Raw genomic sequence first — 60,948 nt, 5'->3', positions numbered from 1 at the left:
CGCAGAGGCTGTTAGTCCTGACACTTGCTTGGAGGCACCATGAAAGGTCATGAGACGTAATAATAACAGCGGGGGACATTCTGAATAATGATAGTGGACATTTATTATACAGGAGCACAAGCAAACCCCTGCAGGGTCTTTGCAGGGTCGGCTGGATATGACGCTGTGCCAGATTTCAGAAATAAACACATTTACACCAGGCCTTAATTGTCACCCTCCTGCCGCTTTACTACCTCAGAAACTCAACGTTAAGGCCAAGCCGGCACAGCCAGCAGAAATGAGGCATTATTAATAGGCAATTTCACTTTCAACAGCTTCCCCACCTCCTTAGATTTTTCTCCGTAACCCAATTAGGTGAGACCAGTGTAGCCTCCTTACAATAACTTTAATCATAAGTAATGTCAAAACAGGAGCTGGAAGAAGAGGAAAGGAAACAGACAGTCATTCCGTTGTTTGCTTCTCTCTGGCGTAACTCAGAGCCAGACTGATGCAAGTGAGAGAGAGCGATCAGCAGGGGAGGCATTCACAGAAAGTGATAGGGGCGAGAAGGACAGACAGAGAGAGAGCCTGAGCCAGAAGATTAAGAGAGACAGTGAAAGACAGGGGAGAGTGTGAGGGGTCTGCGTCGACGTCTGTGAAGTGACAGTAAGGAGAAAGGCAGGGAGTGATCGAGAGAGGCAGATCAAGCCAGAAAAATGAAATGAGAGGATTAGAGGAAGGAGCGAAAGATGTGACTGTTCAATAACGCTCTCCCACACTGGCAAAGTTTCATCAGCTCGAGAGGACTTGACGTGCTCTGAGTCACAGCAGATGGGCAGCACTGTCAAGTGATAATAGAGGTATGTGGCAGCCACTTTTGATAGTGAAACTTAAAACATCGACCGACTCAAGATCCCCTCTGTCAGGACACGACTATGGTTTTGTTAGCTGGTGTCAGCTTTGATCCAAAAATCAGCCATTGAACACAGTGACCAGCAAAGAAAATGAACATTTCAGCCAAAAATCTAAGTGTTGCAATTGTTTGTCTACTGTAATGTCAGAACACCAGCGAGTTAGCAAGTACAGCTCCATGTCAGAATGTGAAACAGCTGTTCAGAGCTCCAAAAGGTCCAAAAACAATAACTGGAAACAACATCAGCCAACAGCATAATCAAAGTATTTTTAAGCCAAGTTTGCTGTCATTTTTTCTTACTGCATCGTGCAATAATAGCTGCTAAAAAGCATTAAATTGTCAAAAAGTAGAAATAAATGTACACTAATGCAGTCTAGCAAAAACAGAAGGAAGAGCAACACCTGTCAAGAAACTATTCTGAAACTGTCATTGATGGGGAGAGGAGTGAGTACATGTAGATTTTTTAAAAAGAGACTAAACATTTTAAGTTTGAGCTTGTTTTAAGTCAGTGTCAGTTTGTGTGATGACTTCACTGAAGCCTTAACGTGAAAATGGGGTTGAATTGTAATTTCTGTCAGACAGAGAACAAAGACAGAGTTCAATTATGCTTTCACAAACAGCTTGTGGAAAAGTCAGACATAAATATACATTTCTAAAAGAAGAATTAGTTGATTTTCTTGAACTCCTCTTGCGGGCTGCAGCTCAACCCGTAAATACAACATATCACCTTGGTGAACGTGTTAGCAAACCGTCGCCTATTTACATTCACAACATTTGCAATCACTTTTACTTTAGCTCTTAGCATTCAGCGCTGTTAAATTGCTAAATGCTCCACTACATTCACCAGCTAGTTGCTAACTTTATATGTTAGTGGTGCGAAGTAGGTAGCATGGGTTTATATGCAACACCTTGCACATCATTTGACCTATTGTTAATAAGAAAATATGGATTAGTGCTACTGAAAACACAAATGTTTAGCTTTAGAATTCTTGACTTATGCTACATGACGTATAAAAGTGGGAAATATTACATTTCTGCACTTTTTTGGATTTTGAGAGAAGTCTCACCTGTTCAGCTAACACTCAGCTAACTTGCTGTGCTAATGACAAACAATTTTTGCTATTGAGTGAATGGACATTTTCATTTTTGGTGTAAATCAAAACCAAATAAATAAAACCAAATCACTCTTGGTTTCCTGGATTTGTTTTCTTTGTTTGTTGTCACTACCTTGTCTCTGGTTTATGTATCTGTGTGTGATTAAACAAAAAAGTCTGAATAACTCTCCCTCCAGCAGCGTATTACGTGCTATTTATACTGATACTGTGTTTTGAGCATCATTTTGGCATTCCTCTGTGCACAGCAGTGTGTTTGTGGACGGATGGTGCATTATGCATGGAGGCCACTGAAACTAGCCATTAAAGCGGTTTATTTAGGAGCTCCCTGCCATGTTTGGGCTAAATAGGCTGCGAGAATATGATTACAGATAGACAGAATAAACCAAAAGCTACATGCCTCCTGTTATATAGATGTACGTGAGCAGCATCCACACATGCAATCATGCACTATATTCTTTTAAGAGTATTTTCAATGTGCCTGTGTGGATAACAGGATGTGACAGGCTAGATATACATGAATAGCAGAGAATGTTTTGCAAAGATCTTTTATTGAGGTATGTGGCCAACCAATGACTTTGGACATCCAAACACATACTTTTAAAATTTAACATACTTTGAAATCTGAAAGGTGTGAACATGTGACATAAAACTAGGCGTAATGCAAGATAACAAAGTGTTTACATTAGTAAAATCATAAATCCAGTTCTGCTCAGATACCATTTTTTCCCCAGCTCTGACGTATTGTTGATGCTGCTGTTGTAATTCTCAGTTTTTTCAGTTTTTTTTTGTTTTATTTAAGGAACATCTGAAGATCTCCATGGTGAAGTGAAGTGAAGTTGCAGGTAAAGTATGTTCAAATATGACAGCAATCACATGTATGAAGGCGATACCTCAACGAAACTTATTCAGATGACACAAAATGAAGTGCTATTGTTGTTATTACACAAAGAAAAGCTTATTTGTCACAGTCTCTAAAGGCTTTCACATATATTGAAATGTAGACTAAAAGGATTATATTAGCTCGATCTCTGAGCTCTCAAAGAAGACAGATGAGTGAAATTATCTCATAATTTGCAGTGACGCCGTTCCCCTGCTGCTTTCTGTCCTTCAATTTTACATATTTGTTATGTTTGCGATGTCCTCCTCTCTGGAACACTTTTAAAGAAATGTATCAACTTTATTAAATAAGCAATGAATGTATGAATCGATGGAAGTCTAAACCATCAAAAGTGTACCTAGATACAAGAAAAAAAGTGGCTTCGCTTTATGTCAGAAGCGACCAGTCACATCAATACCAGAGGACAGGAGAGGCCAAACAGGGTGCGGAAGATGGAGAGAGATGAAGACAGGCTGACATTTGATCAATGATGACTCGTGCACCCGTGGGTACAACACTACCTGCATGCACACACTGACTCATAATGGTTCAGCACTCGTGTCATTCCTCTCTCTGCTCCGTCTCACTGCACCTCCTCCTCCTCCTCTTACTCCTCCACTTCCCTCTCTCTTTCCCTGCGTTCCTCCTCCAAGCTGTCAGTGAAACTTAGACTCCTTGTCATGGTCAGAAAGATCCCCCATTGTGTTGTTTTTTCTGGCAGACTGGCTGCAGTTTATATTCAGCTGTTTGAGCACTAGGAACGGCATGTTAAAATGCTGTGCAACGCTTGCAACACCCGCTACGGCTCTTCAACAGGTCTCTGCTGTAACAAACCGTTTTATGCCTGCAGAGCTCATGTCATGTGAACACAGGCAACCAGCTCCTGCCACTCGTAACTGCTACACTTGGAAGATGTTGACACTCTGTTTGTGCTCGCAAGAACCAGCCAAACCAAGGAGGACCACCCTCTCAGTTTTCCTAGAGAGACTGGTTTCATCATCTTTGCTTAAAACAGTAAGACAACAAAACATAGACTCTTGACAATTGCTGCTTTTTCTTAGCAGTCAACATGAGACATTACACCAACATTTATTAAGCCATGGATATGTCATTAACCAAAACAAAAAGGACAGGATCTTTTTTTTTTCAAATTTTCCACCAGTTGATTTATGCTTTCTTACCACAAATTAAAAGATGCATTTTTTTTTTTTGCTCTATATTTTCATTGTTATTTTATACTAAAAAAGTCAGGGGAAAAAGTTTCGGAGTTTCCTGTGAAAAGAAATCATCACAGCCTCCAATATTCCTTTGAAAATCTTCTCATTTCTGCACAGAAGTTGGCGCGTGCAGTTATTACTCAGCCTGACGCTGCTGAGGATTTTCGTATCGCGTGTGTACCCCCTTTCATCTGATTCTCTTGTCTTTCTGAATGGCAGTCGCTTTCTATGGCTGGCAGTGGTCGTCCTTGGCGAGTGCCTCATGTTGTCTGTACCAGTCTGCACAAAGCTGATATCAGTCCCCAGGACAGAGACTCTGACATGAGCAGATAGGTATGAGACACATGGAGTGGGTAGAAACAAGAAAAGGACACTGACAGAGGCATCATGTTATCATGACAGGACTCAGCCTCCTCCCAAGTTGGTAGACAAGACATTTTTTTGATGAGGAAAAACAAAATCTGAACCGGCATCCAGCAAACATATTTAAAGCATTTTTGACTTAGATAGAAACATACATTTTTGTATTTGAAAGATAAACCTACAGGAACACTAGGATGCTGAAAAACATCTCCCTTCTAAGAGCAGGACTACTGTATAACTGCACACTCTACTGAAGACTTACAGTAAACCAATTCAACTGGAAACCATGCTTTCATTGTGGGAACCCAACTGGGCTGTGGTTCCAGCTCTTTGCGGGTGTGTGTCCAGTTTATCTGTGTTTGGTTTAAGTCAGTCAGGACTGGTTGGAGAGGCTGCGGCTGAGGGGAGGTAAGGGGGGGGAGGGGTTGATGGTGATAGTTTGAAGATGGGTGCGTCCCAGGAGGGAGAGGAAGAGGAAGGATGGTGATGTGCGCGCAGAGGTTCAGATCTCCTCGATGGAGTCGGCCGGGACAAGCCCTCTCTTCTTCCCGCTGCTCAGCTTCAGAAACACCTCGCCGTCTTCTCGCTTCCCCACACAGATCTAAGAGACAAAGAGAGAGAAACTAAGTCGCTCTGTTTTTTTTTTTTTCAATTTTTGTCAGAAAAATATGTGAAAAAGTGCCATTTTTTTTTATTGTACTCCTGCGACCTTGCAGAAGATAAAGCAGGCACAGGAAATAGATAGATGGATGAAATCCTGTCATTACATACTGAGTAGAGTGACTTCCACTTACCAAAATGAAAAAATGAAAACAAAAACATTAGAATAAGTCAGAATGATAATATTCTGGTACCTGGGATTCCCTCACGGCCATGTGTCCTCTATCTCGGTTGCCGGAAGCGCCCTGGACGACTCGCCACACTCTCTCTCCAGGCCTGACCCTCTGCACAAAGTTGGCTGGGAAGAAGCCGACTCTGTCACCGCTCTTACCCTGAAGAAGAAATGTGCACAGTACAGTTATTAACATTTTGAATTTATCTGGTTGCCGTCATGACTATTACTGAACATGCTACAGCATCAACTTCGACTTCTCAGGTCTCATATTTAAACATTGTTTTATTCTTCGGGTGCAGCAACACTTCTATGTTGTGTCTGTCTGGTTTTGGATAATTTTTCAGTGGGCGTTGGTTATTTTTTGTATACAGATGATGATTAGTCTATTTCCACTGGATGAACATGTTTTTTTTTTGACAAGCAGAAGTCCATAGAGGCCAAATGTTCAGTTGTTATCATCTATTTAGTGTTTCATTATTAAACCAAAGAGGCATTTTTGTAGCCATCCCTGTCATGAATAGTAATGAGAGAAACACAAACACTTCCAAACTCTTAGTCACATCTCTGTCTGCACAGTGATAAAATAATGGCAGGACGCTGCTCTAGCATCAGTCAAATCAAGGTAATAATTGTTTTGCAAACAAGTGAAATTGTTTCGCCTGAATGTCAGATATAATAGTTACCTGGATGTAACTCCAGTTCTAGGAGTTCGTGCGGAGCCTCACAACAGACGTTGCTATTAGTTTACACCTACGAGACTCCACCTCAGGACCTGTGAAAGGATCTTTGCACTCACCGCCCAATCAGGAGGTAGCAACCACGCAGCATCCTCCCACTATAAGACTCCAGCGTCTACACTGCTCGTCTCCCTTTGAAGCTCAGCAACACTTGACTGGGGCCAGCTGGGCTTCTAGTTAAAGGGCTCCGCACGTACTCATAGAACTGGAGTTACATCCAGATAACTACTATTTCTACTTTGTACGTGCTCTGCCCTCTAACAGGCTTAGCTAGCGTTTTTGTTTTTTCCCTTTTTAATTTAGTGCAGGATAAGTAATTAACATAAATTGATTCCAAGGTAAATAATTAACATAAAAACACATATGACACAAGAGAGTGCAAACGGGAGAAGCAACAGAACCAGACAGTAACCCGAAGCAAAACAACAAGAACAAATTAATAAGAAAATAAAATAAAATTTTGGCTTAATACTAGATGCACGTTTGGTGTGTAGGTGTGTTTTTTTGTGGGTAGGTGTTGTGTGTGTTTGTGTGTGTGTGTAAGGATATAGAGGGAAGAGAGCAGAAGGAACAAACAGAGAAGAGAGAGAAAAGGAAAGTAAAAAAAAAGAAAGCTGCAGTGCTGTTGGGGGGCATCTCTGGTTGGGTCCCAGGGATGAAAAGGCACCAGGGAAAAACCAGGATGGGTCACAACAGAATTTTTTGTTTCTTTTTTTTCCTCTCTACTCCTATCTAACCACATCTTTTTATAGTTTGTTTGCTTGTCTATCCGTACTCCCCTTTCTCTGCTCCTCCCCCTTCCTTGCTCTCATTTCCCTCATGCTTTAGGTCACTCCCAGATCTGTAGGAGGTTGCTGGCCTGTTGCATTGTTCATTTGGGTCTGAGGAGCATTTAAAGGGGGATTTAACAGGGAATAGGCCCTCAGACACCAAGATGTCCAAACCAGTAAGGGCCCCTGAGCCACCTCAGCCACCTGGGTCCGGTAAGAGATGGTCCCATCATGCAGAGTTATCTTTTGGTTTTGGGAAATGAACTTTACAGAAAAAAGATAAATAAGTATGCAAACCAGTCAGTAAATAAAATAAGTGATAAATAAATTAATAAAAACAAAAATCTTTGTCATCCAATTAATGTGTAATAGCAAAAAATAATAATCATCTGTACAAAAATCATCATTGTACGATTAGAAATAATCAGTGTAATCATTTTTAAGCATAATAGTAATTATCACCATCATCACCATCCCCAATCTCAACCTACCAATAATAATCTATGTAATAATAATACTAATCAACAGCATAATCATCATCTTATAAATTGTGCAATATTGCTAATAGTGTTCTGTGTAATAATAATAATCCCATCCTAATCCTCATCCTACCAGTCTGTGTAATAGCATTCATAACAACAAAAGGAAGAAACAAGAACAGAAGACCAGGAGGCGGCCGATGAAAAGCACCATAGAGGACACGACGGGGTGTGGGGGGCCGGGGATCTGACGTCCCCCTGTCTGTTCAGGTAAGCCACCGCCGTGATGTTGTCTGACCTCACCATGATGAGCTTCCCACTCAGTTGTGACGCATAAAGGTGAAGCACCTTCTGCAGGTTGATGTGGCAGTGGGAGCTTAACCATGTGCCTCCCATGTTGGCCTGTAATGAGGAAGACACCCCAGTTGAAAATGGCCAGGTGAGTCCCAAAACATCACGTCCCTCCACGCCAGAGTTCATGCTGTTTGCCCCAGCTCGGGTGCAGCCAAAGCTGCGCAAACCAATGTTGGAGGTTTCTCATAAGCAGCAGCCCCAGGCGCACCAGTGGGTGGGCTGCTGACATCATCCTGAGTAGTGACATGACGCTCCCAGCCGGCACAGAGGACGTGGATCTCATGTGTCAAGTCAGCCACTGTAACGCCTCCACATGCTCCTCTTACAGGTGTGCAGTCATGGTACAGGAGTCTAACTGCAGACCGAGGTAGGGCATCTGCTGGCTCGGCTGTAGGGAGCTTTTGGTGGGGTAGATGGAGAAGCCCAGCTGTGTGACATGTGTGATCAGAGCTGTGTGGGATTCTGCCTCCTGACGTGATGCAGCAAGAATCAGCCAGTCTTCTATGTAGGTCAAGATTCTCGCCCCCTTCTCCCTGAGCAGCGCCAGCACCATGTCCACACACTTGGAGAACGTGCGTGGGCATAGAGAGTACCTGAACAGGAGATGGCAATACTGGGAGATCCATCCTCCCACTGCAAAATGCAGGTACTTCCTGTAGTGGCAGTAAGGAGACGTTGACGTACGTGTCAGACAAATATATGGATGTAATCCAGTCGCCTGGCTGGATACATACCAAATGCTTTCTGACTGTCAACATGCGGAATGGTCTCCATGCAATGTGGCTGTTCAGGACATGCAGGTTCAGTATCGGTCTCAGGCCCCCTGATTTCTTGGGAACCAGAAAATACAGGGAAAAGAAGCCCCTCCGCACATCCAGCTGGGGAACCGTCGATACGGCCCCTTTTCGGAGGAGTGGGCTATTTTCTCCTCCAAGGCTGCCCTCTTAGTGGGGATGGAGAGAGAGGTCTGAAGTGTGCTGCTAAAAGGAGGAGGTTGGCGGCAGAACGAGATGGTGAAACTGAACTCGCATGCAATCTGTTCTCAAGGTGGCTGAGTGAAAAAGGGATACAAGCAGCGTAGGCTCTTATAGTGGGAGATGCTGCATGGTTGCTGCCTCCTAATTGGGTGGTGAGTGCAAAGATCTTTTCTCAGGTGCCGAACGGAGCCATGTAGAAGTAGTAAACCCAATAGTGAAGCGCATTAGAGGGTGGAGCACAAATGAAATAGAATCGTTTTCGACACATTTAAAGAAAAACATTAACAGCAGATTACGTCGATTATGACAATGTCTGCGTGTGCCTCATTACGCAGCAATATTTCCCTGTTTATCATCCTCTGCGCCAGGTCGTAATGGGTTTAGTAAAGTGATTCATAAAATATACATTAATAATGAACACATGACACAAATATTACAAACATACATAATTTAAAGGTTCCTCAGAATGGCAATGTTGATTTAGGGTGTTTAATGACTGCTGCTTCACTTCAGGCTACATAGGTTCTGGTAAATACAGGCCTACTGATAGAAGACAGACAGACTTTAGTTAAGACTGGGTGCAACTCCCTTTTTCTTTGACTGACACACACACACACACACACACACACACACATACAGATGCACATTTATTTCCATTGGGACCAAGTGAAGCTCATTAAAGACTCAATAAAGACCTCTTTGAGGCTGCAACACCAGTCAAGTTCATTATGTTAAAACTCTTTTGGTAATTTTCAGAGGAAATTATGTTCTATTTCTGTCTGTGGCTGCCTGCATGTTTATGACAGGAAAAAATGGAGCAGGTGTTATGCATTAAAGGCTTAATTTAAAGACTTGAATTAACACATGCGCACAATAAACGCACACACACATTTGTGACTTGACACACATTTCTGCGCACTTGAATACACATTATACACAGAGGTACGCATCTACACACAAACCAACAAGCACACACGCACACACATATGTTTGCAAATGATTTATTACCCACCTTCCACCACTCCTCATTAGAGTCATCAGTGACCTGCACCCTATCACCCGGACTGGAGGAGATAAGACAAGAGAGGAGATGAAAAAAAGAGGAGGCACAAAGAGGAGGCACAAAGGGGAGGTGATTGAGGTGGAGAGGGTAAGGGGATGCAGAGACGAGAGTTGGGTACATGATGGGGAGATAAAGGAGTTGAGAGAGTGGGAGCGGCAAGGAAGAGAGAAAGAAAAGAGAGTTTAGTTCAAGCCAAGAAGATAACATTATCAAGCTGCCACAGTTACAGAGCTGTGGTGGTTAAAATGTAGACGAGCCTTTGTGTCCCTCTGCAGAGGTGACAGAGCAACTGCCATGAGGTCTACATGAAATACGACTCTGTAGCGCCTACTGCAGCAGTGAAGTCTGGACCCGATCTGCAGCCAACCTGGGCTGCATGCTAATGACGCTACCAGTTTTTTGATGAGACTTTCCAGCACACACACATGCACGTACACAGTGTACCCACTGTCCTAGATACACGGGGAGAAACTGCTGTCCCAATTGCACTTCTGTACGTTGCATCTCCTGGGGTGTCTGCTCTCACTACTGCCCTATATGATCATCGCTCACAAACACACACACACATAAGTTTGCACACACTTACATAAACTTACCAACTAGGGTGAGACCCATATACCTGAACTGATACTTATCAAATATTTATTATTCTGCTTGCTGAGGTTTCTCCCAGTAGCACAGCTATTTAAAACCTAAATTTATGGTTTAGTTTTCAGAAATATTACATTTTTCCTACAATATTCCTACCGCTAGTTAGAAAAACTCAACACCTACTAGCTGCTTTATTCATTGGCAGAGAAATACAACTTTATAATCATGTCACTATTTTTTATGTGTGACTTCAGATTGCGAGACCGACGTGAGATGTTGCATCTCCTGCGTATGTGCGCCCACAGCAATGATGGCAGAAACGGTGCAGTAGCTCCAGTTGACGGCGTGAGTGTTTAGATTTTGCATCTTTTCTTTGTGAAAATGAAAATTCACTGAAGAGTAGAAAGAATTAAAGTTTCTGTGTCATCTTCAGGCGATGAAGGACAAAATTTCACAGTCCTCGCTCTGTGTAAAAATACTTTCTGAAACACAGCTGAGGACAATATGAGGCCTCAACAGTCTGAATTACTCAACTCAAACGGGGTCTTCCAAAGTTACAGTTTTTATTGCAAAAATTCCCAGTTTTTGTGTTTCCTTTCTGAGTCACAGTGGAGGCATTGTAACAAAGAGGGAGAAATTAATTTTTGCACGGAATGAGGAACCACCAATAACTATTTTATTGTAAATATGAGAATGTGACTATTCTTTTAAGACAGACTTAAAATACTGTGAACCTATCCTTTAATATATGAAGAGTTTTCCTAGTGTTTAACAGGTGTGGTCAGCTGAAATAAATAATTTTAACTTATGATCAGCACAAACTACTGTCTGTTCTTGACTTCTTTCAAATATAATTTGTCTTCAGTAGTCAGAGCCTGAGAGAAGCACAGAAACGCATAATGCCTTCATATGTTGTGCACTCACACACGGAGCTGCAGCACAGATGGCTGCTAACAGTCCCATGGATCTACCTGTGCGATAGCTGTCTCCCTATTGTGCACACATACACATCCTGCCCTCGTTTCACTGCTCTGTCCTTCCCTTTCTTCCCTTTCCTTGTCCTTCTCCGTCCTATAGCGCTTTCACTTCTATATGAGAGCTTGGTTTTCTCCGCCTGGTTTTTTTTCCCACCCTCTCTCTCTCAGCCTATGATAATCTTCAGCTCTATGCCGTCTTCCCTCATGTCTGTCTGCCCTTTCATCTCTCAGTTGTTCAGTGTCTCAGTGTCTTTATCCTCTTCCCTGCTGGGAACACAGCTCAGTCGCTAGCTCTATGCGGGGACAGTGATGGGCTCCGAGTTTATAATTAGCCATCCTTAAGGGTGCCCCGGTACTGTCCTCTGCAGATGGTGGGGACATTTTTGTCCTGCAGGAACTACAGCCGGGGCAAAACACAAGGAGGAACAAAAAAAAAACAGACTAAAGCAAATGCACTCATGCACACACAATAGCAAAAACTCTATGGAGTGCACATTGGAGCAATATGTGCGCACACATGGTTACGAAATGCTTGCACGTACACAGTCTGTTTGGTTATTACTCACTGCAGTTCCAGGTCATTCTGTTCCTGAGGCAGAAACTTGTAGAGTGCTACATAGGTGTGGATGGAGTGAACTTCGATACGCTTGGGCACCTGGACACAGAGAGAGACACGGGGAGTAGAGGCCGGAAAGGGAGGCAGTGAGACAGAAGTACATGATCGAGGAGGAAAACAACAAGGGGTGACAGTATGCACACACCGCTCACCTCTGTAGGCGTCTGAGCTTGGCCACTGCTCGCGTCTTCTTCCTTCTCAATCTCCGTGTCAGGGACAGGGGTGTCTGGAAATGGTGAGAAATTTTTCTTAGGAGGTGCCAGGCACGCACGTACCCACACATATGCAATAAGGCATGTAATTACTCTCATCCAGGCACAGTAAATCTCTCACACACACGAGACAGACATGCTCAGGTAAACACAACATATGCATAGACACACATAGGCGTGGACATACACGGTACATATGCACATCCACATACATAATAACACAAGCACACAGTGTGTTTACCCCCTGTCTCCTGAGTTATCTCCTCCTCCATGCTGCACTGTCTCTGCTGCATCTCCTCACCTCCCTCCTCCTTAAGACACAGAGAGGGGAAAAAATAACGTGTTAGCACCAAGAAGGCGAAAAGGATTTATCTGACAGAGGGAGTAAAACTCTGTAAAATTCTGCTTTCAATTATTCAGAATGCACACCACACAGATCAGTAATTCTTATTGTTGGAAATAGACCTGCAAAGAGGGGTACTCCACATGTCATATATTTTAGTCTGATTATAATAAGGTTAGATCAATATGAGAGACTGATTTTCAGACTGAATCTGTCTATGTTTTTCTATTTGCTGATATCTGATACATTTCACTAAAATTTAAACACATATACGTGGAGACTTGAACTCAGACATAAGTCACTTTTAACTACATGTTTAATGAGGGGAACCACAGAGGCCAGTGTCATAGACGATACCCTGGTGCTCAGTTGTAACACCTCTCAGATACCAAATTGGATTTAAGCAGGCGACTAGCATGACCTCAAAAGAGAGAAATCTTTTAATAGGCTTTACATTAAATTAATTTTAAAGCTGAATATAAAGTAATCTTTACTGATATTCAGCAAAGTCTGGCAACTTTTTGCAGACAGTTTGAAATATCACTGCTCTGTGGTCTCAATACTTCCCCAGAAAGTTGACCGATGGATCAATATTGACAAAACTTTGTATCACACAGGATCCAACTGCCCTCTACTTCCGCCCACAGGGTGATGATGTCATACCAGGTTGTGTGTTGGTGACTCTGACAAACTGCCAAAACTGGAGCGGCTCATCTGTGCCAAGGACGTCCCGTAGCGCAAGGCGGCATACACGGGGTCTACACGCATCCGCGTAGCCTCTGAAACCACACACACATTCATAAGACTCATACGCGCGTGCACACATTTATGTTCGGTTCATTAACAAACACACATGTAAATTATTCACACAAAGACACAGTTCCACACACACTACAATTAGGACTACACACTGAGATTACACTGTTTGTGCCTGTGCCAATCTGGAGGAACCGGTGGGTCTAAATATAACTGTAGTAACACAGTCAGTCCAGGACCAAAGTGACCCACTTTAGATCTGAGAGAGGACAGCGGCCAAAAGTTAAGAAGACATCAAGACATTCAAATTTAATTGATTTATTTATATAATTACTTACTGGCGAGAGATGTGTCTTAGTTTTAATAGCTGTAATATATCTGGAGCTGTAGTTGAGTAGAAAGTGAATAAGAGACACGATTTAAAATATGGAAATCCTCAGAAAGCCATCATTGCTACATTTCATGTAGATGGCGGTGCCTGGTATTATCAGAGTATTTCAGAAGTTAGGAATGACATTTTCTGCTCCTTTTCCCTTCCAACTCAACACACGAGTCGAATGGAGGGCTGAATTAGTTTTCTGTAGGGCCAGATGTGTTAAATGTGTGTGTGTGTGTGTGTGTGTGTGTGTCTGCAGGATGAAGTGATTTGCAGTTTCATATTGAGTCTGTGTGCTTTCCAGACAGATGAAATATTTAAAAGGAATGCTAAAAACGGAAATCCTGCAACAATTTCTTTGTACGATTAGTCCGAGTATTTGGAGGCGATAAAGCATATTTGTGCTTTAAGTTGATAATGGCAGCATGAATGAAGGACGCATTTCTGCAAAGAGCAATTAACTGCTGGAAAGCAAATAGCAGAAAAATGTGCTCAAAGATTGCAGTTATCTTTTTTATATAAACAATTATTTTTCACCATGTCAGTGACCTTAAGCTTTTCTTCTCAGTGCAAGCTGAATTTTATATGCGATATGGCTTCAAATCTGTCTACAAATAAGCCTTTGACAACTTTAATCCCTTGCGACTAGAGCTTATTTTAACAAACTATGCGCTAAACAGATTTGATCAATGACAAAGATTGTATCCCTAAAACCATTACTCAGACTGGGTTGTCCAAAGTCAAGCCGAAACTAAATCCTTCTTTAATCTTACAGCTGTTGCTTTTGTCAAAATAGAGAAACAAGTCAAATCTGTGTATACATCTGTGTATTCGCTAGGTTATTCACTCCTGTGGCTATTAGACTCTCCCCTCATAAATGAGCTTTAATATGAGACAGTAAATGGCTTTGTGGATGGGAAATTAAAGTAAAAAATATCCATCAGGAAAATTTGGCGTCTGATACTAATATGCGTAAACACGAGCACAGTATTTTACCAAGCTTTTTTTTTTTGTTGGCATAATTCTGAGGACACTTTGCAATGTGTGATTGTGAGTTTGGCAGGTTGCACTCTCAGCTGGCCCTGGCGGAGTCCCAGGCGTCATGGAGCTGAGCTCAGGGTGATGACGAAGTTGTAGGTTAATTGTACCCTGATTCATGGATAGTACAAGGAAGTGACAACATGAAGCGCTAAACCCTGATTCAGTGAGGCAAACAGTATGTGAGATGAAGGACTGTATCACCTACACAAGTGTTCACCCCCACCCTGGTGAAGGCGAGATAGCTGAAAACGTTTGGTGAATAAAGCACGGTGGACTGGAGAAGACTTTGGTGACGTGCTTTCATTTTGATGGAAAGCAAAACAAGCACCCGATCACAGATTATGTAGAAAGGAAGAACAAATTCAGGTACTTTTGGGCGAGTGGATCTAAAAACAGTCTGTGCTTATACAAGCGTGTTTAATGCTGCATTCATGAATTGTTGGCAGAATGGGAAGAACACAAAAACTTCTGAAATTGTTCCAATTTGCTAGTATTCATTCTGCATGGTAGCCTTGTAGTCACACCATTTAAATGGCCTTACTTTCTCTGTGCTATATATTTGTAGTGGTTAAATTAGCTGAATCAATTGAATTGTAAATATAACTCCCAGCCACTGATTCTTTTCACCAAGTGGGAGATATAATTGCATGTCTCAGACGTGGAATAACAACTCGGAGGTTGACATGAATGTCTTTGGCTTGGCTGTCCGTATTGATATTAAGGTTTGAATGATGTGACGTGAATGCAGCATCAGTGTTAATCAGTGTTACACAACAAAATTTTAAAGTCAGAAGAACATGTCATCAACCCAAGGATAAACAGTAAAAATCCAAAACATTATATATATAAAAACATAAACATTAGAGTTTATGAATATGTTAATCACATACTTTCAGAGTGTGGACCATCCGTCAGCCTCCAAGAGAAGCTGAATTTGTTCTTCCTCTTTAGCTTTTTCCACTTCACGCTCCTCGGTTGTCAGGTGAGATGGAGACAGTGCTGGTTTTATTACAGTACACGCACAAGCAAACAAAAATCTAAAAAATAAAACCAAAAAAAAAAAAAAAAGGCCAGACAAGAGCAACATCACAAAACAAAAGCACACACAGAGAGACACCCAAACAAAACAATGCACATGTGCACACATTCTTACACACACACAAACACACACACACACACACACACACACACACACACAGACACTCAGGTATACTCACCTTGGCTTGGCTGGACTTCCTTGACGACAGCCAGTTGGTCATTGACGAGCATGGGCGAGCTGAAGTTTCGCTTGAACGCTCCAGGCTAATGGAGGAGAGCAGAAAGTAGAATGATCTTTCCGGTTTCCATTTACTTCCTGTTTATAGGCTGAGCTGATGGGAAACCGGCTCTGTGTAGTGATTTTAGGACATTAATGGGGTCATTTTAAAAACGACTGAATCGGAAACACATCAAGACACACTTTACAGACATGTGAGCGCACATAGAGTGGTGCGCATTTCCGCCATTGAGTCACAAACTGAAGCGAAGTGTTTGCTCTCTCTGCTGCTAATTATGAACAATGAATTCACTCAGTCACTTACTTGTGTGCACATGGCTTACACATAGCCATGGACATGTGATTCTCTGTGTGTGTGTGTACGTGTGTGTCCACAAGACTGCAATTTCACACTGAATTAAGCGCAGTAAGTGTTTCAGCTGAGATATTGGTTTGCCTTGACTTGCAAATGAGCCACTCACTTTGTCATATTATGTTGAAGAGAGACACACTCTGCTGATCAAAGCTAATAAGTGATACCTTTGTTCTCGTGAGGGATGTACAGGCTCCGGTCTGATAACATTTTGCTTTTCGCTGCCGTCATCATTCCCCTAACCTCTCCTTCACTTTCTTTGTGCTCCTCTCTGCGCTGAATGCAGTGCTCTTAAAATTTTCCGAGTGGCTCTCAGAAGGTCTCACCTCTTGCTGCATGCTAATATCCTCTGCTCTAGAGGATAAACAAAAGCTGCAGAGCTGCATCTAAAATCACCCCCAATTTGCTGCCTAGTGGACTAAATTCACCTTGCACCATTACCCTTCAACCAGTATCCAGGTTCAAAATCCACAAGTTAGCACAATGGCATGAATAATGCAGTGTCCATAGCATCTGCATGAACTTTTACTAAAAATTCCACAGTGTAAATCTTTAACTTTACCATGCAGGTGTCAGCGATGGACTATAGAACGATTTCAGATCAAGTTTGGGTCGTAAATGTTCATCTTCCTGGTCCCAAATAGACGACAGTGGGATTAATGTTTTGTTTCCACCACATCAGCACTTCACATCTCTTAATAAACATCGACTGCATAAACAGCATTCTGCCCTTTACCGTATGTGTCTGTGTTCTGTCAGCATTTTAATTTAAACTGCACATATGGCTTGAATACTGAGTAAGACTGAGTGTGCCCTCAGGTCAAGAGTGTTTCTGCGCTGGTGTTTCTGTGCACTGAAGCAATGGATGTGTGCAGTGATGTAGTGTTTTTAAAAAAAACACATTAGTAGATGTTGTCATTTAATTGCATGAATTGCTGCTGTCCTCGACTTATATGACATGACAGTGATTCAACTTACGTTTGCATTTTCTGTTCTGCTGCGCTCAGCTGCCTGAAACTTCTGTTAAAATGTTAATTTCTTTTTTTTTTTTTTTTACCTTTAAACTGAACTCAAGGCTTTTCCGGAAAACATATCCGATTAATTTGAATTTCAATATGCAGGTAAAATTCTGAGTCCAGCTGATCCAGGGTTATGGTAAAGTTACCATGGTAACAGTGTTTCTGCTCAGGTTCAAATCATGATCGCAATCCAAGCTGTTATTGTTGCTGGTGTTTTTATAATGTGGATATTAAATCCAGGAATAAAAGAAAAGGGAGGTCAAAGTGAGCTGAGGAGAAGAAACTGCTAACCATATTAATACAAAACACACCCTGTAAAGAGTTTTCTCTCTTTCAAAACACTAATTTGAAGGCATTTTCATTCCTCATAATGCTGTAAAAAGAAATTACTCCACCTCCTTAACATATCTCTTAAACTCAGATGTAAGGTGAGCTGAGAGAAAGCTTCCTCCTTCAGCAGATGAATGTGAAAACCTTCTAATGTCAAACTCTGCACACACACACATCATTGTGCACAGTGAAGCTCAAACATCAAAACTGAAGCAACAATAAGCAAAACACATTTTTGAATGAAGGGGGACTTCAAGGACATGACTTGGTGACTTTTTTTTTTTTTTATATTTCCAGCTTGTTTGATTATATTGTTTGATGATTAATAGAGGAAGAACTCGGTTGTTATAGCAACTATAGCTGAACAAAGAGATGATCCACACACATAAACTTCACAAATCTTAGTAAAAGCACTCTGAAGTGAAGTACAGTACAAAAACAACACAGCAGTGATTGCACAGCACCCAAAATGTTACCAAATTCACTGATTACAGATAAAAAGAAGTGTAACAAACCAAGATATTCAGTCAGTGACTATGTTGAGGAAAAAATAACAAAGTTACAAGGGGAAAATTCAACGTGATTTTCTGTGTATTCGCACCTTCCCATGACACGGCTGCTGCGATAGTTCCGAGGTGCACCACAGGTGAGCGGCCATCTTGCACGTTTTACACCGAAGAGCTTGTTTGGAGTTTCCTGCAGAGAGAGACAGACATTGGGAGAATCAGAGCAGAGGATGCACAAATGGAGGCAGCCACAAAAAGAAAAAAAAAAACACAGCAGGCTACAGATCCGCACCAGGCAGAGAGTGTTAACGAAACAAAGTGGTTCTTCAGATCATATGAGCAGGTTTCTCTCTGCTCAGGTAGAGAGTGTGTAATCAAGCACTGTCCCAGTTTTTATCAAGCTGGCACTGCTAACAGAGCTGACAACAACAGCTTCATAATCAACAGCTCCTCTTCCAAAACAACTTAGAGAGATTGGAAATCAGCTGGAGATATTTCAATCATAATTGATTTGGCATTGAGTCATTTTTCCTTTTTCGTCTCTGTTTTCAAGTGTTTCAGTGATAAAAGAGTAGTGAGATTTTTTTTTTTCTCCTCATTTGTTAGGTAATGAGAAATCAACTGATGATTGTTGAATGTTTTTAAAAAATTAAGGGGTTGAATCTTTTGAATCCTACAAAATATATGATTTCTGGATTTGTTACACAGTAGATATGACACGAGAATCAAATACTTCTAAGAGAAAAAATGGATTCTGCACTGCAGAGGAGAACAACTAGAGAGCTACATAAATAAATTCACAATGCGAGCAAGAAGAAAAAACACAGGCACGAAAGCAGAGGAGCAGTTTGGAGTCTGTAATCAATCATGGTGACAGGAAGTAGATTCAGCAGTAATATTAGCAGCGACGAGTAGTTCATACATGCAGTAAATTAGGGATGAACGCACTTATCACACACATCTGCAGCACAGAAATTCCTGCTAATGGTTTCTTCATAGTTATGGACAGTGTGAGAGCTGCACTGGAGTCATATTGTCCCGTTTGAATCTTATTCTCCTTAAATGGAGTAGATAAAAATCACCCGGCGAGATGAGATCATTTAAAGTTTCTTCATGTGTTTTTTTTTGTCAAACAAGTTCAAGCAACACTAGCTTTAAGACTAAGCTTTAAATCCTGCTTCAGTCACAAGAAAATGTTCCCACATAACAATTTTAAATGTCTTTAGCATAATAAATGATGTTCTTTACGTTAAATGGTTTACACTATGAGAAGCCCTGCCAACAAAAACATGTAAAACAGAAAACCTGACAAAACTGCAGCTAAATCTTGTCTTGCAAAAAGCAAAGAGAGTCCTGGGAGTAGACTGAGCACCTTACCCACTATCATGTGCTTGCAGTTCTCGCAGTTGTTGGGCTTGCGAAAGACATGGTCCTGGAAACAGTGGGTGATCTGAGGTCGGGAAGGCTTGATGGGCAGTGATGGGGAAAGGCTGAGAGAGGGGGAGTGGGAGGAGATAGAGGGGTTGGGGCTGAGAGACGGTGAAATGGACGGTGAGCGGTCGCCGACGAGAGGAGAGCCAGGCAGCATTGGAGGAGAGGGAGGCGGCGGGTCTGTGATGAAATCCGGGGGTAGGCGAGCGTCGCTGTACGACCTTTGGAAGAAGTTCTCCACACTCTTACTACGCATCATGGTCTTGAAAGACAGTGAGCGTTTTAGTCTCTGGAGCTGCACAGACACACACGCACACACACACAAATAGACAGGGACAGAGAGAAAGAGGGTACATGAAGAATAAACACAAGATAAGCAACAATCCTGCGCCACATTCGGGAGCCATAACAATTTCCAATACGCCCTCAGGAAAGCACAAGCAATATCCCGGCATTCATAAACACAACACTCCGCTCTGATCTGTGCACCATGAGGAAAGAGGATGAGTCATGAAATGCAATATCACCTCATATGGAAATATCACATTATGAGCAAATCTACCTGCACGTTCCCTTCAGTGAGACCAAGAAAACCTTTGCACAGTCACATTGCTGCTTGTGCATTTGGCCCAGGGTTAAACAAAATAAGCTTTTCCTCTTTACGTTAAGGACTGCTGTGTGTAAATGGCATTTCCTTGGTAGTGGTGGCAGGGGGGCTATTGTGATGAAACAAAACAAGACAGTTTACACAGGCTTATCATCTATAACAGCCTATTATCCTCAGGGCTCTTAATCTGATGGAGCCTGCTCATTGGCCCGATTGATTGCGCCAACAGCTCTGCACCGAGCTCACAAGGCCAAAACTCACATACCTACAACATGCAACAGTATCAAATTGCATGTATCCTCTCTCATGCATATTGATGTAACCAGCCGTGCTCGCATTTTATAAGCTGTATGGACCAAATAGTCTTATGTGATGGATGGTTGCTGCTTTTAAAAAGCCAGAAAACGTCACATGAGCAACTGACGCCCCTTTGAGCTCTGCTCTCTGCAGCCACCTCGCATTGATTGGCTAGATAAATGCACGTTTCCTGACCTTTCCCTCCGGCTCTGTGTACAGATGATGATGCTAGTTTTCTGGAGGATAGGTGCCCATTTGTTACCCTGACATGCAGTGACAGCGGGAGAGCAGGGCGAGGGCGTGGCCCTGTCGCAGGGGAAGAATGGATCAACATAGACAGACAAGCAGACAGATAATCAGTAGGCCACTGACACTCTGTGTGCACATTCTCTGTCTGTCTGCTTGTCTGCGCTCGTTCTGCTCAGCGCCAAACATAATCACTTTACAGGGACATGCTGTTTACAGCTCTGCGCGTCTGGGAATAAGATATGAAAACAGTTTGTCTGTTTGAGTTTATGTGTGAGAAAGTAACACATGGAGGTAGAGCAGGAGAAATAAAACTGCATGAGTGTAACTGAGTGTAAGTTTGCACATCCATATGCTTCCTATAAATTTACATTAGTGAAACTTCCTTTCATCAGATTACCCTGATGAAGACAAGCTATGCTGTACAATACATCATATTGCTATTACAGATCTTGGTGTACAGAATAATGTTGTTCTCTGCATCTTGTATCTTGAAAGGGATTTATAAGCTGTGACTAAGGGCTTCATTAATGATACAAACAAGGCAAGAAAATATTGTTAGTCTGACTCATCCTCCTCTCATCAGATTTTACCTTCAGGCTACCCAAGTTATTGTGCAGTATGTCTTCAGTGCTGCTTGTGGATATCCATTTTTGGGATGAATGGACTGGGTAAGCTTGTTTGGCACGTTGTGTGCATGTTTGCGTGTGTTCAATACCTTTATTTATGGTTCGTGAATTTGTATTTACTGCGTATTTATTTAGATGTTTTTTTAGAATTAGGGCTGATCTACAACGCAACAAATCCCAAAGCAAATTTCCCAACAGGGACAGTTAAGTATAACATCATGATGTTTACACTAGTTGAAACTGAAAGTTCATTTTTGAACTTGGAAACAAATAATCTTGACAGAACAAGTTCAATTAGTTGCTGTTCTTTAGTTTCTATCAAAATGTAAACAAACAGAAGATTGTGTGATACTGTTACGACCATATCTGTGTCCCCAGAAGATTCCCTAATTGTGTTTTCCCTTCCCTGTGTTCCCAGTACTCCCCAGTCTGTCTCTCTTTCTGTCTATACATTGTTTGTGTATATATTGACGTGGGTGTGGTCTCCCCTCCTCATTCTCCCGGCTCCCGGCTCAGCTCATCCTGCTCACCTGCCTGCATTCAGCTCATCGCCTCTCCTAGTCAGCTTGCCTGCCTCTCATCAGCTTGCTGTATATCTACCCCGGCTCTTCAACCAGACCTCACCAGATTGTTGTCTCAACCACAGTAGTAGTTATGCTTCAAGGCCAGCTTAGCTTGTAATCCTAGTGATTCAGTTTCTTCGTGTTTCATGTACTAACCTGCCTTTCTTACGCCTCGGGATCATCACCCGCCTGCCTGTCTTCCTGCTTATCTGTCTGCCTGCCAGCAACCTCCTGGCCTCCGAGCTACCACCGCCTGCCTGCCACGCTGCCCCTCACTCCCTCCCGCTCGCGCCAGCCATGCTCCTCCATTACCATCGCTGACCCCTGCTGTCGCCGGATTCCTATCCCCTGCCATCAGCCCCTCATCCGGATCCTCCTCCACAATAAAAACTCTTTTCTTACCGCACCAACCTGTCCGTGTCCTGCGTTTGGGTCCCTCCTGTGTTTGTAACAGATATAACTGAAAGCTGAACAGCTGCTGAGCTGCTGATGATCCTTGTGATGAGATTATTATTTTCATTTTTTTTCAAGCTTTATAGAGTAGTAATAAGCCTCTAATGATCTCATGGCCATTTAGGATTTACTCACCGTCTAATAAGCCATCAATTCTGCAGTTGTAAATGCAAAGTAACATATAAACAGTCAGAGATTTATCCCTCTCTAATAAACCACTGAAATAAATTATAGCAAATTATGCAGGAGGAGGATATAGACCAGCTAAAGGGATTTTTCACAACCTGGCAACCCGAAATGTTCTTATTGCTGATCTAGAAATCCTAATTTACAACTTATAAACATTTCATAAAGATTGCCTTTTAATCATGTTTGCTAATGTTACCAAGGATGCTTCGACACACGTGTCTCTACGTTTCCCTGCGAAGCATCACAGTCTCGAGTCGACCTCCCTCTCTCAATCAGAGCAGATGAGCGCTGGCATAACAGCTCCGGCTTAGGCACACGTCTCAATTACAGCTAATCTAATCATCTGTCAGCCTAAAAAGCATTCCCGTTAGCTTCCATTTCAACATTAGCTGAGAGCATCATACGTCTGAGTCAAAGCCAGTGTGATACCACATTCGATTCAGGTCATCAGCACATACAGTCTCCATTCACGTGTAGCATCTCGCATGAATTTCTGTGACAGGTGAGATGCCGATGTCGATGAAGATGAGTCAGAGAGAAGCGAGTTTTTGCCACAGATGAAACCCTGCTTGTGATGAATGATCTAGTCTTGTGTGCATTATTGATCCAATGCAATTTCATGATAATGCCCGTCGAGTGAAGATGAGACTGTGTCGGTCTTCCATTTCCCCCACACTGAATGCACTTCTGACAAGTGCTAAGTAAAGCTTTTCAAGCTGCACAAAAATGCTTTTCATAAAGTTGTCGAGATTACACGCGCCTGCACAGTCAATATTCTTCAAGCAGCAGAAATCTCACTGCTGCAGACCAGATTTTGCAGAGCTGTCTCAGTGGACCTGTAAAAGCCCATAATTCTCACATCTTCGATCAACCCCACAGCAGCTCTCACATGTACCCTACATAGATGTTGAAAAATCAATGCTCTATAGAGGGACAGCAGGATTTGAATGGTCGTAATTCAATGATAAAGCTTTTATTTCATCCAAATACATGGCTCTTCCTCCCTCATCAGAATTTAAATGGCTGGAATATATGTATTGGTTGTCACAGCCGGCCCAGAGGTCAAGACTGAACAAGAAAATGGTTGATCCCACTGGAAACGTGATGATAAATGCAACTTGTGGATATAATATACCCCAGTGTGGACTGATATTAATTATTCACCCAGTACAGAGCACTTCAAATGGAAGAGCCAATCCAGTAACTTTAGCTGTATCTTCTTTTAGAGGCTGTGAAGGTCAAAATGTACTCTCTCTGAAGTTTTAACTGTGAAAATTAGGCGAAGAGGTCTGACATCTACATTTTTGTGTCTTTCTAAAACCAGCTTCTCATCCCGCCTCTGCTTTGAGGCTAGATGCTCTTTTTTTACCCGACACGCTGGATGTCACAGCTTGTCCTAAGTGAGAATATTTGAGCGTTAAAGTTGAGATGAAATTAAAAATGCCTTTTTTAACCCTTTTAGATCACATCCGCCCCATCACAAAAAAATCTGTCTCTATGTATTCTTATATCAAAATCCAATCATGTTTTCTCTCTGTAAAACAAAATATGACATGCTTGCGTAGGCTTGAAACAACCAATTTCCACCAATGATATCATGACATGCACCCATCAATCAATCTTCAACTTTTAGTGGCACAGAGCCAAGATTCATTATGACATGCCCGCTTTTCAACATTAAAATCAAATTCCTGCCGACGTTATGTCCCGCCTGTCTATCCCGTTTCACTTGGAAATACATCACGATACGGAGGTTAGATGCTCTGGAAATGCCGTTTCATCTGGACCATAAAAAGGAAAACAGTGATACAACCGTGTTATGAGAGACACCTTTCCCGGCTCAATCCAATTTCAGGTCATCGGTAGAATATGTTGTTTCAGATGAAATGATCACTCTCAAGTACCAGGTACATGATGTATTTATTCACACCTTCACTTTGTGGCTTCAAATGTGAAATGGAAATAAGGACAGAAAATAAATGGAAGTGGTCAAAGGTACAAGGACAGGCAGGAATTTGGAAGTAGGAATAAAAAAAAAAAAGCTAAAATCACAAGGAGAGACCAAAAAAAAAACAAAAAACACATATAAAACCTCTGAGAAAACAAACCGGGTTGGTTTTTTATCATTACAAGGAGGGTATGTGAGCCAGTTTCATGTCCCAACATTTCCCTGCTTGGCTAAAGTCATTATTGTCATTATGTGCAGCAGCCTGGCAGATTCCCGCTTTGAATACGAGATAAGAGATGCATAATCACAGGCTGCTGCTTCCATCGTTCTATCCCTATCGCACATGCACACACAGCACACACAGTCGGTCACGTGCTTGCTCATACACACACACACATATACACACACACTTCTTTTCTCCTCTTTTTCCTTACAATGATTGTTTAATGGGAGTGTAAAATAGTAGCACGAATTACAACCACTTTTCTCTCCACAGTGCAATTCCGAGCACACCTCACCGTGCAGCTTTGCCCTTGCAACTCATCGTCCACCCATTTTCACTCACCCAATCATTGTCCACATACTACACCTCAAGCACAACACAATGGCTGCCAGTCTCAGACAAATTCTATTTCTGAATGAGCATAGGTGGTGACAAACCAATCTCCCTTGTTAGAGACACACAAAAGATACATCTAGTTATTTTTTAGCTTCTAGTAACCGTCCGATGTACAATGTTTGAACAGCTCACACCTTTCCCCCGGAGTGTGACATCAATAAACATCACAGTAGTGAAGGTGTTACATTAATTAATGAGGACCTTGGCCCACTTCAGCCTCCCTCTTTGACGTACTCCCCTGCTCACGTCAGTGAAATCTGTGTCATTCCCCCGTATCTGAAGAGAAAGTGAAGTGACAGTTAATGAGATATGATGTGAATTTAAAAGTGTGTGTGTGTGTTTTCACAGAGATATGATGACTCTGTGGTAAACTTTGAAGTTTAGATGACAGCATTCACAAAAAAATCATCCATGTGTACCCAGCAGATCATTAGCGACACTTCAGCATTCACTATGCTGAGTGACTGTAGATGACTGTAATTACCAGTGTCCTGTGTAAACAGGTGTGCGTGATAAAACCAGACTACTTTCATTATAAACGATTAGTCAGCCCTCACTAGACTTCTTATCTCTATACTTGATGCTCTTGTTAGCTATTCCTGCCCTTTAAGTAGAGGATTCATGAGGTCTCTGGGTTTTACACCTCATGCCTCATGATTCATGCTCACCTTGATATATTGGCTAATAGCTCTTTGCAAATATAAAAGTAATGTCAGGAATTCAATAGTTTGATATAACCAGGTAAATATTGCATTTGGGACTCTGATCTCTATGTATTCTTCAGATGTAAAGTGATTTTTAGCTGTAAACTGACCTCTGACATCCTGATGAAACAGTGGTATAAGATGTAGAAATCACTATATTACTATTTATTCCAATATTGATAAGTATCACACCAGGGAAAATTATCAAAATAGTTGGCGATTAATTTTCTGTCGATCAACAAATCGATTAATTGACTAAATGTTGCTGTTCAAGTGTAAAACAAAGACATCAATAGTCATTTTGCTAGTCACAGCATGGATGAAATTACTCAGCTGATCAGCAGGATTTTGTAAATATATGATCAATCATCACAGTAAATTATAAAATTTAATTTGACCGCCCTGGTTCAATTCCAACCAGAGACTCCTCTCCATCTTTCACACTCAGTCACCTTCTATCTCTCAGCTGGCTGAGTGAGCCAGAGAGTGAAGAAAATTAGGTGTAAAATCCCAAAGGGGACACATGAATGAATTGAGGTGTTCTCATCACTGAATGGGCAAGCTGACAAACAGGCCAATCTCCAAGCCTGTCTCTATGTTTGTGCTCAGAGATTGTCCAGTGCACTCATCTTGCAGAGAAAGAAGACTAGGTCAAAACCTAGTATATGATTGGACCATGTATGAAACGCTAGAGGGCTTTTAATTTGAAATGCTGGACATGGCGACATGTGGCAACTGAGCCCCCAAGAAGCGCGCCTGGCTTTGACTAAAGCCAATTTGACATAGGCCCTTTCTCAATACCAAGGGCGCCAAGTTCAGACTTGCGTGCTTACTAGTTCAGACCTTTGACTGTATATAAAGATGGACGACGCATCACCACTTCCTATCAGAAGTCTCTGGCAGGGTTAAAGGACATGCTAGTGCGCTTGCTCTATGGGTCCCACAACGCAGAAGATCATGCGGAAGCTGTGTGTAACATCGGGGTAAATTTATACCCAGAAGTCGAACTTTTTTGGCTTTCTGTGCCACTAAGCAACTTTCATAGGAACGAATGGGGCCCAGCCTCCAACGCTGTATCCAGTTAATACATCCATGGTCATGACGTCCACATTAGGGATGTCAGTTTCAGTTAATTTTGCTTTTGATACACCAACACCCATTAACCGGTAACTAACCAGTTAATTTTTAAGAAAAGTTGTGATGTAGCTTTTGTTTGTGAGAGGTGTCCAGCAATCGATGGTCAGAGCTAGCTTGTCTGCCCTGGTTAGCTTGACTTTTAGCTCATCCTTCTTCACCTCAAAGTGTTTTAAATGTGTTTAGTCACAGACGCTCACAACGGCATAATGTACTTGGGCTTGAGGTACCGAAGTAGCTCTTTCAATCCCTCGTCCTCTGCCACACTGATTGGCAGCATATTGGTCTCATCATTCAGCACACCAACTGGGTGATGGCCTAATAATAAAGTAACACCTACATTGTTATTACAGATAGACTGTAGAATTAACATGCTAGACTAATAGTCCATCAGCTGTGTGACTTTATATCCACGCTGTGAGGTCTTGCAGAGCACATAAAACACCGCGTAAACACACCTGTCAACTGCCCAGCATAGTGCTGTTAAACTGAAGACACCACGCTACAGCTTATTTTTATACAGTCTTTGGGCTACATACAGGACGGCACCGCTATGCTAATGATGCTAGCCATGCAAACTAGCTGCTAGCCACCGCACAGGTTGGTTAACTGTACATACCCAATATGTGTATTATTGTTCAACATACTTTTGTGTGAATAAACAGTAGTATATATCTTTTCAGACGCACTGAGCTGTAATTATCACGTCACTTCCTGAGAGCCTCCTTGCCGGTCGGAGGTGCGTAACAATGATAGCCTGTTTCAACCTCACCTCTACCAGCTTCCACAATGCTAATTTAAAACATATATTACACCTAGCAAATGAAACATTATACTTACACTTAAATTGAAGTGGTACTGACGTTACGCCAGAGATACCTTGGTTGCTGTCCGCCAATATCTGTGATGTTGTCGTCACTACTGCGTTGTGGAATATTTATGCCAGCGTAGTGTCCAGTGCTTGCATACTGCAATATTTCCCCGTAAATAGTATGCAACTGGTGTACTATTGGTTTCGGACATACTAAAAAAATCTCACATACTGTTTTAGCGTACTAAAGAGCATGTTAGAATGGAATTTCGGACCAGCTAAATCTCCACCATCACTGCCGGTTGGTGCGAAATGCATTCTGGGACACTCAGCTGTCCCAAGATTCGGTCTTTGGCCGACCAATGGTATAACTTCATCACTCACTCACTCACTCACTCACGGACATTCATGTTTGTAAGGCCGACCACGCTGTTGCGGTCCAGCCAAAAAAGGTTTAACTGCGCACTTGAATCACAGAAGAGGCTCGTGATGCATCAACAGCCCTCCGAGATCAAACCACTCTCAACAAAGAACGACACTATTGGCTGATGAGTGCTGCTCAAGCATCTCATCTGTTCCACCACTCACATTTCTGCCAGCCTTGGCAGTAGACCACAGCATAGTGTTGGGAGTCAGGGAGAAAAACCATGCTTCCTGTCTGTTTAATCCCCTGGCACTGTTTTCCTCTGTTCTTGATTTCCGATATCCATCTACAGTATGTGGGAAATTTTGCTGCTGGTGGATTTCGGGGAGCATCTGTTATCAGAGCGAGCCACTCCCTCTCTCTCTCTCCGTCATCCTTATCTAATTAAAAACATCATGGACACATTGCTATGCCTCTGATTAGATTCCCTCAAAAAATTAAACCCTGTGGCTGATTTTTTATTTTAAGAATGGTCTTGATTTTCGATCTCCTGGGACCACACCTGTCTTCGTGGGACTAAACCATGCTGTACATATCACAGCCAAGCTGATATTAACCTCAATATTCTCCTATGAGATACTTTAATAGACTCTTATATGGTTGTGGATTCACACAGACCCTTCAGCGGCAGGGAGCTTTTGAGTTCTGAGCCTGATCCTGAAATTCAAAAGATGTTACAATTAACCTTTTAACGTGAACATCAACCCTCTGCGAGCTGTGCCAGGAGCATGAAGGCTGAAGGTTAAAGTGAAATCTATTTGACACAGAGTCCTGGAATTCAACCAATGCAACCTCCATTGATTGGGAGAGCAGAGGGAGATTAGGAAGAGAGCTGGTGATTGAATGGCCAGCCTCATGAGTTTGTGGTATTCATGGGTGTGATGTGGTGAAGCCGGAGCAGCCAGTGAATCATATGAATACCAAGCAGTCCTGCTTGGCACAGATTATCACCCAGTTTCCTTTGGCGGCAGCTGGTGAGGAGTGGGAAACTGAATGCAATGCCGACTTTCATGCTTCATGACATGAAATATTTAGATGTAGCGCAGAGGCAATCAGCTGGTGAAGTAGGGTGAACTAGAGTAATGTGGGACAATTTCTGAAATTGGCACTTCAGCAATATATTTTGATATGAAGCCAATACACTATATCTACACCCAATACCATTCTGAAATCCCTGAGGTGTTTTCTAATCATATCATAGAAGAAATTGCAAATATCACACACAGAGAATAAATGGCTTATATAAAAGTGTTCCTTGTGCCAAATTGTCCCAGCTTATGTGTATTTCCTAATGTGGGACAGTTCAGACTGAAATCTGAGGAACTCAGTGGGAGGCTGAAAGGCTGAAACCTCTCTGGTCAGTAACACTCAAGGCCAAAGTGCATGACCAAGTTTGGTCAATTTGGTAATTACAATGTTTTTGCTGTTACCAATAGTATAGTCATATATTATATATAATATTAGTAATAATATAATTTGCATCCTGCCTAAAAATAAGTTAAAATTAAGCATTACAAGACCAGGCCCCTGAATTATTATTGGCATTGCACATTTAATGTACTTAAATGCATATTTCACCAATTTAACAACATATATGACTGTCCCACTATAGAAAAACCATGCTGTCCCACATTTCAAACCAAATTTTCTAAAGTGGGACAATGAAAAACTGACTGCAATAAAAAAAAAAAAAAAAGGAAAATGTCTTCCCCATATTAGAGCGTATTTTGATGCATGTATATATCATAAACACAATATCATAAAAATTGGCAACACTGCTTCATTGATGACAAATTTATATCCTTGACATTTACTCTAAATCCTGCATCACTGACGTTTGACTGGATTTCACAGCAAGTACTTGCTGTTGGAAGACTGCCACACCCCAATCTATGGCATAACATGTGTGGAGTCATGTGATTTCAGTTACATGACACCCCAGGTTTCATTTGACAGTAGTCCAAATCATTAGCATTTTGTAGAAAAAGAGATTGCTTATGAGCTTAGGTTTACCACATTTGGCAGTGTGCCACATTACACTAATTCACCCTATCTGACTGTGTAACTTTGCTTCAAAACATGTCAGCAGCAGGTGCGTGTGTGTTTTGTGCGTTGGCAGCGAGGGGAGACATGAGGTAAAGACAAAGACTCAGCTGAGGGAAAGTTGTATCAAGTGCCTGGGCCTAATGAATCAAGTGTCCTGAAAGCCTTGCATTAAATAGCAGGCATTGAGAAAGCTTTCACTGCTCCTGCTCTTGGAGGCCAGCCCTCAAAATCTGTGTTTATACAGTCGAGTCAACAAATTAAATGGAATCATGACTACACTTTGTAAGAACACTCAAGGCTCAGGCATCCCTACACTATACAGTAAAAGGATCTAGTTCTGCATATTAGGCACAAAAATGCACAACAAATGTGCTTATTGTAATAAAACTTGTAGAAGAAACTGTTACTAGATAGTGTGTGTGAGTGCGGCAATGTGGGAAAAAAAGTCATTTATAAACTTGATCATCACTGAAAGGTCAATAATAACTAATAGTAAACATTATTTCTGAAAAGCATTAATCATAACTATGTAAATGACTTTCCTCTCATACACATCAAAATGCATATTATGAGTTTTCAAAAAAATCCCCTCTTTGTGCATGTGTGTGTGTGTTTGTGTGAGAAAAGGGGGGGTTGGAGAGACAGAAAGGGGGAGACAGTGACATCAGACCTTACGTATGAGGTTACACCTAGTGACGCAGTCATGATGATTACAACCGCAATTGTGAGGTATTGTCAGTATTACACAAACCGGCGGAAGAATACAGGTGGAAGATTACAGAACCACAAAACTGCAGGTAAAAAAATAATAATCTGTCCCCGTTTTCAGCCTGCAATCATTTTGCTGCCAATGTGTGGAGGAAACTGCTCTACAAAGTTCATTGTTTGAATCAAGGTGTGTTATTTCTCCTCGTTTCACAGGGCTACAGAGAAACTGTATGAACTGCAGGACTTGTCATTAGAGATGAGAGCATTTAGTTTATAGAGCAAAGCTCATAACTGTGTGTACTTGCCTTGGATGTCATCGGTTGGATGGACATGGTGCTTGGAGAGCGCTGAAGCTGCGAGTCGCTCTCCATCTCATTGTTCTCAGTCATCATTGGTACAGAAAGAGTCCGTCGAGACACAAACAATAATAATAAAAAAACTTTCAAATCCTCAAACTGTGTCCTGTCGGTTGAAAATCTCCAGCTTTAGCCATATACAAGCTTGACAAAGTGTGACAGATCCACATCACATGGATTTGTGCGCGCTGCGAGGTGGACGCCTTATGGTCATTTGTTCTCCACACACCAACTGCAAGCCTGTACGGTTGATTAACGTAGTTCTAAACATTCACACACACCAGATGTTTATATTTCGCCTATGCCATGCGAGGACAAGCATTCAGGAAAAGGCTGAACCTCGCGTGTCGTCCCTTGACGCGCATCGGAGAGGTCCAATGTGGCACAATTCCTTCCTCCAGCAAAGAAAGGCTTAACACCGATGTGAAAATGTCAGATTAGTATAATAACATCCAAATAAATATCTGCTTGTGCTCTGGAAGGCATTGGCTTGGTGTAAATCCAAAACGAATTGTGCTCTCCACCAGTGCACAGACTTAAATTTAAGCGCAATCCGAGGCACGCCTTCCCGTGCGTCTGAGGCGCATGATTGGGGCAATTTTTACAACTCTGCCAGGATTCATTTACACTATCAGGATTCACAGCCCTGGGCGGGGGCTTAATTTAAGTCCAAATATAGAATAGCTCTCTGATAGTCACAACTCGCAAACAACACAGCTGATTTTCTGTTTGAGATACTGAGTGTATTTAACAAAACACAGGATGTGCTTTCCTCATTTCCAGCGCGGCTCTTTCTCTTTCTGTGTGTGTCAAAGCTGAAAAACACACCTGTTTCATTTTGCTGTGTGCCCTCCCAAGTGCAAACCACAACACTTGTGAAAAATAACTATCTACATAACTGGAAATAGTTTCAACAGGTCAATTAGTGATACCATTCATTAGTTTTATACAGTTACATGTACCATAGATACAAGTATGTTGTATTTGTCTTTGGTTCATAAGGCTAGAGGGGTTTAAAGGAACTTTAAAGGCACCATAGACACCACATACACAAAGTGCAATATTGTATAGTGATATCATATCATATAGAAACATTACATAAAGTAAAATCATGTATCTAATTAGGTCATTATGAATCAATGCCAGAGAAAAGTAAAAGTGAAAAAGAAGTGGGTGGAAGATGTTACAGAACTTCCTGCAGCCTATTCGATGAAGCTGTGAGTCAGAACAGCCATCTAACAGATAAATGACCCATATGGGATGAACTGGGCTCCCTCTCTCTGAGGGTTGGGAGAAAAGAGTTTTTAGCCATGCTTTTATTCTGTCCTTTCACCGAACACATTCATTCACTGTCATTTTCCACCTGCCCTCTGAAGCACTGAATACAGAAGCCCAAACTGTGGCTGCCCTGCAGAGTTCCAGTTAATACTTCATCAGGGGTGGTGTGATTTGTTTAAAGCGGCTTCAAAAAAGTTCAGAGGATTGGTGCCTTTGATTTCGAATGCAATCTCATTTCCTACCTGGTTTTTACCAGGCTCCTGGGGTGGGTTTCTATTGATTGCCCCCTTTAGAAACACATATATTACAGTTAAGATGAAAGAGAATGAAGCAATAAGGTTGTAGAGACAGCTACAGATTTTTGCATTAACCTGATTAACATGAAAGACAGAGACTTAAGGTAGCACGGTGTGTTTTGTGGCATTTTATACTAATATGGCACTCTTCACAGAGACTTCAGAATGTGATTAAACTGTTTTTTTTCTATCTGCATTACATTATTTTACCTAAGCTTGACATCAAAGTTTGATCTAAGCTGTCAGAAAGTCTTTGGGGTGTGGGTGTATAAAAGAAAAGACACAGAAGAAAGACAAAAGAAGAGAGCCTCTGTTATCACATTAATTATTGCTTCACTCAGAGCCAGGGCACAGAAGATAGCAGAGTGACTTCTGAAAGGAGCACGCTGCACAAAAACAAAAGCCAAGTCACAAGTTTTCTAGTGTATAGCACTGGCTTTGCTGTCAAAAATAAACAGAAACACGGTGTCTTGGTGGGAGAGGTGTGCAGCGAGCTGTGATCTGATCTGTCTGTGTTCAAACCCAGAAAACACAGAACAGCTGAGAGAAACGTTGAAGGAGGGAAACACACACACACATACATACATTTAAAATTCTCCCTCTGAGCCACCCACTTTTCATCCTCCGTGCGACACCCCGGGAGCCGGAACACGGCTGCTAAAAATGAACATTAAAACAGAAAGTGGCAACACATAGATCTCTCTGTGAATTAGAGAAAGGGGAAACATTAGGAGGATGAGAGGGACCAAAATGACTCCCATGCGGCGGAAGACAAATCCCAGCTGTGACAGCGGTCGTCATGGTGCAGTCACAGGACCAGAGCTGCTGCTCTTTCCACTGGGATAAATTGAAACTGATTGTTCGTCTATGCCTCCACTTGAGACACGTGGATGTAAGGACACCGATATAGAAACTTGATTTTGCTTGCAGTACGACACGACCTCCATGAGTGCATCATGTCACAAACCCCGAAAGAGTTAAATTCTAATCCACAGACACCCATCTGATAATGGTTGTGCTTTTATGATTTTTGCTCTTGTACTTGTGAATCAGTCACTATACTATCTATCCATGTCAGTTTTAAGCTTGCAAAAGCTCAGAAAAACTGCAAATAAGCCCCTTTAGCTCCACATATACTACTGTAATGAACACATTTCCACATTTCCAGAGAGAGTAAAGCATGTCGTATGTCCATTAGAGTAGAGTGATGCTGATTTCTTGACCTGCTCTCTCTTAAAAAAAAAGATTTTGGACCTCAATGAGACTTGATGACATTAAGAAATTGTCAAATCAAATGAAGCTCTGCACAAATTTCTACATTTTACATTGCAAAGTGTCTGCAAAGACAGAGAACTGCGTAAGCAGAGCATCATCCAGGTGTTTTATAGCCACTGTCAGTCCAATAATGAAATATTCATGCGTTTTGGGCTCTTGTAGGATAACCCTATTTCTTCTAATTTCCAATTGAAAAACAATTAATTCCAGACTGGGAACTGGCAGTTTACCCATTTTTTTTATACCTCTAACTAAAGCAAATCAATTAGACATGTTGAATAGCTGATGAGATCCTGAATCCTGCAACCAGCTGAGGGCAGAAACCAGAGGAATCATCACAACTGGCTCATTGCTGCCACCTACTGTTCAAATCATGCTAAACAACCATTACCTGTGAGGTGCAACACCAGTGACAAAAAAATAGACAAGCCTTAATAATATAGGTATATATTTATTCATACGTACATATTCATTTATATCGGTTAATTGTACAAAAAAAAGAAAAAGAAAGAAAAAGAAAAAAAAAAAAGGAAAAGATTTACAGTAATTATATGAACTACAGTCATTGTCAAATATGTTTTTTGAAATGTCTCCTGTGTCAATCTACCATGAACGCACACTGTAGATTCACCTCTTGCCCTCTATCCTAATCCTCATCCTTACTCCAGTGTTTGGGACCGAAACGTGCATGAAACAAACTGATCCACAGCAAAGTAGCTCGTCCTCCGTGTAAACTGGTGGAAGGGTCTGACAGAAGGACACGAAGCGTTTGATACTGTGAGGAAGAAAAAAATAAAGTCCGGTATTTCGTTTTTTTGCGAAGCCTGTAGTGTATTTTGAGCTGTGAAAAGCCTGATGACAGGTTATTTCTTTTGTACACAAACCTTCAGGAGCGGGTTGAGTACCATTACCTGTAATCCATTCAGAGTATTGTTAGCACTATGACTCAGCCCGCGCCACATACAGTGCATGAAGAGGGCAAGCAGGTGTTACAACCAGGCTCATTTTTCTAAATCCTACGACTTTTCCTTTTTCCTCGAGTTAAGTGTCTTAACCCCCAGAGCACAGGGAGAGAGAGTACATTAGATATCTCCGCCATTTTGACTCTTAGTTGTTCCCTAATCCCCCCGTAAACCCCCATTCAAACAAAACAGATCAGACTGGATTACACTGGATTCATCTCTGCTGGCATTATCCTGCCCGCCGTAGCTGTCAAATCGCAAACTGAACAGGATCATCATTCAGTATTTTTTGCCGGATGGTGGGCATCTTAAACCAAGAATGGGGAGATTTATCAACATTCCACATTAGGTTGATCGATTTCTGTCTTGTTTGAAGTGTCAGGGCAGGGTGCATTATGGGAGGGGGGTATCTGGAAAAGCAAAGGCATACAAATTTTAAAAAAAAGAGAGGAAAGCACACTTCTCCTTGATGGAAACATTCAATAAGTAAAACCTACATCATACATACATGTCATCATGAACTCCTCCTCAACTCATAAAAAAAAACCCCAACTCACATTTAACATTTATTATAATTGCACTGGTGCCAAAACTCCCCCCCGCCCCCCCCCCGGACAAAAGGCTACACTCTGGACATTTAGTGACGATAAACTTAATAAAAACACAAACTCCATCAGATCAAAAAAAAAAAAAAAAAACAAAAAAAACAACTGAGGACTGGAAGAGGGCTCAAACTCAATTCGGAGACACTGAACTCATGACTTCAAAACACAAAGCAGGCGCAATCCATAACCACACCAAAACAGAAATGCAAAGAAAGAGAGAGAGAGAAAAAAAAAAAGAAAAAAAAAAGGTCGAGATCCAGAGGAAATCATGTCAAAGAGAAAAGAAAAGAAAAAAAAAGCAGTAAAAGACACAATTATAAAATGAAATGGGAACAAAAGAGAGACGCAGAATAAAGCAGGTGCGAGTGCAGGAGAAGATAATCCATAAGAACAGGCTTCAATACTTCATAGGGCAGGGGGAGGGGGGGCGGGGGGTAGTGGGGGGGGTGGGTTTGAAGTCCGTTATAGCCCTCCGTTGTGACAGAATCGTTCCATCATATCTGCTCTTAGCAGGCCAGAATTGTGCGCTCAAGATTCAGTCGACTTCCTCTCGCAGTGACTCCCACTGGTCTGATCCGGTCTTAACCTCTGGCAGCGTCACTGGTCCCAGACAGACGGGAGGTGGTCACAGGTGGCAGGGTGTAACACGTTGTTACTCCATCCCCTGCAAGGCCTCATGGGGGGGGGAAGTTGAGGAGTCACCGACGCCACCGCAATGTCCCTCTCAACACTGCGCGTGGTTTACTGGTTCTTCGTCAACAGAACCGGCCACCGATGCGAAAAAACGAGAGCAACTAAATGAAATCAGATCAAAATTGACGTACTTTGATTGTTTTCAGTTGGCTTTTTCTTTCCGAATGTCCTGGTCTGACAGCATGAACGCATGTAGTGATGTCTGACTTTTTTTTTTTTTTTTTTTTTTTTTCCTTCCTTCTTCTTCCTTCAAGAGTGTCTTTATACTTTTTCTGTTGTTGAAATGAGCTTTCACAGGCCAGCATCAGTTCTTCCACGTTGAGTACTGGCTCATTTTTACTCTCCAAAAGCTCCAGCACATATTCTCTCACACACACATACACACGCACACACACATACATCTGTACTCAGACAAGTATGTGTGAGCTTCACCGTAGTTCCCCTCAGAGAGATCCATTGACAGCAAATCACTGCTCCGTCTCATATCCTCTCATATCTGTTTAGCCGGCTTCGACTCTCGAGCTCCCACTGTCCTCGCTTATGTACAATTAGATTTTAAAAAACTAGAGGTGTTACATGCAACATTTGGCATCTTTAGTCCCCACTTGTGAGTCTTAATTGGTGTCCGTTTTAGAAAAATATTAAACTTTGTCTTTTTTTTTTTTTTTTTTTTCCTTCCTTCCTCTTCAGTACATTGAAGCTTCTGATTGTAACAGAGACAGAGAGAGGTGAGGGTACAGTGCTAGCAAGCTCAGTGTATGCATGTGAGTGATGATTTGGATTCCGATGTGTTTTGTTAGTGAAATTCTCAAATTCCTGTCTTTGTAAAGTGTCTCATCATTGCTTTACTGTAAGTGCAAATGGCTGCAAATATGTTTTTTTTTGTTTTGTTTTGTTTTTTTTTTTTTAAAATCACAAAATAGGCTTTCTCCTGCTTTCTATGTATGAGTTGGGAGGGGGTGGTGTCGGTGGTTTACCGGCTGCAACGCTTCCCCCTTTTTTGTAATAAACATCTACTTGGACCGGACAGCCTGCAGAACAAAGCTAACACAGGTCATACTCAAGTGCAGTTCTATCTAGAGGTAGCTGTTTAGTGACCTTCAACACCGAGGGAAGTGTGGAAGTGTGTGTATGTGTGTGAGGTTAAGAGGGATCTTTTAAGCCTGATCGATTTTTTTGTTAGAGGCCGTCACTGTCGTCTGTCTCAAAAGTGCTAAATAAGTAAAGAGCGTGCCTGCTCGCAAATACAGAACAATGGTTTGCGATGTTAAGCCTCATTATTCTTTAAACTTCATTTGATGAAGAGTTAAATCCCTTAACAGTGGCCATCACATTTACTCTCTCTGTAATACTGGTTTGTCCATTGAACGCAGGCCAGGAATGTTCTGACATTCTTCTAAGAATTAATCTGTGTGTGTCTGCATATCAGCTTGTGTGTCTTTCCATGTGTGTGTGTGTGTGGTGTGGTGGGGAGATTCGGGAATGTTTTGGGAGAAAGTTACCCAAGACCCTGTAGCGTTGTTTGGCTCTCTCCCTCTCTCTGCAGCTCCAAAAAAAAAAAAAAAAAAAAAAAAAAAAGGGGGACACACCAGCATGTACTCTTTGACAGGGGGGGCCGGGAGGGGGGAGGGACAGCAGGTCAGGGGGGTCAAGTGACGGGCTGCGGGGAGCGTGTACGAGGGACTCGGGGACAGGGAAGGGGGTTGTTGTCTTTACATCATAGCAGGACACAGCAGCGGCAAAACCTCTGACGGCTGCCCCCGACGGAGGGAGGCGGAGTGACGGGAGCGAAGTATGCATGCACTTTGATGTTAGGCAGATGGGTCTGTGGAGAGAAGAGAGGGACAAACAGATGGAAATGTGTTAATGGTTCATAGAAATACTTGGAAAGCTGGACTAGGTAGCTTACTACATCAGTGGCTATAGTTAACTGCAACAAATATGGACTGAAACTTTTTTAACTTCAATACCCAGAAATCTTGTCACTTATCAGTAAATGCAGATTAGTAACATGTTTAACAGACAGGTTGTGATGGATTAACAAACTACAGACATGATGAGGCCAGCTTTCTCTGGACTGAGTGTTCACTCACTGCTGTTGAGGAAACACTTTGTATTTCACATTTCAGTTTTGAGTGGTGACACCAACACCAGAATTTAACTTGAAGAAAAAGGTGTGAACCTATGACATCATTCTCATTCTTATGTTGCATCCTGACTGAGACTAATAAGACTAAATGTTTTCAGGCTAGATCTCTATCTAGCTAGCTTTAAAGTCTGTCTTAAAACAATAGTCAGGTACTTGTATGAACATTGAAACAGGTTTTGCTTGTTGTAATTATTCATTCTGTCCATACTGACCATCACTTACACTGAAAGTTCATTATGATGAGATCTCTTAATGTCCAGTATGAACAGGAGGAATGATTACAGCAAGAAAAACATACGTCAGTGTTCATTTGGGCACTTGAGTATTGTTTTTAGGACAGATTTCCAAAATTGTGAACCTATCCTTTGAGCTTAACAGCCAACCAGCCCAAGCATGTGTGCTGGTAAAGGTTGTGATCCAGGACTGTAATTCAGCATATCGCAGTCAAATCTGACTCTTTCTTCCTTTGCTTGAGACTGTAGTGCTGGTCAGAAGTGTTTTCCTCAGGGCTGCCGATGGTGGCCAAAAGCTGCAGTGCACCAGTCTCTGCTGCTACGACAGGAGCACTGAGTGCAATGCTGCTGAGATGATGCAACATCTTGAATTTTATATGAAATGAAAATTACCAGGAATCCTGAGCAAGTTGTCTTTTTATTCATTTACAGCCTCCTGACCTCAAACATCCTCCTTCTTATACATCACAAAGAAACTCACCTTTCCTATAGCGAATTTGGTATTTTCAACATTCAGTGGGAAGTATTATGTTGACCGTTAGTTAGTTTGAGCAGCACGGTGAGTTAATATTTATGAGGAGCAGCAGCTATACACCAGAGTTCACTTCTACTAATCATCTATGAGCAGTGAGGAACTGTTTTGCTGTAGAGGTCTATTGTACATAAACAAATAACATTCAGCAATCCAAAAATAAGCTGAATGGCTGACTCCAAACACACCAACCAGTGGGAAATGCCGAGGGCGGTGTGGCTTTTACATTTAGGGGTTCCAAACCATCATAACTGTCATTCAACATTAAGACAAGTAAAAACGTATACATTTGTTATTCTCATCATTCATTATTTATCAAATTGACATATGCTGAGTTCACAGAATAGGTGTTTATGGTGCATTCTGTGAATGAATCAGAGCGTACTCACTGCTGTTAGCCCACACAACTCACCCTTAGTCTCTTGATGCCGGCGCGGGTTATCTGCTGGCAGTCATAGAGCTCAATGCGATCAAGACTATGGCAGCTCTTCAGGTGCTCCAGTGAGGCGTCTGTGATCAGGGGGCAGTTATCCAGCTCGATCACCTCCAGTCGGTCGTGAGCACAGGGGCCGCTGCCGAGGTGTCTGATGCCGTCGTCTGTGATCAGCTCGCAGTGAGACAAACTCTACAGGAAGACGGCGGTACCAACACAGGCTTCATTACTCAACTGTAAAATGCTACAGGAGCAAAATATGTTTAACTGGCAGGCACACACACACTCACCAGAACTTGCAAACGAGGGCAGTAGATAGACAGCTGGATGAGTGTTCCATCTGTGATCTGATGCAAAAGTAAAAACAGAAACAAATGTCATAACTGCAGGCACCATATAACAAGGAAAAGTGTTTGTGCGGCTCATATTGTTTTACCTGCACACATTCTTCTAAATCCATCTTCTCGAGTTCGTGACAATTCTGCAGAGATACAGTAAACACAAAGAGAATATCTCATCTACTGTTTATGTATATTTACATTTTTTGGGACTAACAATGCTTGAAATACTTTCTTTTGCAAGATATTTTTGGGAGAAAAATTTCACCTCAACTTAAAATATTTGAATTTCAGGTCAGAGAGTCTGGTCTCTATGTGTGTGTGTGTGTGTGTGTGTATGTGTGTATGCAGCCATGAAGCAGATGCCACACTCACCCTTGCTAATGTAGTGAAGCCCACGTCTGTAAGCTGAGAGCAGCGAGCCACTTCTAATATTCTGAAAGGAGAGAGAGAGAGGAGCAGAGGGTTACACAATGGGAACGTCACTTATAGTCGGGTTGCTCTCTTGCAGAGGATAGATTGGACTTTAAAGCAAGTGGACCTGCAGTTGTAATGCCTGAGCTAACTTTACTGCAGAACAGAGCGTGACACTGTCAGACTCATGCTGGACAGTTTTTATTAAAGAGGATCAAAACTCATGCAGCAGAACCGCAGAACTTGGCTGCCAACAGTTTGATCAGAGATTCGGGTGTGTTATGCTAGTAGCGACTGTATCCTCGAGTTGCTAGCCTCAAACAGAGATTTGGAGGAGGGCCAAAGAGATCTGGTTAACTCACTTCTTCCTTCCTAACTCCACACCCTCGATTTTTTCCCTTCATTTTCAAATTTGTAGTCTCCAGCCTAAGCCGATGCCAAATTAAGTGACATCAATTTATCAGTCTAGTTATAAAGCAAATGTGTGATAGAATAAGCATTGTTTCTAATCAAGTCTAAGTTTCACCCATCTCAGAGAGATTTCCTAAAGCGTGGTACAACATCAGTCTGCCAGGATCAAGATTGTCAGTCAATTAGGAAATATACTTGAAATCGAGTTAAACATGTTGTGCTCAAGTGAAATAACTTCACACCCACATTGACTGGATAGTTACTTACATCTTAGGACTCCTTTTCAGACTAATTGGCTTGTTTAGGAAGTTGTCCACAGTTGAGTACAGAGTAAAGACGGGCGTGTGTAAACTTACCTGAGGCGAGGGCAATTCTGTCCCAGAGCGTGCAGGATGGCGTCTGTGATGTTGGCACAACCCGACACACACAAAGACTGCAGGCGGTGACAACCCCGGCAAATTGTGATGAGGCCTTCATCTGTGATCTGCTGCTCACAGAGAGAGGAAGAGCGTGATTGTGTGTGGAGGAGGAGGAGGAGGAGGAGGAGGGTCTTTTGAATCCACGTACAATGTGAGATGTGACAACATACCAACTTCTCCTGTGTTCACTGGTTGCTGTGCTTCAACAGCAAAATCAATGTCAAGACAATACATATATTCATGTACCACCTCAGCTCTCAGCTAATGAGAGCAACTTCTTTTCCCCTGCATGTATCGCTCAAGAAAAACTCTGTATAGATCAGACAGAGGAGGAACAGGTGAGCGAGGAGAGAGAGAGAGAGCAGGACTAGGAGAGAGAAAGCGAAGCGGAAAAGAGAACGAACAACTGGCACAAGATGAGACGCCGAGTTCCTGAGGTGTGAGATGAGAGGGAGATGTAGAGAGAAAAGAAGAAGATGAGGAGGAGGAGGAGGGGGAGAGCATTCAGGTGGTGATGAAGAAGGGGAACTTTAGGAGACAGGTACAGCCAGAGTATGTGAGCTGGGATCACAGACTATTGGTTATATGGGCTGGACGGCAAAGTCGTAAGTCCACAACCGAGCTTTGAGGTGAAAAGCACAACATGTATTTTGTGTCCTGTCATCCTCTTCCCCGTAACTATGACGCAAACAGCATTCATGTACTTCAATCTCAAAAAGTACTTCAAGGGATTCAGAGGTTTTATAACAATGTTTACAGAGAGGCATAAGATGATAAAATGTAGATATGAAGCACCACTGAAATATAAAATACAGCTTTTTATTGATCTTGATTCCACTTTCAGCCATGTTGAGTGTACTTACTGAGCATGTCTGCAAGTTGAGTGTGACCAGCTCTGGACAGTGAGCCCCGATATGCTTCAGAGCCTCATCTTCTAGCTGTGGAAGAGAAAAGAAGCGGACATTTTTCAGAGTCATCTGAGCTCAACCTACAATCTGACACCTCTCTCTTAGTCCAGGTTATAGGTTAGATTACATTTATGACAAAATACATGTTGTAATTTGTTTTTGTTCTTGAAATTAATGGAAACATATGGTTGTCTTTATACTCTATACTGTTGATATTACAGGATGGTTATCAAAGCTTTTACATTTGCTGTAAACAATGTATTTCCTCTGATACATCCTCTATTGCACAGGAAGTGATACATCTTATGTTTGTGGTAGCAGCAAAAGTGTTTTATCTGAAATGAAAATAAGAGGAACTTGGTAGATAGTTTAAATAGTAATAGTCACTGTGGGGGAACGTACAAGTAAACAATGCCACTTGACTGTTGAGCAATAAGGACAAAGCACCAAAGTCATCTCTGATGGATCCAAAACAAACAGTACTACAAACTAATGTGCTTTCTGATTCATCAAATTGAGTTTTATACTGAATTAAATCATCTGAAAACCCATTATCTTCAAAGCATCAGCGGCACCAATCTGCACCCACAGATCATTTTCAGTATTTAACCATACATACCTGTGTGCAGCCCTTGAGAAAAAGGCCTTTGAGTCCGGGGCAGGAACGAACCAGGGCTTGGATGCCATCCTTGGTGACCTGATCACACCAGGAGATGTTAAGCTGCTCCAGCAGGGGACAGCCCTCACTGAGAGGAGGAAAAAAGAGGAAGATAAAGTACCTTTTGTGGTGTGGCATTACTGATGAACAGAGTAATATAAAGTCAGCGAGGTGTACATCACAACTTCGACCCTACACACCTGAGAGCTTTGAGAGACAGGTTGGTGATTGAGGTACAGGAAGCGAGGTCCAGGTGCTTCAACTTTGGACAGAACTTGCTGAGGCTATTACACGTGCTGCAGAGGAGAAGGACACTGAGCGTTCTGAAGGAAAAATATCATTACGATTCATTGGCAGCCCTGTTACATAAACTATACACATACCTGTCAGTGATCTTGGTGCAGCCGTTCAAACTAAGCAGCTCAATGTTCCTGCAGTTCTGGGAGAAAGTCCTACAAAGAAAAAAAACATTTATGCAATGGCAGTTGAACTTCATCTGCCCATCTCTCTCTCTCTTTTTCCTCAGGGTCATCCTCACCTCAGGGCGCTGTCACCCACACCAAGGCACCCCCGCAGGCTCAGCTTTCTAAGGAATCCCCCACATCGCTTTGAGATGTTCTCCACCACACGTCCCTGCAACAAAACACAATCCACTCAGCCTTCCGCATTTCCTTCTACTTTCCCTTGATTTTAAAATAATGACAGATTAGGGGTGAGATGAAAGGTTGAGAGCAAACATTAATATTACAAGCTCACCTCGATGTCCCTCTGAAAGTCAAAGAGGTCGATTCGTTGCCAGTTGCTGCCATCCAAAGCCAGAACATTCCAGGACTGAGCGCAGAGAGGGAGAAACAGACATTTAGGGGGTCAAGGTTTCTCTCTAAACGTACCATGTATACACACACACATACACACACTAAAACATACACAGTCACACATACATGCATACACACACACACACCTTGTGAACACAGACTCACCCGTGAGACCTGGGCACAGCGACAGAGTGTCACCACATCCAGAAAGGAGAAGATTCTGGAAGACAGACAGGGACGGTTTAGAGACCCTGATCCCCGCTGCCAGAAGCTTCCTCTTTACACTAGACTCTGCCCTCAACCCTGCGTCTGCTTCCACTCACAGCACAGGGGTGTGAGTAAATCAGCTAATATTGTCTTTGACTGTCAGCACGATGGATGTGTTTACCCTGTTTGCAGGATAGACGTGTTTACTTAAGAGTGGGGTCACGGCGAGGAAGATAAGCAATCTGCTTCTGGAGAACAGAAACTTACTATAAGATCCTTCAATGCAGCAAAAAAAAAAAAAAAAAAAAAAAACTATGTTAAGGATTGAAGCAGGGATGCAGTGAGTCCCAGCGCAGTCTGCCAGCCTCACAAATCACAGCGTTGCACCTGGCCAAGCAGCACAGAGTCAGCAGCCGCAGCACAGGCAGCTTGGCTGGCAAGGCCGAGGCTTGAGTTATGGCCTTCATTTTCTGTTTGCTCAGGGGCTCTTGAGTTTTCTTTGTTTTTTTTTTTTTCCTGAAGTCAATTTCAATGTTTTATAGTCTCAAGCATCTGGTTTTAATTACAGTTTTAGCATTGGGGGAGCAGAGTAGGTTGGGGAATGAGGAGAAATTTGCATCCTGGTGGCTGGTTGCCTGGTTGGTCAAGTTGAAATATTTGCTAAAAAGGGCAAGTGAGCATACAGTATATGATTGTGAGACGCACAATGTGTGTGTGTGTTCGGGGGTCAGGAGAGGGAGGAGGGGGTGGTGCAAGGCTAATTGTGTCTTTGTGTATGATGAGATTAAAGCAGGAGGTGAGTGTTAGGTATGCAACATGCTATTTCTGCTTGCAAAAACCCTGCAGAGATTCTGATTGAAGTGTTTCAAAATGTCACTCACCGTAACAACAGCTCCTTCGGTAACTTCTTATTGATGACTGCCTCGTCACTGTTTGTGAACATCTGAAAAGGATGCAGAAGATAACATTAGTCCTGGCAGCCTGTTTCAACATGGCTGGAGCACCCTCCATCCATTCACTCAAGGACAGCCCCGGCACATATGCAAGGATAAATGATTGTAATCTCATCAGCGGAGATAGATTCAATGTCAAGTCTTGGAAAACACTGAAGGTGACAGAAGATAAAGCAGCGGAGGAATTTGTGTCTTCTAAGCAAAAAACAACAGGATAGGACTTTGTGCTGTCGACTGCAGAGCTCTGATGGCCTCTGCTTTCATGTTATCTTTTGTGCATGCATTTTCTCTCCTTACTTCCTGTGTTTGCACTGTTGACTTTCCACATCAGCAAGTGCTGAGAATGTGCACTGAAATTTGTTACATCTTTTGTGACTCACGAAATAGCTCCCATTTCTGAAAAACAGCTAATGGATTTCCACATAAATAATTGTATGCTGTATGAGTACTAGCCTACAATCCATACAAGGCCTCAGTACACAAAGAGACAATACATTTACACAGAGCTACTTAGATACACAAACAAACAGACATACACCCTCAGTGAAAACTGCAGGGTTCCCATAATTTGTGGGAAATCGTATTCCGCTAGACTGTAAAATACAAGATTTTGAGATTATGATGACTGGCGGCATCCACTCAGTCACAACAATGCAAATGAAGCAACATCTGGCCCAATCCATTTTCCTCCATAGATTTAGAGAGATAAATCTAAACCAGGGACAGGGTAATTGAGGGGTGGGGACTTTGGTGTGTAAATAAAAAGTGCAGGAAGGCACATGTTATTTACAAGAGGCAAACATCTGTGACAAGATCAACAAGGAATTTGCAAGTTCTTATTTGCACTTCCTTACAGGTACACATAATAAAATAATAATAATAAAACGTAATTTGTACCGTACTTTTCATTCATAGCGAAACTCAAAAGTGCTACAGTATTAATAACCTAGAGCACACAACAAAAAAATAGTAATAAGAGTTAAGGGAATAGTCCTTTTAAAAAAAAAAAAAAAAAAAAAAAAAAAAAAAAAAAAGCAAAATCTGTGCTGCCCTCAGATGGTTAGGAGCGATGTTCTACAAATATGGTGGCTCGATCCTCCATGGTGCGGAACTTAGTACTGGGGTCCTGGTGGAGGAGCAAGCTGCTGGCAGATCTGAGGATGCAGGTGAAGGTTTGTAGTATGATCAGTTCCTGTAGCTAGGGAGGTGTATGTCCGTTGATGGATTTGTATGCAAGTAGCAGGACTTTGTAGTCAATCCTGAAGAAGATAAGGAGCCAGTGCAATGAAAAACAGAATCAGTGTTATATGTTCATGTTTTTGCACTTCTCAGGATCCTGGCAGCGCTGTTCTGAATGTACTGGAGCTTCTGGATGCTCCTGCCAAGGATCCCTGTGAAGAGCTGTATTGCAGTAGTCCAGTCTTGAAGAGATAAAGGCATGGACAAGTTTCTCTGCATCTGACAAGGTTAGAGAGGGGTGGAGTTTAGAGATGTTCTGAGATGGCAGAAAGAGATTTTGCATAGATGTCTTATATGGTAATAAAAGGCAGCTGAGGGTCAAACCGAACACCCAGGTTAGTGACTGAGGAGGAAAGGGGGACGTCCTGGCCCTCAAAGGTGAGATTAAGTATGGGGAATGACTGAATCTGGTGTGGAGTGCCAATAAGGAGAGCTTCGGTTTTGCTGCTGTTAAACTGGAGGAAATTTGTGCTTATCCAAGTCTTTATCTCCTTAAGACAGGTGTTGAAGTGTGACATGGCTGCAAGAAGGGCTTGAGGCAGTTTTGATGTAAAGCTGGGTATCATCAGCATAGCAATGAAAACACATCCCATATCTGCTGATGACATGTTCAAGGGGGAGCATTTAGAGGGTAAACAGGATGGGGCTGAGGAACGACCCTTGCAGAACACCACTGGTAACAGGGAGCGATCTAGACCTGCATCCTTCCAGTGAGACATACTCGGTTCTACCCGAAAGGTAGGACTGAAACCACTTAAGTGAAGAGTCTGACAGTCCAATGGTGGTGTGGAGGTGCTCTAAGAGGATAGTGTCAAATGCAGCTCTCAGGTCAAGGAGAATCAGGAGAGAAGGGAACCCTGCATCAGCTGCCATCAGCAGGTCATTCACAACCCTCAGCAGAGCTGTTTCAGTGCTGTGTGCTGAATGAAAACCTGACTGATTTTTTTCAAATAGGTTATTAAGGTGGTCCTGACACTCAGAAGCAACCACTTTCTCCAACACATTGGACAGGAAAGGGAGGTCGGAGATAGGTCTGTAGCTGGCAAGGGCTTCTAGGTCCTGGGTGGGCTTCTTGGAGAGGGGGCGGATGACGGCAACCTTGAGGGCAGATTGAACACTACCAGTTTGAAGGGAGAGGTTTGGGTGATCTGGGGGCTGAGAACGAGGATGTATGATTTGAGGAGAGCTGTGGGAATTGGGTCCAGGGCACAAGTACAGGGTTTCATCTTCCTGAGGATTTCATCAATGTGGCTCTATCCGACGCCAGTAAAATAGAGTAGAGATGGCGAGTTCCCAGACAGAGGGTCGATGACAGGAGGAGGCAGAGAGGAAGAGCTGGACATCAGAGAGTGAATGTTGTTGACCTTGGCTCTGAAAAAGTCAATGGAGCTGTTACATTGCTCTTCTGTAGCCTCAATTGGGGAAGATGATTGTGGCTTAAGGAGATGATTTATTGTGGAAAAAAGCTACACAGATATACACATACACACTGTATATGAACATCCACCCATGATCCAAAAATAAATGAAATGTGTTTATATAAAAAAGAATAATAGATCCTAATGGAGTATACTGAGTGCTGTTTTGATTATGAAGTGTATATCCTAAAACAACATTCACAATAGCTTCAGATTTTTTTGGGACTTACATTCTTAAGCAAAATCTATTCATCAGTTCACAAAAACAAACTGACAAGTCTGCCTGTTGAAATGAATGACTGGACCTTTAAAAGTCTAGTCAGCTCTAGGTCAAAGCCTCTCTATGTCTCTCTGATAAACATACAAACTCCACACACACATATACACAAAAAAAAAAAAAAAAAAAAAAAAAAAAAAAAAAATCAGACCATGGTCACTTTTGGGGACATTACATAATCGTACATTCATTTCCTGGAGACTTACCCTAACCATAACCGCTACATGCCTAACCCTTACCCTTACCCTAACCTTAACCACTGACCTGAAAAATCAGCTTTTTCCCCCAATTGGGGACACGCCTTTTGTCCACAATTGGACAAAATGTCCCCACTTAACTGGTCCTAAGTCTGAAATTTGTCCCCAGAGGTACCCTATGACAGACCACACATACACAGCTTACTATTCAGGGGCTGCAGACATGTACAATTTTGAGGGAGTAAGAAGGGAAAGACATTTCCCCGTTTGGATTTGGGGAAAATTGACTCTGACAGCTCGCCCTCCACAGCGCTACTTTCTGGCCAAATAATCCAGGGCCATTTCCAAAAGACCAGATGCTCATGGTCAACGGGCATACACTGTTCCCTTTTGTAATCTAACATAAAATGAACCTGATGCTGCATGAATGTGAGCATTATGTTTTCTCCACTGGTCAGCTATAGTCAGTGAAGCAGGCCTGGCAGGATGTAAAAAGCTGGGTGAGCTGTAACCTCCAGCTAGTGATCATTGTACAGCAAAACAAAAAGTAGTCATATTTTTAGAAAAAAACATTTATTGATGTTGTTTTCTTAAAAAGACCCCATACTCAGATTAAATTTTGATTAGTTTGACACTTTTAACAGATATACACTGAAGCTTGATGTTAATCAGTGTCTAAACCAGGACTAATATTTATCTTTTCTTCCATTACACCCTAATGTAGTTAAGGACAACTGATTTGTAATATGAGTAGAAGATAAGGTGTCAGCAATAAACTGATTGTTTCGTTTCCCACAGTTTTAACAGCTTCTGCAGCCTTTACACCAGCACATCCAATTTCATTTAATGTAGTGGTGATGTCACTCACAATACAGTTATTATTGACATATTCCTTTTAAATGGGAAATGAAATTTTGTGGCATTATGCCCATTTACTTTTCAGACTGCTGTAGTCTTTTGTTAAGGGCTGGTGTACAACAGATCACTATGTACCGCAGAGCAGTGAAGGAAGACAGAATAAACATCCGGTCAGGCCTTTCAAAGTAAAACTCTAATTATCAGATGAGGTTTGACCACTTGGAGTTTTTGTCTACAGTTACAGTTCTTTGGTCTAAGGCCTCTTAGAGCCCTCAACCTCTTATGTATCAGTACTCAATATTTCAAGTCATTTGATATTTTTTAACATTTAACTAGGAACAACAGGTGATAATTAGACTCAAGGACTAACTCTGACTCAGCTTTTCATGGCTTTTAGTTTATCAACAATTGCAATAAGCCAATAGACTGTATTTTAGTTTTATTGTATTGCAGAGATAGAATGTACTTTCCATCAATATCCGATGATTTCCCTAACAAATAAACTAAGACACTACTTATTATCATTTGTATGACATTTTCAAGATCCCATCGAGATCAGTTTAAAATAATAAAAACATGAAATAAACCCATATTGTAAAATTAACTGAGTAGGTCTGATCAAAATTACATTTTTGACGTAATAATGGACCTGTTTATTTAAGAAGCTATGTTGTGAAGAGGGCTGTACCTTTGTAAACCTATATGAAATATGAAAATATACACACAAGAATCCAATATCAAATAAAACATCTATTAGATAAGTTGGAAGGATGGTTGCTGTAGTGATCATTCCTGTTTATACCAATGACTGCAACCAAGCGGGTAGCCCCGGGTCTGAGAATTGAAGCCAATGCGGAAGTGCCTTAAACCTGCATTCTCTCTAATGGCCAGCAGGGGGTGACTCCACTAGTTGCAAAAACAAGTCCGATTGTACAGTAAGTCTATGAGATAATGACCCTACTTCTCACTTAATTTGTTACCTCAGTAAACACTTTCTTAATGAGTTTCTGATCTCCATCGCTAGTGTCAAGTCTTCTTCAATACAGCATAATGTTCATTTTATAAATTTTAGTCCCATTTAGAGTAAAATAGACGAGGCATGCACGATATGCTTTAGGGTGTGTCTACCTTGTGATCGACAAGTCACGTTCTGTTTTAATCAGTGTATTATCACCTGAAAGTATGAATCATCTTTCTGTTACCTTAGAATGAACCCTTTATATCTACATAGGGAGGAGGTCCCCTTCCACGAAGGCCGCCATGTTTCTACAGTAACCCAGAATGGACAAACCAAACACTAGCTCTAGAAAGGGACTTTTGCATTGTTCACTATCTGCAACCTCAACGCTAGATGCCACTAAATCTTACACACTGCGCCTTTAACCATAACCTATAAATGCACTGTGCTAACCAAATTAGCAACTAGCATTAGGGTCAGCTCCACCCTCTCATCCAAATATGGTCACTTCTGGCTCCAAAAACCCAAGATGTCGCCAAACTCAAGGCTTCAAAATGGAAGTCCATAAAGCCCCCAGGAAGAGTGCTGGGCTTTAAAGCCAGCTTGACATAGTCGCTAAACTGTGAAATTACAAATTCTGGGACTAACAGGGGCACAAAAAGCATTTTTACTGCACACAATCATGGGAAAGGGAGCAGCTGTAAAATGGTAGATAAATTCTTTTAAACGTCACAACCCCCGCAAAATGCCTCGTTTCACTAACAGAATTTGATCCATTTGGTCTGATAACGTTTAGAAAGTCTAATGGAACCCTCATTCAAGTTAGCCAGAGGGCTAAACCGAATTTAGCAGTATGTTTTCATCTGAGCAATTTCTTTACAGTGGGAAGTGGCTTTTTTGGCTTCATGCACCACTGAGCAACTTTCATAGGAATGAACGGTGCCCCGCCTCAGACACTGTGTCCAGCTCTCTTTATAAATCCATGGAGTCCACAGACCAATGGGAGATGTCACGGTAGCTACGCCCATTACTTCATTTATTTACTTTTTTTTAAACAGTCTATAACTACAACGTATTTCTCCAACAACAGGAGCCCACCTTTGTGTAACCATTGTGTAACCACAATGTACAAGTGTTTACTTTTACTTTGAAGGCATGGTCGCACCACTTCCGGGTTTCTCCTGTTTTCACCTCGGCGAACTTATCGCAGCGGCTCCACCGCAGCTGTTGGGCCATAAGGTAACGGCCTGAATCTTCTGAGTCGTCAGCTGTTGCACCGTTAAAAATAAATAAAACCACACACACAAATCCCACGCTAGCTGGGGATTAAACATACACCAAGTACTCAGGCCAATGTCACCGGCCACATAGTTAATATTTCTGTTCCACGTTTTTCACCAAAATATTCAGCGACGCTTGCGTGGCTGCGACACAAAGTTTATGGTAAATGTCACAAGACAACAACGCCGTAGCCTCTGTATGTGCGTACAGGTGGCCCTTCTGCGATCAGTACAGCTCATGATATGTGTTACACTGGAACAGCTGGGGCCTATTTGTTGTTAGTTCAATGCTAATACGGGGGTGCATGTAGCAGTCACAACCCGAGGCCCCCACAACCGCAGCGGCCACGGATATGCACAACAATCCAGCTCGTCAGACAACCCAACAAAAGTCGTATAAAATCACACACACCCACTATAGAAAAGGTAATTATAACATGACTTTACACTCTTGGTAAACAGAAGTCAACAAATGCCTCTTTATGAATAATATGTTAATGCGTTTCGGGGCTGTCGGCGTGCTCCATGTAGCCTCATTGTCTTTGTTTTGACGGCGCAAAGCGAAACATTTGTGGACCTTTAATAATAGAAGAAACAACCCAATTTACTCATGAACACCGCGACAGGCTTAAAGTGGAAAACGCCGACTTGTGTCCTCAACGAAATGACATGTCAGGCCTAGCTGTATGTTGTTGTTGTTCGGACAAAACAACAGCGTTTGACCTAATCCCAAACACTGACTGCGGAAGCTGCATCAATAGCTGCTTCACCATAAGCGCAATTTTACACTAAATACAGCGACAGTTATCATGCAGGCCCGTATCCTCGTGTTGAATGTGTGTCAATAGCTGTCAGTTAATTTACATGCTCAAAACTCACCTCAAACCGGCTCCGCGAAACACCGTTTACCTCCTTCCCCATGTCGGACGCTGGTTACCGACTCAGTGAACTCGGTGTAGGCGCAGGGAAATGCAGAAACGGGCCCTCTTCCTGCCGATTCCCCTCCACGACTATCATGCTACCGTCCTCTCGGTAGCTCCTATGAGTGCGATGTCGTTGTTTTTCGGCCTGTAACACAAACGACAAGACCTCTTGTTTCTGGTAAAATAATGGGCTACAGGCAGCGACAGCCGCAGCAGCAAATAAGCCTTATCTGCTCGGTTCGCCCTCACAGGTCTCCTCCCCCCCTTATAAAGCTTTCCATCCATCCATCCACACAATAGCCCGGCAGGAACAGGACCTGGCAGACTAACTGCGCCTACATCACTTAGGAATAATAAATAAAACTAAATTATGAGGCGTGCGTTGCCCAAACACAAACAAACTACTGTCTCACCTATAGGCTACTTGTTGTCTGTCCCTTTAACCAAAGCTCGCAGCACAAGCTCAGGAGCAAAGATAAATAAAGTGGGGTGTCAACCTTTTTTTTGACAGCCTACAGCACTGCAACAGGAGTCAGAACTAGATATAACATTTATTTTAAGTCGTTTTATTCCAGGTGATGCTAGATTTGACACCAGACAAAGCAAAGGGAGACCAATTAGGGTATGTGAGACTACATATAGTTGTGCTTTTCCCATGTAGCCTACCTAAAATAACAATTAAGAGCAAGTTTAATGTGTATTTTCCACTTAAAGGACCTGCCACTGAACTGTGGGCCAAAGTGTTCATAATTTTGTCACAGTAAGATCTATATAGCTACTATACCAAGCATATAAACAGACTGTTTGGCGACTCATGACGCATTTATAACTTAATTGATCATTAACTCCATGCTATTGCATTTATTTTCCTCAGACCGACATTGTAACTGTTATGATTACAACAAGGAAACGCACTTCCTCATTTCGCATCGGCCACGCCCCGCCGTGACAGCGCAGCTAATCAGCATCCAGGGCTGCAGCGCGTCATATCACGTCATCACGGTGGTGAACACACGCTTGACAACAATTCTGAGTCAACTGTATAATTATATTGAATTTGTTCCACACTATGGAATCCCTTTTTCACCAGAGGATTTCTCAGTTGTTTTTGATGCTGTCCCCTCAGGTATTATTTCACCTTTTAAAGGTTTTAAGGGAAATAGCAATCACCCAATACTGTTAGATACAACTGAAACAACTGTTGGGAAAACTTGTTTTTCATGGCAAACTAAGAATAAAAATAAGACAATCCGTCAACTTTTTCAACAAGACATCATAAGTTCATCCTCTGCCTTATTATATTGGTCCTCATTCGTTGGAGATATTTGATGGGAACGAGTATAAGTTTGTTTGGTTTTTTTTTGACTAACAAAGTCAAAGAGATATCTTTTAAAATGTTTTACAGGTTTTATCCAACTAATCATTATTTGCAGAAAATCAAGAAAAACATTGATGCACCTTTTGTGGGGAGCTCAGAGAAACACTTCAACATTTATATCGGTCTTGCCCACATATAAAACAATAGTGGAGTTAATTGTCACGATTTATTGCTGATCATTTCTACCCTCACATTTTATTACTCTGGAAAAAAGTATTGTTTGTTTACATATGACAGGAATCTCTGCTCGCAGTTCTATTTAATTAATTTGTTTATTATTTCTGACCAAATTTTATATTCACAAATCAAAAAGCCAAAGTTTTCAGAGCTGATTGTCCAAATCAAACAATTCATTTCTTCAATATCTGAATGTACAAACAAAAAAAGCTGTACAACCATTGTAAGCTTTACAAGATATTTATTTAACTATTTCTTTTTATTATTATTACAACCAGGTGTGTTTGTAGACACAAGTTGTTTAGGGTGCTGTAAACTTGTTGTATAGCCTACTTGTTTCAATAAAGCTGTTTGTTAAAAAAAAAAAGAAAAAGAGAGAGACAACAGTTCAAAGTTGCCTGGAGTGCCATGATAAAATGTGAGTTTTTTATTCTCTATTGTGCTTGGAAGAGTGTGAAATAAAACTAAACATGTATAAAATTAAACTGGATTGAAAATTCAAATGAGACATCAAAGCAGAGCTCGCCTTCTGGGAAGTCTGATGTGTTTTTCAAATGCTTTTTGGATGATAACCGATTATATAATTACCACTGCATGTGAAATGATGCCGTCTATAGAAGATAAATGTTGAGTTAGAAAAAAAATCTATGTGAACATTGCAATATCAACTAGTGTGTTGTCAACCTATTTAATGATATGCTTTTTAATCAGTCATTAAGATGAATTTCCTGCAGCAGTTAATTTTCAGTACATACTGTATGTAAAAATGGCACAGATGGCTTTTTGTCTTTGTAATATATGGCTCAGTTGAAACTACACAAATACATTGCCAGAGGAACAGATATGAGAACTTTAATCACATATGATTTGAACCCAAGTTTGACTTCAATCACCATTGTATTAGCTTGAGACTTGACTCTCTGTGTTGAGTATTTTGGGCTGACCTGCAGGGGTTAAAACCCACTAACTGGGTCAGAAGATAAATTTAAGGGCTCACACACAAAAATATAACTTCTGTAACACAAAATCTTCTAATGTTTGCTTTTTCTTGTAAAGTATTGTATACTGTTACCTCTGCAGGCCTCTGAAATAAAACATTTGAGAATGAAAAGCCACTCTCTGGTTGAACTGCTTGCAACTCATGTCCGCACACAGACTAAAACTTGTAATGAGAGATCAAAAGTAAATATTTATTTGTTCTAAGGGTAACAAGCCGAACAGGTTGGGACATAAAGAAGGAAGCACTTCACCATGACTATTAAAGAAGCAGGGCATTTGATGCCTGCACTAAATCTAAGATTTAGTTGGATAGCACTTCTGTGTGTTTGTGTGTGTGAATATTCTGATCAAAAGCTTCTAACATCAACTCAGAGCTTTGTTGGCTGGCTGTTGTGTTTTACTTTGTGTGCACATATGTGTGCAGCTCATGCGTGTTTTAATTCATGTTAAGTTTAAAATTAAAATGATTTTTCTTCTTTTAAATTTAATATTCTAATGTTTGTTCTATTGGTGCTCTGTCTGACTTTACTATTTTCTACCAGACCAAAGACATGACTTGTGTCTCAAGATATGAGACTGACTTAAGAGCATTTTTTGTCTTAGGACATGCAGTCATGTGTGCAATAACAAATCAGTAGCCTCCAACATCAGTAAAAAAATGCCTCCTTTAATGCTTACATGTCTAAATTTAAATCACCATGATCCTGATACTTCCTGTGAGAGCATTCATGTGTGTCCATTGTTCGTGTCAAATGAATTAGTTGAAATTCCGTTCATACTTGACTAATTAAAACAATATTTTACTTGTACAGACTGGTGCATCAGTATGAACATTTTTGCGTCGCTGGCGCGCCAGCACGAGCACAGTAGGCGGGCCATCTGTTGTGATAGGTCGTTGCTAAGATACGTCCGAGATTGACAGTGTTCCGGCTTCCGGTACATTCCGCTGTGCGCAGAAGCTGCTGGTCACAGGAGCCACAATGGCGTTTGTAGTCTCCTTCAGACAGGGCTGTGGATGTTATTAAATCCACTAGCATCGCCCTAAATATAGGCCTGGTTGACTCCCAGAGCCATTGATAATAAACTGGAACATCTACTGCACACGAAAAAACTATGATTTCTAATCAATATTGAATTGATAGGGGATAAAACTTACATTAAAGGGAACATGTAAACAGTACCAACCTGGTCAAGTTTTCATTTTGTTCGAGAAACGAGCGTCTTTTAATGAAGACGTTTGCTTGTTTCTGAATGCTAAGACCGTAAATCTGTGGAATAAAAACACCTTTACTTAACTTGGCACCGGACAAGGACAGCTTTCACAAAGGGACTTTTTTCTTTTTTACGAGTCGGCTCGCTAGCTGCCGAGCGTTAGCTAGCGGTGCTAGCTAAAATTGAGACGGAGACGACACCACAATGCTCCGTTCTTTGGTTGGGATCTTTTTTATTCACTGACTTATTCAAAGTAAATACTTCACAGCACTGGAAAACCAACTTGGCATTTTTCCTGCTTTGACGAGCTATGTTGGAGATCTTAATGGAATGAATCGGCGTTGAGGAGGACTGGACGTGAGCGGCCTGGTGTGTTTATTTTGTGTAACGTTATTTTCGTCCCCTGTTTCTGCTTAGTAACACTTCAGTATTGGCTTTTGGAGTAGCAACTGTTCTCCCGTGAATGAATTGCCTGCAGCACCGAGGCCCAGTCGCAGGAGAGGTACCGACGCCGGCGTGAGGGATGCCTGGGTCGGACCGACACCATGGGACCAAGAGGAAGCCGGAATCTAGCATCAGCGGTGTGCCACACCAGACCCAGGCCCCGTCTCATACTTCTGCGGGAGACATGACGAGTAAAGACGGCAAGTTAAAACCTTCAATGTCCTCTTCCGCCACCAAACGCAAACGACATAAATCAACCAAACATAATCGGGAATCCTCGGCGGTACCGGGACCCGAAGATGTTACCCACGGTGATACTGCGCCTCCTGGTGTCAACACGGTGAAGCCTCTGGTGGAGTACGACGATATCAGCTCCGACTCGGACACTTTCTCGGACCCACCGTCCTCCAGGCCCTCTGAGAGGGGGGGCGGGGACCGACTCGAGCCATCTCCAGACTACGATAGGGACGATATCGGCAGAGCAGCTGACGGTAGAGAGAACAAGGGGCATAGACACTCCCGAAAAAAGTCCAAGGACCCCAACAAAGTTAGAGAATCTGGCAATGGGGAACGTGGTTACAAGAAAAAGAGCAGCAAAGACCGTGAGAAAGGGACTTCTGGAAAGAGCAAGGAGAAGGCTGCCTCATCATCAAGCTCCTCATCCAAACGCCAGGTCCAGCCAGAAGGTGACTCTAAACGCGGGGAGCTGATGCTCTCCTCCCAGGTACAACCTGCAGCCAGTGTAGGTAGCACTACTTCCTCCACATCCTCATCTCGCAGCAAGGAGAGCAGTCGCTCAGGGAAGTCTCGCAAAGACAGGCAGCAGAGGAGAGAAGGTCGAGGGGAAAGCAGCCGCAGCTCCTCCCAGAGGAGCCGGACGGACAGGAGCCACCGCAAGTCCTCCAAGAGCCTCAAGTCAAGCCCCAAGGGCAAGTCTTCAAGTAGGGGAAGTCCTCGCAGGAAGGGCACTAGCTCTGCTCTGTCGCCCAGTCCCAGAAGAGGGGCTGGCAGCGAGAGTCCACTGGGCAGTGGGTATGGCCAGCAGGGGGATGACAGCTACAGCAGGCGCAGGGCGGCCCAGCAGAGCCCAAGTCCTTATGGGGATATGTCTCGCCGCAGCAGGCAGAGATCAGACAGCCCTCATGGCAGTAGACATAGGTCCTCCAGCTTTGAGAGAGACAGCAGCCCCTACTCACGGAGACGCTCCATCAGCCCCTATGGTAACCGCAGGTCCTCCAGCACCAGCCCCATGTCCAGGTGAGTATATGCTGCAAGGCACCTACAAAATCATGTTCTGAGAAGCTACAAAGCTTATACTCACACTCAGACACACATGTTTATGGAGAAGGTGTAGAATAGCAAAAAATATGTTGAGTGTTTCATGGAATAGAAGAGTAATTTACCTTGTCAAGCCATATCTGGTAGTATTTTTTTTGCTTTGTCCTGACATACATCTTGACTTATTATCCAGGGTACTACATATCGGGTTGTTAATTTAAACAGACACCAGCAACCTGCATTATGTAAAGTATAAAGTCAGACAGGCCTGTCAAACCTGAAGAGCCCTTCTCCCTTCAGCAAACTGTCGGTGATTTAGCCTAAAGGAAGCCAGCTGTAAGAGTCATGATGTAGATAGTTCTTAATGTTGAAGTTTCCACCTGCATAGTTTACACAAAGGCTGGAGAGTGAGAAAATAAAAAAATGGGGTAAGGTGTCAAGACAGGCATGCATTCAGCCATTTTATTTTTGCAGTGCAAGATGTCAGTAGACATTGAGCTGTGGTTATGTCGGAGAGGTCTGAACACAGCGGTCCCGGTTTTTACCTCTTAAATAATTATCAGAGACTTTTGTGTTGTTGATTAACATTTGAGTCATAAAGTAGATACAAGGTCTCCTCAAAGGTACATTCAAGGGAGCTGAGCACTTAAAATTGTTTTAAAGATATTTCCAAACTCCTCAAAGGCTCTTCCATCCTACATGAACCAAAAATAATCCTCCTGCTTTCCTGAAAAATCATAATATAATAAAATGGAGTCTACAAAGTGTTCTTTCATCCAAACAAGAGTGGGGAAACCCAGAGTGACCTATTTACTTGCTCATCTAGTGGACGCATTATCAAAGTGGATGGTATATATTTATGTCTACGGTTTAATATTTTTCCCACATCATACAAAAAAAAAGCCGTAGTTTCCAGATGACACCTTTTGAGGTGAAAGAACAGAGCGGCGCTGTGAGAGTTAAACGTTTCAGTGTGAGGCGGACAGACAGATGATTGATTGTACCAGCAGGATAATGGAGTCTTGAGATGTTTGGAAATGTCTTCCAAATTTCAGTTGCTTATATTTGGGACTGAAATGGAGTCGAAGCAAAAGTCTCAAAAAGGTTTTATAGCTTCATTTAACTATCAAGTTTTAGACTCAATCTGTCTCTTTCGAGGGTAAAACGAGTTGTTTTAGTGTTGGCGTACTTATATCTATATGAACATCATTTTCCAAATCAAAAGGCCCACTTGGTTTTGTTTTTAGTTTGATGTGATCAAGACAGAACTGTTATATCTTCTGGTGGAAGAGGTTGTTTTGGCTCGCTACCCACTCAGTTCACTTTTTAAACATCTTCAAAAAGCACCTAAAATACTGCATCGTATTCTCTGACTTCAGGATGCAGTAGAAAATAAAATGTTTCTGACATTCTTTTTTTGTTTTTTTTTTAGACGCTCAGGCCGCTCCAGGAGTCGCTCCCCTCTGCTCTACTCCTCCTCTCGTCGCTCTTCCTCTCGTTCCCGTAGCAAGAGGCATACTTCCTCTGCTGGGGCAGGGGGTGGCTCCCACAGCAGCCGACCAACCAGCCCCTCCCGCCTACCGCTGAACTCCAGTCTGGGAGCAGAGCTGAGCCGCAGAAAGAAGGAGCGCCAGGCAGCCGAGGCAGCTGCTCGTGCCAGCGGCGGCGCTTCCCCCGCTCTATTGGGACGCAAAACAACAGGTTCCTCCACGTCTTCACGGCCGGCTAAAGCTGATGCTTCACAGTCTGAAAGAGACTCGGCTACAGCAGCTGAAACTCAGCCCCCTCCGCCTGCGCAGTTATCACAGGACGCTCCCGGCGGTGAAGATCAGGTTACTGCACCTTTACCCTCCTCTTCCACCTCTTCTCCAGCACCTCCTCCTCCTCAGCCCTCTCCTCCTGTGCCACCCGCTCCAGCCACCCTGGTTCCACCGCCGCCACCTCAGGCAGAAACAAATATTCAGCCTCCTGCACCCTCAGCCACATCCCAGGCCAAGTCGCCAGCTCCGCTTCCTACACGCAGCCCCGTCCGACAGACCACGCTCCACAAGACGTCGACTCTGCCTCCCTTGCCTTTACCACCCCTATTGCTGGGAAACGCTCAGGACAGGTGAGGATCCCCAAACATCGACACACATATGACACTTCTAACTGGTCTGATTCATTAATACAACACTCAATTCATAACCTTTTTATATTTTTTAATGCATTCAACATACGGTTTATTTGTGGCCGGGCAACCTTTTTACTTTCCTGCAACTATAAATGCATCAGCCTCAGTATTGACCTGCCTTTGGTTCAGTTAGGTCCCACACAAGAGGGTTGATAGTGTATCACACATTTCCATATGGGAGTTAATATTGTCTGTTGTCTGCTTATATTCTGTGATTTGCTCCAGTGTCCCTTGGGGCTTGCTGTACCCCCAGTTCCTGTATGGCAAGCCCCTATGGACAACATTACTAAACACAGAGTAAAAAGCACTGATAATGTTGAAGGCAGTTTGAATAAGTTTGTTTACATGAGTTTTATCTGTCTACTAAACTGATTATAGATTATCACTTGTACAAATCTCTTGTTAAGTCATGCTCCAAAGCTCAACCTCTTCTCAATCGCTCTCCTTGCACGCTTTCTCTGTGCGCCGGTTGTTTCATTAACGATGAGCTGGGCAAAAATACGGTTATTGGGTGTACACAATCAAAAAGAGTACCTTCAGAGTGAAAATTGAATGGCAGATTTTCTTCTGTCTCTTCAATAAATGCCCCCCCCTTTTTTTTTCTAACACTCTGTATTTTTGCACCATCAGTCCAAAGAAGTCCACCCATCCTCAGAGGCCTCCCAGGAAAGAGAAGGAAGTTCGCAGCCGGCCATCACTCATCGATCTCCCTCTACCGCCCACCCTGCACGGAGTTGACTCCTCACCCCCACAGTCACCTATCCGCCAGGCTCCACCGCTACCCCAGCCAACCCTTAAGAAGAGACCAAAGTAAGTTTCTTTCATTACTCACCCGCCTCCAATCTTTATTTTCTTAATCCCATTGTGAAGGCTTTTACACACCGGGGATGTGAGGAATAATAATAAATATTTTGCATCAAAACTATTCATAGTGGCAGTGATATGAATTTGTGACAGAAACATGAATTAGCTCATTCTTCAGAAAAAATGATGGATTCAATATCATCCAGTGATGTCCTCCTCCTCCTCACTCGACAAAAGAGGAGAGTGTTCAATCCGCACCGACTCCGACCTGTGTTCAGCTTCTCTGTCCGCACAACCAGCCGTCTGTCAGCTGCAGCTTCTGGCCAAACTGCCTTCACCAGGCTGACTGACAGCATAAATTTACTGAACCAAAATAGTTTTCATGTTGGCTCCACTGGAAGAAATCAACAGTGTTTGTAGTGCGAGTGAGAGGAATCTGGCTGTAGTGAAACAGACAGACTGGAGCTTTGATCAGTCAATGTAGATGAGGTAAATAAGTTCAAAACACATATACA

General features: G+C 42.3%; 3 protein-coding genes across 7 annotated transcripts in view; 1 reads left to right on the top strand and 2 right to left on the bottom strand.

Annotated features, from left to right (window-relative positions):
- Positions 1-3,935: 3,935 nt before the first annotated feature.
- On the bottom strand, positions 3,936-31,762 carry LOC137201369 (SH3 and cysteine-rich domain-containing protein 2-like). Of its 3 annotated transcripts, none has more exons than XM_067616389.1 (11): positions 31,189-31,761; positions 19,452-19,800; positions 18,170-18,264; positions 15,809-15,893; positions 13,082-13,197; positions 12,317-12,386; positions 12,016-12,089; positions 11,814-11,902; positions 9,629-9,680; positions 5,319-5,456; positions 3,936-5,065 (listed from the first exon to the last, which is right to left on the bottom strand). In XM_067616389.1, exons 1-11 carry the CDS (start codon positions 31,273-31,275, stop codon positions 4,967-4,969), a joined length of 1,254 nt encoding a protein of 417 aa, XP_067472490.1. In that variant the 5' UTR covers positions 31,276-31,761; the 3' UTR covers positions 3,936-4,966. The 3 variants fall into 3 exon arrangements, with proteins under 3 accessions (XP_067472490.1, XP_067472491.1, XP_067472492.1); XM_067616390.1 differs by lacking the exon at positions 31,189-31,761 and adding an exon at positions 27,735-27,998; XM_067616391.1 differs by lacking the exons at positions 12,317-12,386; positions 13,082-13,197 and having other exon boundaries at positions 31,189-31,762.
- A 2,761-nt stretch (positions 31,763-34,523) lies between these two features.
- fbxl20 (F-box and leucine-rich repeat protein 20) lies at positions 34,524-52,375 on the bottom strand. Its single transcript, XM_067616388.1, has 15 exons — positions 51,925-52,375; positions 44,747-44,808; positions 43,824-43,878; positions 43,600-43,674; positions 43,382-43,476; positions 43,227-43,295; positions 43,044-43,139; positions 42,805-42,931; positions 42,141-42,215; positions 41,215-41,345; positions 40,409-40,469; positions 40,132-40,176; positions 39,986-40,042; positions 39,675-39,887; positions 34,524-38,173 (listed from the first exon to the last, which is right to left on the bottom strand). The coding sequence occupies exons 1-15, from the start codon at positions 51,964-51,966 to the stop codon at positions 38,066-38,068; spliced, it is 1,311 nt and encodes a 436-aa protein (XP_067472489.1). The 5' UTR covers positions 51,967-52,375; the 3' UTR covers positions 34,524-38,065.
- Positions 52,376-55,478: 3,103 nt separating this feature from the next.
- Positions 55,479-60,948, top strand: part of cdk12 (cyclin dependent kinase 12) — a 16,384-nt gene continuing 10,914 nt past the window's right edge. For 2 of the 3 annotated variants that reach the window (XR_010932166.1, XM_067616387.1), the window contains exons 1-3: positions 55,479-57,435; positions 58,889-59,566; positions 60,260-60,439. Coding sequence is in view for 2 of the 3 variants with exons in the window: in XM_067616387.1 (XP_067472488.1) it covers positions 56,258-57,435; positions 58,889-59,566; positions 60,260-60,439 (2,036 nt within the window). In the remaining variant the exon portion in view is untranslated. The remainder of the gene's footprint in view (positions 57,436-58,888; positions 59,567-60,259; positions 60,440-60,948) is intronic. The other variant, XM_067616386.1, reaches the window with a different exon arrangement.

The sequence above is a fragment of the Thunnus thynnus genome, chromosome 17 (genome assembly GCF_963924715.1).
Source record: "Thunnus thynnus chromosome 17, fThuThy2.1, whole genome shotgun sequence".
Taxonomy (NCBI): domain Eukaryota; kingdom Metazoa; phylum Chordata; class Actinopteri; order Scombriformes; family Scombridae; genus Thunnus; species Thunnus thynnus.
This window is presented reverse-complemented; position numbering and strand designations above follow the sequence as displayed.

What these genes read in the sequence shown, in the direction of transcription:
- fbxl20 (XM_067616388.1), bottom strand. Translation starts at nt 51,966, where the DNA reads ATGGGGAAGGAGGTAAACGGTGTTTCGCGGAGCCGGTTTGAG. An exon ending in CAGAATTGCCCTCGCCTCAG is followed by an intron (nt 40,470 to 41,214) that starts GTAAGTTTACAC and finishes CTCTCCTTTCAG; the next exon opens with AATATTAGAAGTGGCTCGCT. An exon ending in CCGGCATCAAGAGACTAAGG is followed by an intron (nt 38,174 to 39,674) that starts GTGAGTTGTGTG and finishes TTCTCTCCACAG; the next exon opens with ACCCATCTGCCTAACATCAA.
- LOC137201369 (XM_067616389.1), bottom strand. Translation starts at nt 31,275, where the DNA reads ATGATGACTGAGAACAATGAGATGGAGAGCGACTCGCAGCTTCAGCGC. An exon ending in TCCAACCGATGACATCCAAG is followed by an intron (nt 19,801 to 31,188) that starts GCAAGTACACAC and finishes GTGTCTGTGCAG; the next exon opens with CTCCAGAGACTAAAACGCTC. An exon ending in AAGCTCAGACGCCTACAGAG is followed by an intron (nt 11,903 to 12,015) that starts GTGAGCGGTGTG and finishes CTCTGTGTCCAG; the next exon opens with GTGCCCAAGCGTATCGAAGT.